At 49.0% G+C, this 60948-nt stretch overlaps 2 protein-coding genes across 4 annotated transcripts; one reads left to right on the forward strand and one right to left on the reverse strand.

Moving 5' to 3' along the window:
- On the forward strand, window positions 10905-15744 carry FAM240A (family with sequence similarity 240 member A). Its single transcript, XM_013981588.2, has 2 exons — window positions 10905-11106; window positions 15219-15744. The coding sequence occupies exons 1-2, from the start codon at window positions 10964-10966 to the stop codon at window positions 15319-15321; spliced, it is 246 nt and encodes an 81-aa protein (XP_013837042.1). The 5' UTR covers window positions 10905-10963; the 3' UTR covers window positions 15322-15744.
- ALS2CL (ALS2 C-terminal like) lies at window positions 37545-59764 on the reverse strand. 3 transcript variants are annotated; one of them, XR_002337512.1, is made up of 26 exons: window positions 59679-59764; window positions 55772-55896; window positions 54809-55007; window positions 54433-54498; window positions 53842-54007; window positions 52928-53059; window positions 52126-52245; window positions 50654-50712; window positions 50440-50506; window positions 49798-49994; window positions 48696-48761; window positions 48205-48303; window positions 47942-48103; window positions 47141-47252; window positions 45912-45989; window positions 44878-45008; window positions 43550-43723; window positions 43300-43396; window positions 42970-43127; window positions 42323-42391; window positions 41282-41455; window positions 40001-40043; window positions 39082-39143; window positions 38826-38975; window positions 38478-38590; window positions 37545-38079 (listed from the first exon to the last, which is right to left on the reverse strand). XR_002337512.1 is itself a non-coding variant. In XM_021068644.1 (26 exons), the coding sequence occupies exons 2-26, from the start codon at window positions 55872-55874 to the stop codon at window positions 37999-38001; spliced, it is 2862 nt and encodes a 953-aa protein (XP_020924303.1). In that variant the 5' UTR covers window positions 55875-55896; window positions 59679-59764; the 3' UTR covers window positions 37545-37998. The 3 variants fall into 3 exon arrangements, 2 of the variants coding, with proteins under 2 accessions (XP_020924303.1, XP_020924304.1); XM_021068644.1 differs by having other exon boundaries at window positions 38478-38574; XM_021068645.1 differs by lacking the exon at window positions 54809-55007 and having other exon boundaries at window positions 38478-38574; window positions 59679-59720.

Here is a 60948-nt window from a genome sequence, read left to right on the forward strand (position 1 = left end):
ATATGCTAAAACTTAGAGCTACAGACATATACACACAAATGCATATGAAACTGGTTAAATTCAAAGAAGCTTGTTTGGCTTCCCTGTCATTTCCTGGTTGTGCTATGGTACTGTAGTTATGCAAGTCAGTTATGCTAATTCTGGGGGGAAACTGGGTGAAGAGTACATAGAACCACCCTGTGCATTTCTTTGCAACTCTCTGTGAATCTTTAATTATTCCAAAAGAAAAAGTTCAAAACCAGAAAAGAGCAAGCCTCTGACAGAGCTTGTGTGGGCTGCCCTGCTGACACCGTCATGACCTCTGCTCTCAAGAGATGTCCTCTTGGGAGTCTGGCCTGAGTGTTGTCCCCTCATCTCACCTTATCTGGCAGCTCCTACAGCTTTGTATGAAGTCTTAACCCCTTTCCCCCTATAACACATCTCAGGGGAACAGATAATGGAAGCACAGGGCAGAGATCCATAGATGCCTGAGTGTGACCTTAAATCATGGGGTCAGCACTCAGTGCTGGAGCTCACACTGGATTAGGGGCTTTCAAGTCAGCTGCTTGGGTTCAAACCCCAATCTGTCATTTCCTATCGATAAGACCTCACAAAAGATGCTGCTTACTCTTTTGTGCCTGCATTTTCTTATCTCTGAAATGGGCATGGTGATAGACCTTTACCACAGGTGTACAATGTACTCCATACTATTTGTACATATAAAGCTCAGAACAGTACCATATACCTAGAAAGAGTCAATGTTAGTTGTTACTTACAATACTAATAAAAAATTATTTACCATTATTATATCTCTCTACAGGTCTTATCGTTCCTATTCTACAATGAAGAAGCTGAAACTTAGCAAAACTAATTAACTAGTCTGGGTTGACTAGTGACAGGGCTGACAACCAAATCCAGTCCCTCCAAGTATACGCCCTTTCCAATATGCCTGACTGAGTCAGTGTGTGCAGAAGCCTTACCAGAAAGGGGAGGAAGAAAAAAATGTAGAAAACAGAGAAAAGGAGAAATAATAGGTCATATTCTAGGAAGAAAGATGTGAAAGAACACCTCAACTGACTTAGACCATAAAGGAAATTTATGTTACTTTTTATGAGTTCCTAAGATTGGGAGCCTTTGGGGTTGGTGAAGTCAGCAGTTCAGCAATGTTATCAATGTTATCAATCACATAACATTTATCAATAAACTATCTTTCTACTCTGTGTTGTCAATTCAAAATTCAGTTGAGGAGTTCTCGTTGTGGCGCAGCAGAAATGAATCTGGCTAGTATCCATGAGGATGTGGGTTCGATCCCTGGCCTTCCTCAGTGGGTTGGGCATCCTTGAGCTGTGATGTAGGTCGCAGATGGGGCTCGGATCCCGAGTTACTGTGGCTGTAGTGTAGGCTGGCTGTTATAGCTCTCATTTCTACCTCTAGCCTGGGAACTTCCATATGCTGAGGGTGTGGCCCTAAAATGAAAAAAAAAAAATTCAATCAAATTAGGAAGATCACAAATGTTTGTCCTTTGAAATAAACAAATTATGGAGGCTGTGAAATTCCATGCTAGGGGATTAAGTAGGTTTTCAGATCACTTGTGAGCACAGGGAAAGTAGCAACACTTCAGAAGCTTAATTGGATAAGTTTTTTTCTTAAAGGACTTGATGACGGCTTCAAAAAAATTTGAGGAAACTCTTATAACCAAAGATGTTTTCCCATTGGAGTTCTCTTATGGTACAGCTGTTTGGGTTCCAGAATTGTCACTGCATTGGCTTGGATCGCTGTGGCACAGGTTTAATCCCTGGCCAGGGAATTTCTATAAGCTGCAAGCACAGCCGAAAAAAAAAAAAAAAATGTTACCCCAGCATTTAGCATGTCAGTGAAGAAAACCTTTCAAGTAAAATTTTCACCTTTTAAATATTGTTCCACTGCGGGAGTTCCCGTCGTGGCGCAGTGGTCAACGAATCCGACTAGGAACCATGAGGTTGCGGGTTCGATCCCTGGCCTTGCTCAGTGGGTTAAGTGGCCATGAGCTGTGGCGTAGGTTGCAGATGTGGCTCGGATCCCGAGTTGCTGTGGCTCTGGCTTAGGCTGGTGGCTACGGCTCCAATTAGACCCTTAGCCTGGGAATCTCCATATGCCACGGAGGCAGCCCTAGAAAAGGCAAAAAGACAAAAAAAAAAAAAAAATTGTTCCACTGTGGATTTCTTTTAAATCCATAGTGGATTTAAATCCACAGAGGAAAAGGGTATGACAGCTGAAATACTTTACCAGCTTTTTTAACCTTACTCTTTCTGTTTGCATATGACATGTTTCAGCAGAACACTAAAAGCAAAATGGGTATTTTTACCTGTATATATGGTCCAGTGGTATCAGCACTGTTCTTGCTATCATTTTGAATAGCTGATGCTTTGAAGAGTGCCTTCCAAGTCTGCCTCCCTCTTTCCCTGATGCAAAAACCTCCACTGCATGTTCTGGTTCTGCTGCTCCACTAGGCAGTCACACTGGGGGGAGAAAGCTTATTAAAACACCTCTGCAGATTCAACATCTGCTATTCCACCTTGCTTCATGGCCCTCAGATTTTGCAATGGAGGTTTCAACTTGGCCCTGAAAAACTCACGTAGCTAAGTTACAAACATGCTTATTAGTAGTCTAGCAGGGTCTGAGGATAACTGACTGTTTTCAGACAGGGACCATATGAAGCATTTAACCTAAGAACAAGCCATTTCAAGAAGCTTGAAATGGCTTGAAGGCCCCTTTCAACTGAGAAGCCCTTCTCCATTTAATACCTTTACTGGTCATTGGTGTCCAGTTCTTGCTCCCGCTGGAGGGGAACTAAGGAAACTGTGAAATGTCATCACCAAGCTCCCTGTGTAGATTAGTGGCTCCAAAGGGCAACACGCCTCTCTAAGTCATCCTGTAAAGTGACCCCAAAGTGTGACTTGTCACACTTTCCAGGCTCGTTCACCCTCTGAAGGGCAGAGGGCAGCTGTGCCTGATGCACAGCAGGTTCGAGCTCATGGATAAGCCAGAGCATGATCTGAATAATAACTTTGGTTCTAGCCAAGTCATGGTCCTTTCAGGGCCTGCCAGAGCAGAAGCTCCCCTGCCCTGGGGTGGGTGGGGGAAACAGGCAAGAGGGGCTATTTTTCACCAGGAGAGAGGTCACCGTATCCCTGAAATGAAATCTCTGTGATTCTGCTACTAATTTGGTGCCTGTAACCTTGAAAGGTTGAGGCATTTCTGAAATATCTCAACTCCACATATAAAGGGTTGAGGCCCTGAGATTTCAGGAAAAGGCCGTGGCCTTTGCAACCCCTAGAGCTGCAATACTCACCCTCTTTACCGTCCTCTCAAGACAGCAGCAGATTCATTTCAAAGGTAAAGGATGTTGAACTCGGGTGTGCCTGGGATGGAAGTTCATCTTGCACCTCTTGGGGGAAGTGATAGGTATACTCCTTGTTACTGTCTTTTTCAGCCACTGGGGTTCACCTTTCCTTCTGAATTCTCACCTTGTATCTGCTTGAGAATGATCTAAAAATCTTAATAAGGGTTTTCTCTACTTTGTAAATTTAAGTGATACATTCAAAACAAGTTGAACTCTGTGAGAAAGCCAAAAATCAGTGCCAGTGTTCACGTACCAAGGCTCTGATAAGATGAATTCCTGTAAAGAAAAACAGAGCGTATTGAAGGAGAGAGGCTAAAACCCCTGGAGGAACAAATACCCTCAGGAAGTTTCAAACAGAGATGCTCAGCCGTAATGGGCTCCTCAGAAGACTGATGCTTAAGAGGATGTACTAAATTCTGGTCTTGGTAATTCTGAAGCAGAGCTTCTTAAACTTTCCTATGCATGTAAATGATCTAGGGGATCAAGCTAAATGTAGATTTGGATTGATTTTGGTTTTGATAAATTTTGCATTCATAACAACTCCCAGGTGCTCCTGGTTCACGTGACAATTGAGGAGTGGACTTCAGTGGTGTTTCAGGGATGGAAAATAGCCTTTAGACTTCTCAGTGATTGAATCTTATCAAATCAGCAAAACGTCAAAATACATTTTACTAAAACTATTTCTGGTCTATTTTTAAGTTTTAATTTTTATATTAACATAGAGCAAAATGACTCTTCTGTGGTGTACTCAGTTCTATGAATCGATCACACATTCAGCTCTGTGTAACCACCATCACAATCAGGACACAGAACAATTTCATCACACACACATACACACACCAAATTTCCTCATGTTATGGCTTTGCAGTTATGTTCTCCCCCTACCTCCAACCCCAGGCAATTATTAAAGCTTTGTCTTTTCGAGAATGTCATATAAATGGAATCTTAGAGGATATATAGTCTATTGAGATTGGCTTCTTCCGCTCAGCATAAATGCCTTTGAGATTCATCTAAATTGTTGAAAGTATCAATAGTATGTTCCTTCTTATTGCGGCACAGTGTTCTATTCTATGGACGTTCAACAATTATTCACACATTGAAAGACTGTTGGTTGTCTCTTCTTTTGGGCAATTACAAATAGAACTGTGGACAGCTTTTTGCTAGAACACAAGTTTGCATTTCTCTAGGCTAAAAATAGGAATGGGATTGCTGGGTCATATGGTGGGAAGATGTTTAGCTCTATAAGTTATCATGTATGAGGGTTCCAACTGCCCCACACCTCTCCTCTCTAGCAGCTGTTATTGTGTGTGTGTGTGTGTATATATATAGTATATATATGTGTGTGTGTGGACAATTTCATCACACACACATATATATATGCCATGCTTATAAAGATGTAGTGATACCTTTGTACTTTTCATTTAATTTGTATTTCCCTAGTGGCTAATGATGTTCAACACCTTTTCATGCATTTATGTGATAACTATGCATCCTCTATGGTGAAGTGTCTGCTAAAGTGTTTTGCCTGTTTTTTAACTGGGTCCTCGCTTCCTCTCATTGTTTTCAGAGTTTTTCATAAATTCTGGACACAGTCCTTTATTGTATATGTGAGCTGCGAATGTTTTTTCTCAGTTTGTATCTTGTCCTTTCATTCCCTTTTGCAGAGCAAAACTTTTTAATGTTGATGAAGCCTGATTTATTAATTCCTTCTATGGATTGTGCTTTTGGTGTCATGTTTAAGAAACCCACGCTTCTACTTCTGGGTTTCCTGTTGCCTTGAGTCTAAACTGGGGATACTAAAATACAAACAGAAAACTTAGCACAATCCAATCGTAATTGGACTTCTGTTCTTCTTCTAGCGCCAAGCCACAAAAAAAACTTCTCCTATGTTTTCTCTTAAAATCTTTATGGTTTCACATTTTACATTAGATCTATAATCCTTTTGAGTTAATTTCTTTTTTTTTTTTTGTCTTTTGCTATTTCTTTGGGCCGCTCCCGCGGCATATGGAGGTTCCCAGGCTAGGGGTCCAGTTGGAGCTGTAGCCACCGGCCTACGCCAGAGCCACAGCAACATGGGATCCAAGCGCGTCTGCAACCTACACCACAGCTCACGGCAACGCCGGATCGTTAACCCACTGAGCAAGGCCAGGGACCGAACCCACAACCTCATGGTTCCTAGTCGGATTCGTTAACCACTGCGCCACGACGGGAACTCCTGAGTTAATTTTTGTATAAGCTGTGGAATTTAGGTGCTTCTCTTTTTTTTTGCATATTGGTAGCCTGTTGTTCCAACGCTGCCTGTTGAGACATTTGTGATGTGTCTTTCCTTTTGCCAACACCACATGTCTTCACTATTGCAGCTTTGTGGCAAGTTTTAAATCAGATAGTGTGATTCCTTCAACTTCATTCTTCATTTTCAAGAGTATTTTAGTAACTCTACTTCTTTTGCCTTTCCATATAAATATTACAATCAGTTTGTCTTTATATATAAAAAAATCCAATTTGGATTTTTATTAGAGTTGCAATAAATCTATAGATTAATTTTGGGAGAACTGCTGTGTCTGCTGTATTGTCTTCCAATCCATTAACATGATATGTCTCTCCACTTATTGAAATTTTCTTTTATTTCATTCATCAGCATTTTATAGTTTTTAGCAACCATATTTTGTATATGTTTGATCTATACCTAAGTATTTAATTTGGGGGAGTTACTGTTAATGGTATAGTGCACTTGTTTTTCTTCGTTTTTTTGTTTGTTTGTTTTGTTTGTTTTTGCTTTTTAGGGCTGCATCCATGGCACTTGGAAGTTCCCAGGCTAGGGGTTGAATCGGAGCTGTAGCTGCTGGCCTACGCCACAGCCAGAGCAATGCAGGATGCGAACTGCTTCTGCGACCTACATCACAGCTCATGACAACACTGGATCCTTAACTCACTTAGCAAGGTCAGGGATGGAATCCGCATCCTCATGGATACTAGTTGGGTTCATTACCACTGAGCCATGGCCGGAATTCCTGGTATTGGGCTTTAAATTGCAATTTCCAATTGACCATTGGTAGCATATACTAATTTCTGTGCATTAAACTCATATCCTACATTTTTGCTATACTCACTACTTTTGGAAATTTTTTTGATTTGCTTCATGTACACTTAAGTCTGTATTCAGTCGTCATTGGACGGAGATCTATCTATAAATTATACTTAGATCTAGTTGGCTAACGATGTTTCTCATCATCATTAGAAGAACTCTGTGGTGATTTCCTCTCTACCAAGTTCTGCTCTTTGGGATCAATCAGATCCACAAATGCTCAGCCGAGAGGCCAGCCTAGGAACACATGAGCAATTTTTAAGGAGTCTCTTTCCTAAGATCCACCCACCTCCATGGTATCCTTGGTTATTTCCAATCCTCTGAACTCTCCTTTTTCAGTCCTTTGGCCAGAAACTTGAGGCTTTGGTTACCTGCTCTGCTGTGCACTTCTGGTGGCTGCAATCACATCTGGGGACACAGGATGAGAGGACAGAGAGAGAAAAGCAGCAAGGGTCCCCTCCACTTGGTACAATCTCAGCTCCTCCATCAGACCAAGTTTTGCTGCCCTCAGGTTTTGTGTCTCTGCAGGCTCTGTTGTCAGTCAGTTCCATTATTGCTGCCAAGCCTCCCTCACTTTGGAATTTCCTGGAGACCTGAAAGAATAGAAAAAAGGAAAACAAGTGAATTCCCTCAGGCCCTGAGTATTAGGAGTCTCCTTCCTCCCCAGAATCAGAGGGCTTCTTGGAGTTCTCTTTGTCCACGTTTCTACTTCTGGGTTTCCTGTTGCCTTGAGTCTAAAATGGGGATACTAAAATACAAACAGAAAACTTAGCACAATTCAATCGTAATTAGACTTCTGTTCTTCTTCTCCAATCTACTTGCTACTGTTTACTTCTCAAAGTCCACAAATAGTTGCACTGAGCGTTCTATCCAGGCTTTAGAGATGCATTCCTTGGAGAGACAGGGTAGAGTATGTATCTTCCCTTTTATCTGGAATTGGAAATCTATTTCAAGCCATGATCCTCATGATATTTGAAATGTGAAAAATAACCACAAAATAGTTGCTCTTATGAGGTAATGAATATGCAAGAAGTGCATTGACAGCACACATGGTGGGCTGGGATGTGAATGAGTCACACTAGCCGGAAGTCACAGGAATAATAGTATAAGCCAAAATTCTTTAAAAAAAAAAAAAAAAAACAACTCTCACATTCCTCAGTTTGGGTTTACTGAGTAACTAGAGACTTGGGAAATTAACTGGTTGGTACAGCATTCAGCACTCACCGTGGACAAATGTGCCTTTATTTCAGCTGACTCACTAACATCAGTCATCCTCTTATGCAGTATACATGCCTCACAGATGGTAAAAGTTTCAATATATTTTGAGCGAACTCTGTGAAGGTGCCACATGCTACTGTTCTCTTTAAGCACTAATTAATTTTGGGAAGTAAAGTTCACAGTTGTCACTGGAGTTATGGCTTTTCTGAGTTGCGGATAATTGACTGGACGGAATATTACTCATTCTCTCAATAGGAGTGCAGTCTGGTGGATGGTGTTCTTGGCTGAGCAGATACAGAGGAATAGAACTGTTTATTTATCAAGGACAATCCCAAGTTTCCAAAGGGCTTACCAACTATTGATATCTCCCTCGTCACATTTCTGCCAGGTAGTGCACCTGTCCTCATTTTGGAAGCCAGAAAACCAAAACACAAATGCTTCTAGAAAGGTCTATTATCAATGAAGGAATGGGCTACACCTTAACAATGAGATGCTGAGTCTCCCAGGAGGTTAAAGCCTGGGAAGTTGGATAAATCTCTTGTCCAAGGACAGAAGACATTTTTTTCTCTATGTTTATTGAGGAATTACTTATGTAAACTAAAATTCACCTGTTTTAAGTATATAGTTTGGAAAGTTTTGGCAATTGTATACAGTTGTGCAGCCACCATGAGAAACAAGATAGAGAATATTTCCACAACCCTGTAAATTCCCCAGGCCTCTTTGCAGTCAGTCCTCTCTCCCACCTGGACCCCAGGCCACCCCATCTGCTTCTGCCACGCTGCTTCTGTGGGGCTCTCACCACAAGCCTATGCATGGTCCACTTTATGCACCCTGGGTGCTCCTACCCCTCATCCTCCATATTGCTGCCCCAAGAAAACACCCTAAGGTCCTTAGACCAGGCCAGGTGACTCCAGGGTGCCCCTCGCTGGCCCCACAGACCTTCCCCTCAATGCCTGAAGCACTGCCAAAGGGACCACAGCCACTTCCAGGCCAGCTCTTCGGGATAAAGATAACTTGGAAGCTTCGGGGGTGGGGGGTGGGGAATTTATTCAATTCAACAAAAAATTTTTTGGAGTTCCCGTGGTGGCTCAGTGGTTAACGAATCCGACTAGGAACCATGAGGTTGCGGGTTCGATCCTTGGCCTTGCTCAGTGGGTTAAGGATCTGGCATTGCCATGAGCTGTGGTATAGGTTGCAGACACAGCTCGGATCCTGCGTTGCTATGGCTCTCTCATAGGTCGGCGGCTACAGCTCCGATTAGACCCCTAGCCTGGGAACCTCCATGTGCCACAGGAGTGGCCCTAGAAAAGGCAAAAAGACAAAAAAAAAAAAAATTTTTTTGAGCACCAGTACATGCTTTAATATATTTAAATATAACATGGGATAATCACTGTTTCCCAAAAACTCTGCTCTGTGGGCTTACTGAAAAGTCAGTTGGATCTCACTATCCTGTCAGGAAAGTATGAGATCACTGAGCACTTCCAGGAGGTAAGAAAGTCACTTTATTCTTCCTTAGGGGACAGCTGGGGGCAGTGGATGGGGTCTGGGCCCTGAATATGACAGCTGCCCCACTTACCCGCTGCATGCCCTCGATAAAGTCATAAAGTCAAATTGCTACTCAACTTTCTTACAGGCAAAATGGGAAATAGTGCTTACACTACACAATGGCTCTGCTTGTGACATCCCTATGCCCAGCCCTTACCACCTCAGCCTCCCAGAGGCCAGCTCTGAACTCAGACGTGACCATCACACAAGAGGACAGGATCAGAGACTGTCTTTGGCTGCATGTTAAAATCACAGGGGAAGCTTTAAAAAATCCTGATGCCCAGGCTACATCCCAGGCTGATGAAATCAGACTCCCTGGGGAGGGAGCCCTGGCATCAGTTTTTTGTAAATCTCCCCAAGTGATTTCAAGGTCAGTCAAGGTCAACAGACATGGATCCAGAAAGAATAGAGAAGAGAAGTAGAATTATCTCCTGCCTCTATAAAGAAAGTTGGGGCAGTTGTGATACTTACTTACTGTTAATTATAGTACTATACCCTATACAAATTTGAGGTTTTAGAACTACAAAAGTTATATTTATTCAGAACTTTATAAACTGCAAAACACTTTCATATTCGTGATCAAATTTAATCTTCAGAGAAATTTTAAAGATGAGGAAACCGAGGCCTGGAGAATCTATCATCAAATAGAAGGTGCATCAAGTGAATGGATGAACAGGTCTGGAGTGAACACCTGGCTTCGAACCCCTCTCTACTCCCACCATGCCCACTGCTCGCTCAGTCTTTCTGAGAGAGCTGTGATCCAGACCCTCATGCTGATTCCTGACTTCAGTATTTCCCCTTGGACGTCAGCACCCAGGCAACTCAAACTGTCCAGCACTGCTCAAGGTCCCTCTCTGCAGCCCTCCTCCCAGGTGGCCCACATTTGCACACGCACAGCCAGGGCACCTCCACTGACATCTTTCACCTTCACGTTCCACATGTAGCTTACCACCTCCAGAATCCCTGTGAATCCATCCACTCTTCATTACCCTTGCTTCTATCACCTGGTCATAGCCTCTCCCTGGACATTTGCAGTAGCCTTAGCCTTTTCCCACACCCACTTTCACCCTCCAGCCTGTGATTTTGACCTGTCTGCTGGACCCACTGAGGTCTGGGAGTTGGGAATGGGTCTCTTCATGTAAAAAGTGAGTATTCTTGAGAGTCTGACATGTATGACTCCATACACAAGCATCCACACATGCACAGGGACAAACACACGCACACGCACACATGCGCACACCTCCAAGTTGGTTGCTTGGATGTGTCAGACGTTGGGACCATTATCTGCGACAAACCTTTTTAGTAAAGTAAAGGGCTTGAAAACATTCAGAATACACAGCCTGCCTTATGCCACTTATGGTTGTGGGACCACGCACAAGTTCTGTCACTTCTCAAATGTCTCATCTATAAAATGAGGAAGGGGATGTGGTGATAGCTAAAGAGACCTGGGCATAAAGTGCCTGGCACACACCACCTGCTGATAAAAAGCTGAGAAGCCATTCTTCTGTGAGGAGGAAGGAAGGATAGAGGGCACTTTCCAGGGTGCCTATGACATGCCAAGCTCCAGCAGGGAGCTTCTGCAGTCACACCTCTGTAACCCATCAACAAACCACTGTATCCTTCTCGTGAGGTTCTGTGCCTGACTCGGGTCCCCTCAGGTAAATGGCAGGGTCTAGATTCAAACAGTCTGTACCTTCCAAAGTCTAAGGGAGCATGTTCTATGAGGGTTCAGCTGATATCTTCTTTTTCAGGGGATGAACAATCAGTACGTCCGCCGAGAGGTCTTCTGCCGGAACACCTGTCACGAGCTCAAACGCTTCTGGGAAAGGGAAATTGGCAAGCAGACTTACTACCGAGAGTCAGAAGAACATCGCCTGGGTAGAAGTGCACTGAGAAAGTACGTGGCTCGTTTAAAATTTTAAACGTTTTAAAATTAATTAATTTTAAATATAGATTAATTTTTAGAGCAGTTTTAGGTTCACAGCAAAACTGAGCAGAAAGTAGAAAATCTCCATACACCCTCTTCCCGCCACACATAGCCTCTCCCACCAGCAACATGCCCCCCCCACCAGAGCTATGATCCATAAACCAACATGGGCATATCATAATCACCTTTGCTTACCTGTTTTTAAAAGCCAAATTTATTTCAGAAAAATGCCAGATAGGCATCCTAGAGGACAAAATTATTTTAATTTTCTATGCATGGAGTCCTGTCACCATCCATGGTTATAGGCAGTAACTTTTAAAATTCTTTGAAGTTAACAAATGTATACTCTAGTTCTTATCTCTATAAACAGAAAACTCTCTCCTCTCTGTCACCATTTCTAGTGCGTGAGGGTTACACTAAATTTAGGGAGTAGGTCAGCAGATATATCCAAGAAGAGCAAGCAAAGGAGACAGTGACCAATTCTCAGTACTTGTTTGGGTAAAGACACAGGATGTCCTGCATGGTTCTGGGAGGAGGGCCAACGGGCTTTCAGCACTCTGGTGTGCATCCCTGTTCTAGCCGAGTGAGTCAGTGGAGAGCAGCTACTCACAGGAGCAAACCAGGGTTGCAGTCTCTGTGGAAATAGTGGCACAGCACCACCCTCTTACATACTGCCTCCTAGTGGCTGCAGGGAGTCACCCACAGGCCACAAGAAAAGGCTCAGTTCTCCATCCCCTCGCAGGGAACAGCCCAGCTGCTGTCTGTTCACTGACACAGCTAGTGTGTGGCCAGAGGGTGGTGGCACAGGTGTGTGCTGGCCCAATAGCAGAGCCCATGACTCCAAACTGTTAGTCCATGGTTGCTGGGATGAGAATATGAATTAACTCACAAGAGTTAAACCCACTGTTTGCCTTCCAACACCCCATCCTGAGCCCTAGAGGGAAACCCAGCCTATTCCATGTGCAGACACCTGCTCAGCCATATTCCTGGCCACAGGCAAGTAAAAGCAGGCTGTCCTCCGCACTGAAGTATTGAGTAGGGCATCTTATCCAGGGATTCTCAGAGAACTGAGTCATGTGGCCAGTCATTTCTGCAGTCCTTGCCATCTTCCTCCTCCCAGGCCAGGCCACTCAGCATGCTGCACACCAGAGGCCACACTGAGTCCTGGGACAAGTGTGTGTTCCATGGGGAAGTCCATAGAAGGCCCGAGGTGGAGTAAAACTGGCCTGAGGATGATGCAAAACCCTTGCTCCAAGCAAGGAGTAAGCCAAGGGGTGAACCAAATGGGCTCTGAAGAAAACTGTGCTTTGTTAAAACATTAAAATATATGTGTGCAGTCTCTGTCTACACACATAACAAATGACTGCAAAAAAGATGCTTGTGGGGTGGCAAGACTCCAACTTCCTATTTATCCTTCTCCTATTTCTTCTGATTTGGACCCGGGTCACCCGGCTCCAGAGGATCTCTGCTCCTCACCACTACTCCACATTGTCCCTTCATAATTGGAGAAGACAGTCCTGGTTCATTAGGCTGTCCTGAGGCTCACATAAGAAAAGGCACACAGCATGGGGCAGGGCCCAAGGCTGGCCCCCAAATGTCAGTTCCCCTCCCTCTGACTTACTCACATTTAATCCAGGTTTGAACATAGCAGCATCGAGATGTCAAAGGAAGAGCAAGTCTCTCTGTGCCTCCGTTTCCTCCTTGTTATTTTCATCGTAGAGAAACAGACACTAAGAGAAATAAGAGGGATGTTGGGGAGTTACTGTCTTTAATTAGTGGGGAACAGTTGGTTGATAGTGTTGTTCAATTATATTCTTATTGACTTCTTGTTTACTTGTTTTATGTTGAAATATGGGTACCAAAATCTTGAATTATAAGGGAGTTCCCACTATAGCACAGCAGAAACGAATCCAAATGGTACCTATGAGGATGTGGGTTCGATCCCTGGCCTCGCTCAGTGGGCCAGGGATCTGGCGTTGCCATGAGCTGTGGTGTAAGCTGCAGATGCAGCTTGGATCTGGTGTTGCTGTGGCTGTGGTGTAGGCCGGCAGCCGTAGCTCCAATTCAACCCCTAACGTGGGAACTTCCATATGCCGCTGATGAGGTCCTAAAAAGCCAAAACAAACAAAAAAATCTTCAATTATAATTATGAATTTCTCTATTTCTCTTTCCAGTTCTATAATATTTTGTTTCATGTATTTTTAAGCTCTGTATTAGGTACATAAATGTTTAGGATTATTATATCTTCTAGATGAATTAACCCCTTTATTGCAAAACAACCCTCTTTCTCTTTGGTAATATTATTTGTTATGAACTCTACCTTGTCTAATGTTAGCGTAACCACTTCAGTTTTGATTAGAGTTAAGATGGGATATTTTCCTATTTTTTACTTTTAACCTATTTGTGTCTTTGTATTTAAAGTCAGTTTCTTATAAGCAACATATATTTGGATATGTTTAAATCCAATCTGTCAACCTTTGCATTTCAGTTGGATTATTTATATCAACATTAATTGATACAATTGGGTTTAAATCTACTATCTTGCTATTTGTCTCCTATTTCTCTCATCTGTCCTTTATTCCCTTTCTTTTTACACCTTCTTTTGGATTAATTACATATTTTTTATTTCACTTTATCTCCTCTGTTGACTTTTTTTTTTTTTTTTTTTTTGGTCACACCCATGGCATGGGGAAGTTCCCAGGTCAGGGATTGAACTTGTGCCATAGCAGCAACCCAAGCCACTGCAGTGACAACATTGGATCCTTAACCAGCTGTGCCACAAAGGAACCTCCTCTGTTGGCTTTTAAACTATGTCTTTGTGTGTTATCTTAGTGGTTGCTTTGGGATGTGTGTGTGTGTGTGTGTGTGTGTATATATATATATATATATATATATATATATATATATATATATATATACCTTGTAAATTTATCACATCATTTCCTGCAGAGGGTAAGAATCTTACAATCAATCGTATAGTCCTATTCTCTCCTCCCGGCCTTTGTGATATTGCATAAAACACAATTTGACTTCCACATATATTATAAAGCCCACATTACATCATTAACAGTTTTGCTTTGAATCACTTATCATCTTTTTTATTTTTTGGCCATGCCTGTGATATGTGGAATTTCCCAGGCAAGGGATCAAACCCTTACTGCAGCTGCAACCTGTGCCACAGCTTCGGCAACACTGGATCCTTAAGCTGCTTCACCACAAGGGAACTTCCTGGTTTTCCTTTAAAGGGAGACTTAAATAGTAAGAAAAAAAGTAGTATTAATATGCACATACATAGCTGCCTTTCCAGGTGTTCTTTATCCCACTGTGAAGATTTCCAGGTGGTGTCATTTTCCATTTGCTTGAAGAACTTCCTTTAACATGTCATGTAGTATCAGTCTGCTAGTGATGCGTTCTTTCAGATTTTGCACATCTGAAAACAACTTTACTTCACCTCTGTTTCTGAAAGATACCTTTGCTGGGTAAACAATTCCAGACTGATAGGGCTTTTTTCCTCCTATATTTTAAAGATATTGCACTTTTATTTTTTTTATTTTAATTTTTTTGGTCTTTTGTCTTTTTGTTGTTGTTGTTGTTGTTGTTATTGTTGCTATTTCTTGGGCCGCTCCCGCGGCATATGGAGGTTCCCAGGCTAGGGGTCGAATCGGAGCTGTAGCCACCGGCCTACGCCAGAGCCACAGCAACGCGGGATCCGAGCCGCGTCTGCAACCTACACCACAGCTCACGGCAACGCCAGATCGCTAACCCACTGAGCAAGGGCAGGGATCGAACCGCAACCTCATGGTTCCTAGTCGGATTCGTTAACCACTGCGCCACGACGGGAACTCCAGATATTGCACTTTTAAAGGAAAGTTCAGAGAATTTAGAATACTAGATGAACATGAGAGTTCAAATATGTATATATTTAAATGTGCAAGTCCTCTGTATATATTTGAAAAATCTGAACACACATACACACACACACACACACACTCCTCTTCAGAATAAAAGGGAAGGAAGCTTCCCTAAACCAAAAGCCATGGAGATGAATGCTCCATTTGTGTGTGTTTTGTTTCTATTTTTAGGCTCAGAGAAGAATGGAAGCAGAAACTGGAAACAAAGCTGAGACTACGGAACAATCCAGATGAGACAGAAAAGCGGGCAAATGTTGGCCAAGAGCTTCACTGACACAAAAGAATACACTACTGAGGTCACTCTGCCAGGAGAAACCAGTGCAAATCCCTTACTCCCTTTGCTACTCCCAAACAGATCCCATACCATTGTTTCCCCCACCTGGGAGGGGATTTACCTGTGAATCCTTCCCCAACACTAGGTGGGAATTATTAGCCAAGTCAGCATGGAGGCCAGGATATTATCCCCAATGTCTCTAAAGATGAGGTTACTTAACATCAAAGCTCCATACACCATACTTTATTTCCATATAATTATCTTCTATTTTTGAAATCCCAATATTTGAAAATTCTAAGCACATGAGGGGGGACAATCTTCATGGTCATACCTGAAACACTGCACAGTAGTATTGCTCCGCATTTCTAGGAAACAGCATCATGTAATCCTTTGTCTTGTTTTCTTCTCATGAGAAGAGAAATGCACCTATATGCAGAAATAAAAATATTGTAAATAGTCATTAAAATAAGGTTTGCAAATTAATTGATCTAATATTTTTTCTTCACATGGACTTAAGTGGCTTATTCAAAAACATTTTGAAATAGAACCATTCAATAAGATCAGGATAATTTTAATAAAACTTGGTTGCCATGCCATTGTGGTATGCAAGTTCTTCATTTTACGGCTTTATTTTATCTATTTTTTTGGACATGCCCAAGGCATGTAGAAGTTTCTGGGCCAGGGACTGAACCTGCACCACAGCTGAGACCCAGCAGTGACAATGCCAGATCTTTAACCCACTGAGCTACCAGGAAACTCCTTTACTGCTTTGTTTTAAATCTCCACATGTTGGCACTGGCTAGCTCTCTGCTAGATCAGCTAAAGTACATCTGGCAACCCTAACAAAGTACCTGTCACAGATTCTGGACTTTAAAATACCACTGTCACTGCCTAGCTATCTCTCAGGTCCTGCTTCTAAAAGTGCAAACTGTAACTAGGCCTGGGGCAACAGTTTCCTTCCAACCAGACCAAAGGAGCCGAGAGATTTATGTACATGATGGTTGTAGGTAGCACCTGCAAAGCCTTATACATTCAGGGGGCAATGTTACCAGCAAACACAGAGCACCGCCCAGGCAGTTCTGAACTGTGGCAAGTATGATTTTCCAGTCCTCTGAATGCTCTGGTGTGCCACATAGTGCTTCCACCCACGGCCAAAGGAGCCCAGATGAGAGAGCTTCCTCAGGGCCCACACTTATATGATCCAGGACACAGGCCCCAGAGGCCTCCTTTCTGCTATGGTCTCTCATGCAATCTGGGATTCAATTCAATTAATAAACTACGAATCCAAATCAGATTCATTTGAGTGTATTTTGATAAAAGAGGAATTTTTGTTGGGTATAGGAGGGATTTAGGAATTAATTAGAGGAAGAAGAAAAGACAAGGCTCACAGGCTAAGAGACTCTCAGAAGCAAAGGCATCATGAAATGCAAAACACTGCTGCTGGAATCTAAATGCAGTTGAGTGAGGCAGAAAATACAGGAGATGATTTGTGGTGCATTTATTCATTCACCACATGCCAGGCACTGTGCTATACAACCAAATAGAGCAGAGGAAACCAGAAGTGATGGCTCTAGGGGCTACAATATCAGGAAGATGGTAGAAAAGCCAAGGCAACAAGAGTGAGGGACTCAATAGCACTGGGAGCCACAGCAGGCAAAAGTGCCCACCTGAGATGGGAACCCACTCTGGCCTAGGAAGGGCTTCTTAAGAACACTCTAGTTACAGCTATAAAGACCTAGCAAGATGCACAACCGCCAGCATCTTTGTTCCTGTCTCGGCCACTGCTTATTTTTTGTTGTGGAACTAATGGGCAGAACTTCAAATACGTCCCACTCTCTGAGTCTGACACTCAGACTGTTGAGGGGGCAGCACAATGTGTCCTTGAGCCATTTTACCTTCTTTGGTAGACTACGGTGGGGTGGGAGCAGTTTGGGTTGGTAGAGTAACAGAGACTGAATTCAGTGGGGAGTAAGATACTGGTTTTCCTGCCCACCACTCAGAGCTGTGCCCTTGCCCTTGGGCAGGGCTCTGGATCAAACACAAATAAACATGAACCCCCAGGACTATTTTTTTTTTTTTTGTCTTTTCTAGGGCCGTACCCGAGGCATATGGAGGTTCCCAGGCTAGGGGTCTAATTGGAGCTATAGCCACTAGCCTACGCCCCAGCCACAGCCGTGGGGGATCTGAGCCATGTCTTCAACCTACACCACAGCTCACAGCAACGCCAGATCCTTAACCCACTGAGCAAGGCCCAGGATTGAACCTGCGACCTCATCATTCCTAGTCAGATTCATTCACTACTGAGCCACAACAGGAACTCCCCCTAGAACTATTCTTAAAAAAAAAGAAAAAAAGAAAAAACAGAACAGACTAGTTAAGCCCAAGTAACATGATCCAGTGAAGGTGAGATTCGGGGCTCAGGTTCTGTGTACCTTGAGGGAATACATTTAGCTAAGCTGAAAGGGGAGTGAGGAGAAAGTGTGGCAAGAACTGAATCTGCAGAAATCTGCATAAGGACCTTGCTGCCTGAGAATCTGGGCTTTTCCCAAGAGCACAGGAAGCCACTGAAGGGCGTTGGCCAGGGGAGTGCCATAATGACCATGGTTCAGGAGGATTACCGTGCACAGAAAGTTGGGAGGACAGAGGTAGGGAGGCCAGTAGGAGCTTCAGCAGATGTCTCCCAAGAGGCAAGAAGGCCTACACTGCACTGAGGCCAACAGGTCCTCAGTGCACTGGCAGCAGGGACTGTGGGAGAGATGGGAAGAGAGAAGCATGAGTGCCTTTTCTCATGGTTACTAGAGGGTTGAAGTCCAAGACCCAATCAGCAGCACATTTGGTTTCTGGAGAGATCTCCTTCCTGTCTAGTAGATGGCTGCTTCTCACTGTGTCCTCACAGGGCATGAGGAGAAAGAAGGAGAGAAATGGAGAAAGTAAGGGAAAGACCAAGCTCTCTGGTGTCTTTCTTTTAAGGACACTAATCCCAAAATGAGGACCTTACCTGCATGATCTTATCTAAACCTAATTACCTTCCAAAGGCTTCATTTCCAAAAACGATCAGGTTAAGGGTTGAGGCTTCAACACATAAATTGAGGAGGGGACACAATTCAGTCCATAGCAGAATGAGATGCTTTAAATCTGTGTATCAAGTCCTGGACACATCCCACTTACAAAACTGACCCAGATCAACACAGCAAAAACTTTGGGAGTGGAACCATGGTGTAGAATACTGCCCAGGTTTCAAATTGGCTGGTGGGAAATCCACATGCTGCAGTCCACAAAAGGCTTTGAGGAATAATTGACATTTCAGACACAGCCCACAAAACTGGGCCAGGATGTATATCCTTAACATAAACAGATGGGCTTCCTGATAAAACAGATACATTAAAAAGGAAAGAGAGTCTCTTAACACTGTACTCAAAATGTCCAGGATACAGTTCAAAATTACTCACACCAAGAGCCAAGATAACCTCAAGGATAATCAACAGACACCAGTACTGAGATGGCATAGGTGTTGAAATTATGGTTTCAACATAAAGGTTTTTTAAAGCAGTTATATGAGTGCTTCAATAAGCAATTTCAAGCACTCTTTAAACAAATGGGAGAAGTAAAAAATATCAGCAAAGAAATAAAAGATAGGAAGAAGAGCCAAATGGACTTTTAGAAATGAAAGCTACAATAACCAAAGTAAACAAACAACACAAATAACACTGGATGAGCTCAACAGCAGAATGGAAAATACAGAGAAAAAGATCAGTAAAGTTGCAGATAGTTAATAAAATTATCTAATTTGAACAAGAAAGAGAAAATAGTTTTCTTTAAAAAAAAAAAAGGAAATTTGAACAAGAAAGAGAAAATAGTTTTCTTTAAAAAAAAAAAAAAAAAAAAAAAAGGACCTGTGGGACAATAATAAAATGTGTATCATTGGAGTCCCAAATGGAGAGAATGCATACTTTCACCACTTCTACTAAACAGAGTACTAGAGATCTAGCCAGAGCAATTAGGTAAGACAAAGGAAATAACTTTGTTCACAGATGGCACCATCTTATATACAGATAAACCTAAAGACTATACACACATAGGAGTTCCTGTTGTGGCTCAGTGGTTAACGAATCCAACTAGGAACCACGAGGGTTTGATCCCCGGCCTCGCTCAGTGGGTTAAGGATCCTGCATTGCCGTGAGCTGTGGTGTAGGTCGCAGGCGCGGCTCAGATCCCGCATTGCTGTGGCTCTGGCTGTAGGCCAGCAGCAACAGCTCTGATTAGACCCCTAGTCTGGGAACCTCCATATGCTGCTGTGGTCCTGGAAAAAGACAAAGAGACAAAAAGGCAAAAAAAAAAAAAAAGATTACACACACATACAAAAGAAACTGTTAGAACTAATAATAAATGAATTCAGACAGGTTGCAGTACACAAAACAAACATGCAAAAATCAGTTGCATTTCTAATAAACCAACTATGAACACTTTGAAAAAGATTATGAAAACAATTCTACTTGTAATAGCATCAAAAATAATGAAATACTTAGGAATTAACTTAACCTAAGAGGCAAAAAGACTTGTGCATTGAAAACTACAAAACATTGCTGAAAGAAATTAAAGAAGAAACAAATAAATGGAAAGACATTCCATGTTTATGGATTAAAACATTTAATAGTAAGATGTCGATACTACCCAAAGCAACCTACAGATTCGATGCAATCCTATTAAAGTCCTAAAGATATTTTTTTTACAGAAACAGAAAAACCTGTCCTAAAATTCATATGGAATCTCAAGGGACTCCAAATAACCAAAATAATCTTGAAAAAGAAGAACAAAGTTGGAGGTCTCACACTTGCTCATTTCAAAATTTTCTACAAAGCTAAAATTATCAAAACAATGTGGTACTGGCATAAAGACAGAGCAATAGGCCAATGGAGTAGAATAGAGAGCCAAGAAATAAACTCTTGCATATGTGGTCAGATGATTTTCAACAAGGGTGGCAAGACCATTCAATGGAGAAAGGACAGTCTTTTCCACAAACAAAACTGGATGTCCACATGGAAAAGAATGAACTATTTGGACACCTACCTTATACCACTTAAAAAAATAAACTCAAAATGGATCAAAGACATAAACATAAGGGCTAAAACTATAAACCTCTGAGAAGAAAACATAGGGGAAACTATGACATCGGATTTGACTGTGATTTCTTGGACATGACTTATATATGAAAACAAAAAACAGACAAATTGAATTACATCAAAATAAAAAACTCCTGTACATCAAATGACAATTAACAGAGCAAAAGGGTAGCCCATGGAATGAGAGAAACCATGTAGAAGGCATATATCTGACAAGAGATTTGTATCTAGAATATATAAAGAACTCCTATAACTCAATAACAAAAAATAAATAACTGAATTGAAAAATGGGCAATGGGCTTGAGTAGTCATATTCAAGCAGAAATTCAATAGAAATCTCCAAAGAAAATACACAAGTGGCCAATAAGCACATGAAAATATGCCCACCATCACTTGTCACTAAGGAAATGCAATCAAAATTACCACGAGGTACCACCTCACATCCATAAGATGGCCATTATCAAAAAAAAAACAGAATATAACAAGTGTTGGTGAGGATGTGGAGGAATGGAAGCTGCACACTGTTAGTGGGAATGTAAAATGGTGTAATTACTGTGGAAAACAATATATCAGTTCCGCAAAAAAATTAACCATAAAATTATCATATGATCCAGCAATTCCAAAAGAGCTGAAAGCAGGATCTTGCAGTGACAGTTGTATGCTTATGTTCATAGCAGCATTATTCATAATAGCCAAAAGGTGGAAGCAACCCAAGGGTCCATCAAAAGATGAATGGATAAGTAAAATGTGGTCTACCCACAGAACAGAACACTAGTGAGCCTTAAAAAGGAAGGGCTGACACATGCTACAACATGAATAAACCTTGAGGACATTAGGCTAAGTGGAATAAGCCAGCCACGAAGCAACAGATACTGTATAATTCCCACCGGGCCTACATGGAATGGGGAAACAGGAGTTTCTCAAATAAAAAGTGGGGAGAAAATAATCAGTCCCCACAGACCCAAGGGGACTGTGACCAAGCAGCAAACACTCGCAGGACCTCAACAGACCTCCTGGTTGCAACCCAGTCAAGGTCGCAACCTGAACTGTTCCGAGCAGTGGCTTCCCACAGCTAAACTCAGAGAAGTTTGTTTGTTTGTTTGTTTGTTTCTGGTTATTCCTCTTCAAATCTGTGACCCCACAAAGCCATGTTTGTGCCACAAAGCCCTGTTCTGACTCGAGTTCAGAAGATAGTGCAGTGCAGACCCAGCAGACATTCCCCAGGGGTGGGGTAGGGCCAAGACAGAATCCATTTTCTTCTGAGCATCCTAACTAATCATGGAAATCTGAGTTCCAGAGGCCACCACAGCCACTGGAAAGCTGAGACGTCTAACTGCTAGGAAACAAGAGGGTGGACACCTGCAGAAAGACAGACGGGTGACTAAAGTGCCGTCCAGGGTTCTTGGCAGCCCTCTCCTTCCAGTTCTGGTCCTTCCCAGGGTCTGGGTGCTTTTGCGACTCAGGCTCCAAGAGGTACTACTGCGTCTGTATAATAAATTCCTTTTTTTTTTCCTCTCTTTTTTATGGCTGCACCCACGGCATATGGAAGTTCCCAGGCTAGGGGTGAATCGGAGCTACACCTGCCAGCCTATGCCACAGCCACAGCAACACGGGATCCGAGCTGTGTCTGTGACCTACACCAGAGCTCAGGGCAATGCCAGATCCTTAATCCATTAAGCAAGGACAAGGATCGAACTGGCAACCTCGTGGTTCCTAGTCAGATTCGTTTCCACTGTGCCACAATGGGAACTCCAATAAATTCCCTTCTTGAAGCTGCCTGGACATTTCTCTTACAAACAAAATCATGAAGCATGTGGATTAAAAGGAGATTTCAGAGTCTGGACCAGGGAGTGGGGCTGTTCTTTACAGACAGGAATTCCCATATCGCATGAAAAGTCTGCTGGGACCTGAGGCCCCAGACATGGGCAATGCTCTAGAGCGCCAAGTTACACCTCTAGGGAAAAGCATCGATCTGAGACGACAGTGCTGGGTTACTTACTGGGAGGAGAGCACTCAGAGTCTACTCTCTCTCTCTGCAAATAAACCACTTCCAGTTCTAGCTAAGGGTAGCCTAATAACCTGGGCTCTCCAGAGCAGTCCCGATTTCATATGTGCTGCCGATATCTGATCTTATGTCACCATTTCTGGGTGAAGAAATGTAGTGGGTATAAATATCCAAAATCCAAGAGGATTCCAGGGAATTTTTCAAAGACATCTCTCTTAGACTCTCTTTCTCAGCAAGTAAGTACTGTGTACTCACTGGATAAAGGATCTAGTGATTACGAGAGGCTACTGGACAAGAGAGCATGTATTTCACAGGGACCAGGGAGCTGGTGCTGTTTGTTTCAAAGTTACAAAGTATCTACTATGTTGGGCTAATTTTCCATATGACACAAATACACAGAAAGAGAATTATTGATCTTAGTCAAGTTATTTAAGACCTGAGCTTCATATAACATAAATATGCAGAAAGAGAATTCTACTGTGCTTAATTCCAGCTGGGTGATCTTATTTAAGTCAAATTAATTTAAGAACTAAGCTTCAGTTTCCTTATCTTTATTTTTTATTTTTTTTTTTTTTGGCTTTTGACTTTTCTAGGGCCACTCTCAAGGCATATGGAAGTTCCCAGGCTAGGGGTCTGATCGCAGCTATAGCCACTGGCCTACGCCACAGCCACAGCAACGCCAGATCCAAGCCGAGTCTGTGACCTACACCACAGCTCATGGCAACGCCAGATCCTTAATCCACTGAGCAAGGCCAGGGATCAAACTCGCAACCTCATGGTTCCTAGTCGGATTCGTTAACCACTGAGCCATGACGGGAACTCCCCTTATCTTTATAATACAGTTTATAATAGTACCTTCCTCATAAGTAAAGTCCAATGCCTGATACATAATAAATTATAGTAGGCAAATAGTACAAATGGTGGTGTAAAACAACTGAATAGATAAGAAGCTAAGCTTTTAAGAATGATAATTTCTAGAGTTACAAATGGGCTTCAAGTGAGTGCACTTAAAAGCTGTTCCTACATTTAAACTTTCAAGATCAAAGCTTCCTAAGATTTTCTTCCAGAAGGCTTCTCCACTTCCACTCCCAACTTCCACCACCCCCAATCTCATTATCTCCATAAATGGTGCTCTACTCACCCCGTTACTCTGACTAAAATAAAGTCACTCCACCTCCCTTCTTTCTCTTAAACCTTCCATCTAAGCCACTCACAAATCCTGCCAGTTCTACCTTCAAAGTGTCAGTTCCACCTTTTAAAATTTACAAGGTTTAGAGTCAGACCACTACACTCTAGTTCAAGGATGACAGTAATTTTAATGCCATTCAAATTTATCATCTTTTGGAGTTCCCATCATGGCTCAGTGGTTAACAAATCCGACTAGGAACCATGAGGTTGCGGGTTTGATCCCTGGCCTTGCTCAGTGGATTAAGAATCCGGCATTGCCATGAGCTGTAGGTGTAGGTTGCAGATGCGGCTCAGATCTGGTGTTGCTGTGGCTGTGGTGTAGGCTGGCAGCTATAGCTCAGCTCCGATTTGACCCCTAGCCTGGGAACATCCATGAGCTGCAGGAGCGGCCCTAGAAATGGCAAAAAGACAAAAAAAATTAAAAATTAAAAAAAAATTATCGTCTTTGGAAGTTCCCATGTGCCGCAGCAGGTTAAGGATCCGGTGTCGACCAGCTGTGGTACAGATTGCAGGCTGAGGCGTGGGTTTAGTCCCTGGCCTGGGAACGTCTACATGCTGCACGTGTGCCCCCCCAAAAAAAATTATCTTTCTACTGCTTGATTTATAAGAGAAGTTCAAAGTCTCCCAACCTCCTCAAGGTCACCCCCTCTGGGCAGCTGCTGCCCCATTTCCATGAGTGATGGCTCACTCAGCGTAGGTACAATGGAGGTAAAAGGCATATTTGTTCATTAGGAGGAATGAGTAGAGAAAATTCAAGAGAGATAGAACAAAGCTGCCTAAGAAGTTATGGAGTGAAGAGTAGAAAAGGCAGTTGGTGGGTTGTAGGTCACTCAGGAAGTTGGTGAAAGTGGTTCCTTTTAAATGGAGTGTGAAATGAAGAAGGAATTCTATCTCCAGGTCACTGCACAAATATTCTAGAATGCCACCTCCTCAGGATACTTCTTAGATACTGCAAAAATGGATGGCTTAGAGCCTTCGGTTTGGATGTCTGTCTGGACTTCTAAATGGAGGGTAGAGGTTTGACAGAAATTTGGCTGGTTCCATGCTCATCTCCAGCACAAAGCACATAATCAGAGAGAATGATGAACTCATGGTCAAGGAAGAAGAAGTTTTGGATTTGGAGATTCCACTTCCATGAGGAAAGGTTTCATTATGGGTGTGCTGGCAGGTGAAACAGTTTGGGAATGCCTCATCTCTGAGCATTAAAAAGGGATTTCTGACTTTATCCAAGCATTGCTGACTAGGAAATATCTATACTAAAGAGATTTTTATTGACTGATATGTTTGGGTTACAAATGTTTTAGTTCAATCTGTTTGCAAAGCACAGAAATAAAAATAGAAGGAAATTCTCCTTTTGGGACTGATCATAAAATCAACTTTTCATGTTCACCTATAAGGATGTAACTCATCATTTTTAAAGCTCCAGTGGAAATTTCTTCCAGGAACAACATATTTCTAATGGAACCTGTTTTAGTTCCTGGAAAATAACAGGTGTATGTCGTGGAATTAATTTGTTCAACATCAAAAAAGAGCCTGAAAGGATGAGTCAGGCTTTGAAGCTCAGCTCTTGATCCATTCTGTCCCATTACCTTAGCATCCTCTCAGCGATTTGAATAGTCCTAAATTGCTCCTTGGAGACGGGCAGACCCTGCTTCCTTTTCTCTAATCTATGGAAGGATAATCGGGATAAAGCATCTACTGGGCTGGAGGCCAACTTTGGGAGAACTTGAGAAAGGCAATGGGAGAAGACCACAAAGGTTTCAACTACCCCGTCTGGCTGAAGGGAAAAGATAAAGTAAGTTAGAACTGGAAAGACCATGACCACCTCAGGGGGCTCAGAGGCTGAATGTGAAGGTAGAAATCTTGGCTGCCTTGGCATCCAATACAGCCCTAGGCTCTGGAACAACACTCATAGTATGTTATGAGACACAAAATCTATCTGTTGGGTGAATGAATGGAGGGTTTGCACAAGCACATTGCTCTATGAGAAACTCCTCAACAATACCCCATTCAGAGCAGGACTGAGGAGATTGAATAGTTGTCACCCCAGGCTTATTTCCTCCCCCTTTTTAGCAGAGAGCTAGCTCAGCCTATCTGAATTAGTCCACATAGAACAGTCTGATGTCAGCGGCTTAGTTTCAGAGGCTTCTTCTTTTGACAAGGGAACTTCCCCACCAGGAAGATTTCAGTGTTTCATAATCGTCCAAATGTTTCCATTTGGCCTATAAATTGAATGGCATTACAGGGGTGTGGTGCTTCTGGAAACTTCCCACATGTGCCCAGTCCAGCTGTGCCAGGCTTGAGCCTTCCTCTGTGTGTGCTCTGTGGCTTCTCTGCTGGTAGTTTCCCTAATAAACATAATTGTGCATTTACGGCTTTAGTGAAGGGTGGTCCCTGCCCCTTGTTGACAAGTGGTCCCATTCAGAACCTCCTAGTTCCAGAAGGCTATCTTGAAGGACAGCTCCTGAGTCTACAGAGGACTTGGGACAAGAAGAGAGAAGGATACAAGGAAGGCAGAGAACAAACAGAGGGAAGAAAAACCCACAAAGGAGAGAGATAGTATAGTTTTCTAGGAGACTCTTGCATAGTGTTTAGAAGAATTCATTCCTGATTTGATACATCTGACTGACAGCCAACCAAAAACATTTAGTTTGACTCATATAGCATGTTAAATCAACTGCGAAAAGGCCCTTAAGCTTCAGGATGAAGCCCGCCTACAATACCGACCTCAGTCATGTCCCCCAGGGTCCGGATCCTAGCAGTTGAACAAATCCCGTCAACCATCAGGGATTTCTACTTTAGGAAGCCTGGCAGCTTTCTCCTTAAGTCTCTGTATTAACCTCCCCTCCTGATCCAAGGCATTAATCCTGGTGGGCAGGATGTATTAGCAACTGCAGGCTCCACTTTCTCCTGCAAGGAGAAAGTCTAGGGATATTCTATCATCCTAACAACCTTGACCTGTGAGCTGAGGCTGCCCCGAATTCCTTCCAGAGCCAAGGTGGTGTCACCAATCACTTCAGCTAAAATCAGGCATGATTTAAATCTGATTTCACACCACCTTTTCTAACTGGATGATTCTCCTTGAGGGAAACATGCCCTCAGGGTGTACATACCCAGTGAGCCGGAAAAAGCAATGGTAGCCTCACTTTGAAGATTCCTCTGCAGTTATCTGAGGGCTCCAGGATCCACTGGTGGTGTTTCCTTAAGCACCAGAAGGTCTCTTATGACAACCCCAAGGTACAAGTCACCTATGGGCCTGATAGGAGGCACACAGGTGTCTGTATCCCAGAGTCATGAAAGGTTAAGTCCTTCCCTTCTGTGAGTTTCCCCAGCACACCTGGATAGGTGTGTGTGGCCTTTGATCTCTTTTAGGGAAATGGAGACCTCTGCCCTACCCCTAAGAATCTTTCTCCTTGGAGTTCCAGCTGTGGTGCAATGGGATTGGCCGTGTCTCTATAGCGCTAGAATGCAGGTTCGATCCTGAGGCTGGCCCAGTGGGTTAAAGAATAAAACATTGCTGAAGCTGCAGCGTAGGTCCAAACTGTGCCTCAGATCTGATCCCTGGCCCAGGAACTCCATATGCCTTGGGTCAGCCAAAAACATGGAGGGGTGAAGAATCTTTCTCCTTAAAGGAGCTGCCGTGAGGACAGAGGAGACTGGCAGGATCAATGTCCTGTCTCACTGATTGACTTTTGGTCTGCTGGTTTCCTGGGGTGGCAGTCTAGGTGCTTTATTGACATTATTTTCATAGACTTTTTAATTCTATACTGTGTTTTCTGATGGATTCTTGGATGAAAGACTCAAGTAAAATACACTGATAGTGTAATTTATAACCAGGATTTTAGGTATACAGTATGTAAGAGACACAAAAGACCTGAAGCAGTATAGGTAGACAGACATAAAGTTAATAAAGTGAGCCTGGCTTATTATGTCAGGTTATGACAGATAACTTTAATGACTAGAATAAACTGACTACTTTAAAGGAAGTTTGTGTTATTTTAAAGAGAGCTTAAATTCAGGGCTTAGGAATGAATTAACAATTTTCCACTGAAATTAAACTTAACTGTGTTTTTAACTTAGGAGAATTTGCCTCAGATGAGGTTTATGCTCTTTTCTTCTCTGATCTTTATAGTGTAAACTTTTTCAAATTTAAAGTATAATGAATATGCATGTATATGTGATCAAAATTTTTAAATTGCTAATATTTTGCCACGTTTTTCTTCACCAATTACTGTTTTGCAAATATTTTTGAAAATAAATTACAGATATTTTGACATTTCATTCCTTAGGCTTCTCTGAAAATTTCTCTGAAAATACATTTTCCATATAACGGACACAAAATTATCAGACCTAACAAAAGCAACAATCATTCCCTAAACTTATCTAATATTCAGTAAAAACATATTTCTCAAGAATAAATTACTCACCTAAGGTGAGGAAACATTGTAATCTGGGAGATAACCCAAAGATATGAATATTTCTATCTCTAAGAATCTTTAATAGTTTCCCTGTGAAAAGAAACAAAATAGCTCTCTTACATATAGGCAATGATAACTGACAGAAGTTTTCACTTTGTCCCCAAAACTTTTAGACAGCATCAACAAAAAATTATAAATTTCACTGCTATTGTCTGAGTGTAGCATCAGGATGGACAATGTGTCCAAAGTTCCCAAAGGGGACTCTTTCTTAGGAATCCATAGAAGCCCCTGAAGTGGAGACACTGTACATCTTTTCTCGTCAGAAGAGAATTTACCTTTCTCAGCTAACAAAGGTTTTTTTTCTCTGTTCTCTAGAATAGCAGGAGGTCAGCAGTTCCTGAAATGTCAAGGTCAACCTGGATATTCTACTAGCCAACATTAACTCTATTATTTATTTACATGTACAAGCACATCACTTTACCCTCCATTTTTTTTTTTTGTCTTTTGTCTTTTGTCTTTTTAGGGCCGCACCCGCAGCATGTGGAGGTTCCCAGGCTAGGGGTCCAATCAGAGCTGTAGCTGCTGGCCTACACCACAGCCACAGCAACGCCAAATCCTTAACCCATGGAGCGAGGCCAGGGATCGAACACACAACCTCATGGTTCCTAGTCGGATTCATTTCCACTGCACCATGACGGGAATTCCAACCCTCCAATTCTTGAGTGAATTTTCCAGCCCATGCGCTGACAGCTAGCACAGCCTACCAGGTGGTCTCCTATTTTAATTTGATCCCCCAAATCTTTAGGCAGCACCAATAGGAGTTAATGCTCACCCTTAAAATGGTCTTTTGCACCGTAACGTGAGGATTTATTCTCCTATCTCCTCTCATATATTTAGAGTTTTATGTTTACCTTTTAGCTATACAATTTATCTGGTATTTATTTTTGTGGAGGTTTGTGGGAGAAGCTACATCCTTTTTAAAGAGAGAGAACCAGGGAGCATGTGGTTACCTGCCCTAAATGATTTGGGTCCATGTGATCAGAGGGCCTAAAGTGTAAGGCTGAACAGGGTTTGGAGCCAAAGTTCCCAGCTTTGGGGAGGCCCTAGGTGATGACAGGGAAATCAATAAGCTGAAGATGGCATAAGCAAGGAAGGGACCGAATCTTGCCTTCCAGCAATCCTATGGGATCTGTGCCATCCAAGGGCCAGTTACAGGACATGCAGGATTAGAGCACACAGAAGCTGAATCAGAGCAAAGAATTTCCTGAAGTTAGAGCTGGCCAGAGAGAAGGAGGTGGAAGAGATGGGGTCTGCCCTGAGCTCACACTGCCCGCCACCTGGAGTGATGGGAGCTGGCAGGGAGTCTCTGCATTAGTGGGAGCAGGACAGATGAAGCCTCGTTAGTTATACTAGCAAAGAGAACTTCATATAAAAGCATTAACCAGTGTCTGTATTTTCTATTGCCGCTACAGCCAATTATCACACATACGGTGCTTCGAACAACACAAGTGCATTCTCTCAATTCCATAGGTTAGAAATCTGACACAGTTCTCAAGGGCTGTGTTTCTTTCTGGAAGCTACCAGAGAGAATCCATTTCTCTGCCTTTTCCAGTTTCTAGGGGTTTTAACATTCCTGTGCTCTCATCCTCCATCTCTTGGGTCATTCCTCTGTGGTCTCATCTCCCTCTGATTCTCAACGTCTAAGGACTCTTGTGATTAAATTGGGCCCATCCAGATAACCCAGGATCAGCTCCCCATCACCAGGTCCTTATAAGGTGGCATATTCACAGCTCTTAGGGATTAGGTCACAGGACCTGGACCGGGGATTAGGACAATCATTCTGCCCACCACACCCAGCAAGTGAAGAGCTAAAGAGGCAAAAAAGGAATGTTCAAAGAGTTTTACAAAGCAGCTTACTCTCCCTAGGGCTGGAAGAAAAAATAGAAGAGGATAAACATACGAAATCACAGAAAAGTTGGAAGATGGGCCCCATGGGGCAGGATCCCAGAACTCAGAGAAAGGGGTGCATCCCTCTGGTGTCAAGAAAAGAACTGCCATCCCTCACAAGGTGGAGGGACCTGACTTTGTGATGCAAAAGCTGTCACTGTGTGCTGGATTTGTGATCCAGTCAGAAGGCTGTCTTAGGGAAAAAAAGCCATATTCCACAGGGCTCTGGCCCTACATGCTCCTATGTCAGATTTCTGGAAGCTCCTCTCCAGGCAATGGTGGTGCTTCAAGCTATCTTTTTTAGGTTAAAGAGGTGCCACTTCAGCCAACCTTGGCCCTTACTGTGTCCTTGAAACTATTCTGTGCTGTTTCATTCAGTGGACATTCCATATAGCCAGGTGGCTGATCCTGCTGCCTGGCTGAGGAAATAGAGGTTTTAGGATGAGAACTACTCCTGAACCTGAAGGATGCTGCCCCTGGGGAAAGGCCAAGGTCAGGACAGTGATGCTGGGACAAGTGCAAAATGGGAGCCCTCCAGGTTCCTCAGCGCATCCATGTAGTGGCAGTAAAGCAGTTTAGAAGACAAGGGTGGGCACAAGGAGATCCTGCTGAATAGCATTGAGAACTTTGTCTAGATACTCATGTTGCAACAGAACAAAAGGTGGGGAAAAAATGCAATTGTAATGTATACATGTAAGGATAACTTGATCCCCTTGCTGTACAGTGGGAAAAGAAAAAAAAAAAAAGAAAAAAGAAAACTAAGCACTGTGAAAAAAAAAAAAAAAAAAAGACAAGGGTGGGGAGTTCCTGTCGTGGCACAATGGAAACGAATCTGACTAGGAACCATGAGGTTGCACGTTCGATCCCTGGCCTCGCTTGGTGGGTTAAGGATCTGGTGTTGCCCCGAGCTGTGATGTAGTTCGCAGACCCAGCTCAGATCCTGCGTTGCTGTGGCTCTGGCCATAGGCCGGTGGCTGTAGCTCCAATTAGACCCCTAGCCTGGGAACTTCCATATGCTGTGGGTGGGGCCCTAAAAAGCAAAATAAATAAATAAATAAAATAGAAGACAAGGGTGGATGGGGAACTAGATCACCACACACCCACTACAGAGGTGTGGACCCAGAAGTGCTTAAAGCAGCCAGCAGGCTGTATACACTGCTCTGGCTCAGGCCAGTTCATCCTAAAGAGCCTTTCAAATGGCAAGCGTGGGATACGCAGGGTCTGAGATAACGGAGCCTGGAGCCTGTGGCAGAAGGAAGTGACACTCAGTGAAGGCGACCCCTGGTGTTTTAGAGGCAGCTGCCTGACAGGGCTCACCCTACCCCAGTTGAGTGCCATTACTGGCTGGTCACTAGGACTTGGTGGACAATGAGAGACTAGCTCCCCTTGTGTTGTTCCTCCCCAGCAAGTCTATGATGAAATAAAGTAGGCCCTGTCCAGCAAGCCCATGTTACTGGATGAAAACGGTATATCTGAGAAAGGAGTAAATCAGCCACCAATGGACTCTTCCACCTGCAGGAAAGGGGGTGGCCCTAGGCGTTGCTGTGTCAGACATGGGGTCTTCAGTGCACAAGGGTCCTGGAGGATGCCTGGGCATGATGTACAGACCAACCAGTTAAATTAAGATGCCCACTGCAGCTGGGCAGTCACAGGAAAAAAAACTAAACTGATATAGAAAGAAAAATTCTGTCCCATGCACAGATATGCAGACAGGTGCTTGTCCTGGAAGACACCCCTTGAACACATCTTATTACGTTTTCACCACCTTGTAACCACTAGTCAATGGGTGGTCAGTGTGCTCTGGCACCTGACAACCAAACAACTGGATGATCGAGTCCCAACCCCTCAGGGACAAACACTGTGGCAGCAGACAGCACAGGATCCATGCCCTCTCTTCATGGGCCAGGTGAATATCCATGGAAAAGGGCCCTATGGCAATGAACATCACTGGAACTGAGAAGCTGACTGATTCCACATCATGCAGGTAAAGTGCAAAGCTGCCTGAATACTGTCATACAGGGCATGGCAATCAAGCCACAGATCAAAGCCTGGCAATGCCAGTACATGAGGTCAAGGGAGCCTCACTAATGTGTCTGACTTACAGCTCCACCAGCAAGGAACCCAGGGGTGCATAGTCCTGGCAAATAGACTGTAGAGACCTCTTACCCCTCTCCCAGGGGTATCACTGGATGTTGACTACAGTGATAACCTTTATGGGTTATGACACAATTCCCACTTGCAGAGCAAAGGCAGCCCATGCTATTCAAGAACTCCTAAATGTGCTGCTACATATATGAACTTCCTGAACACATCCAGTCAAACAAGGACTGGATGGCAGTTATCTGGCGGTTATCTAGCGTTCATGAGACATTTCGTGCACAGTACCTAGACGACAGGTGTCATGAAAAGATGAAGTGGACTCTTAAAAAAAAAGCTGCAAAAGATAAGTGGACCCTAATTGGGGCACTTCCCTAGAAAAGTACCACCCATTTAAATTCAATTAATTATGACGTATTAAGGGGGATGAGAAAAGGCCTACCCTGGCTACAAGAGACCCCCTTTTCCCTCCTGCGCCTTGCTTAAAGAAACCAGGCTCTTATAGAAATGTAGTGTTATAAGATTTTAGAGAATAGTCTAAAGAACACTACAAATATTTAAAATATAGGTATTCTTTTTAAAAAAGAAATCAGGCTGCAGGGCCTGTGGGTAGCAGAGTAGAGCTGGGGGTGGGAGAAGCTAGCCTGGGGCTTCCCTTATAACCTTCTGCCTACACTTGCTAGAGCACGAGTAGGGGGTGACCTCCTAAGGTGGTCCCTTCAGCATATCTACCATGTTTTGCAACACTGCATAGTAATCTATGGATGAATCCAGCCAGAGTTTTAAAAGGCAAGGATTTTTAAAAGAGTAAAGTCCCCATGCTGCAGAGTCAGGTCATACATGTACTAACCATGCAGCCATGAGAGCTCCACTGGTGGGGAAGGAGCAGCTCGGACCCCTGGAGGTCAGAGATGTTGGAGGAAGGGGCTTATCCACGTGACTCTCACCTGCAGGACACCTGACCCAGTCTGTCAACTCAGAAGGCTTTAGCAACCTTGTCCCAGACCATCACCACTGCCTTCAATCTAAGCCCTGGACACTCACTCTTGGGATACTACACTGAGGTCTATGGACTTGGGAGGCAGGATGGCCTCCACCAAAATGACAAAACAAGATTAATTTTCTAGATGCTGATATGATCTTCCTTAGCTTCATCTTACTGCTGGTGCCCTGTGGTCTCCGTCTACTGTGAAAATAAAAACAAACCTCTTTTGTGTGCTTCCTCCAGACCCCAGCTACTGCTCTAAACTGAACTGATTGCTGGATCTCTCACCTCCCTCCCCCCAACCCCCACCACCTGCCCTGCGGATGGGAGGGCAGACCTCAGCCAGGAGCACATGCGAAGATGGCTTTGGGAAACTTGCCCATCTTGAGGCACCTTCTGTGCCTATGAGGGGAGGGGAGGTGGCCCAGACACCTGGGCTCCAGGCTTACCTGGAGTGAGACTGTCTATATTCAGTTCCCATCCCGACCTAGCCGCTCAGTCCTGTTTCTCTGGGAGAAGAATGCATTGTGTTCCTCTTTACCCTGAGGACCTTGGTTACCCGGTTTGTGATTCCTGAGCCTTTAGTTAGGAGGAAACAGAGCCTGATGTGCTGGAGGCATAGGGAAGGCCTGCCTAGGAAAGCCTCCTCCACAAGCCAGAGGCCAAGCTGCTCCTCTTGCCTACTCTTCCCAGAAAGCACTCCAGGTCTCCTCCTCCTACCCAGATGGCAGAACAATAGCACCAGCACAGCAACCTTCCTTACAGACAGCACGCCAGACTCAGGGGAAGGACTTGGCAGAGGTCATGGACAAACAAAGGCCTTAGCAGCCTGGCCCCACCCCTGGTTCTCGCTCATAACAAGACTAAAGGCCAGAACTCACATTTGCACAGCTCTTGACCAAGCCAACCAGGACAGCTCTGACCTGGACTAAGACCCTGGGTCGACTTGAACCCGACCTGGACCCTCACTCTAACCTACCTCATTCTAAACTCTCACCCTTGCTTCAATCCTGACTCCTAAGTGGACTCTGACCCTGACTCTGATCTTAACCCAGTACCCACAGGAGGGCAGTCCTGTCATTCACTGACCCCACAGTAAGCAGCCACCCCTCTGGGCGTGCTGACAGCTGAGGCCATGTGGCCCTCACTCAGAGCCTTGCTTCATTTACATTGCACTGCTCTCACTGCCCCCTCCCCTCACCATTACCCCCTCCAGCCTTCTCTGAGGCTGCAGTGGGCAAGGTGCTGCCCAGGTTGTGCACTGGCTCCCGGCACCCTCAGTAGTGGTCTGAATTAACACATTTGGTCGGAACCCAGGTCCTTCTAAAAATCCACCAGTGCCCACTTTGGATTAGCTGTGGACTCCATTTCTCTAGCTCCCCCTTCTCTCTGCCTAGTAAGCAAGGTAGTCTGCTGGTGCCTTTTGGGGAGAGAAGAGCAAGCCCTTCTCACTTGAAGAGGGCTGGAACCTTGTCTGCCAGGTTCCAGACCATACCCCACACAGGAAGAGGACTGGTGTCCAGGAGGCCCCTGGTGAGGTTCACTGAGAGAGGGAGGCAGCATTTCATGGGGTTACTCTGTGGCCTGTTGCCTTCAGGACACCAGTTCCATCAAACACAACAACGGTGTCCTGGCCATAGCATATTATTTCCTAGAGTAGAAAGTCAATGTCCCGTGGAAGATTATTGCACAGAGATGCCTGCCAGACAAGCAACATCACTGTCAGGTGTAGAAGGGGCCCTGGGCCAGGAGGATCAGGCCCTGGTGCCCAGGCAAGGTCAACTTGAGCCCCAGAGAGAGATAGATAGGGTATCTGTCTTGTTCCTTTCTCCTGAGACTTTGGCATCAACTTCCTGTCTGCTCCTGGCCTGAATTTAACTGGGTCTCCATTTCTCGGTGGGTCCCTACCTGTCCTGGGCACGCCTGAAGGGCTTCTGTTTCCACAGACGCTCCAGGCATTGCCAGCCTTAAATGCAGCTGTGCCCTGGTACCCAGGGCTCTTCAGAGTCTGGCCCATCCTGAGCTGATCTGCTTCCACTCTTGTCTCCCACTGCTATGGATGCCAGTCCAGGGAAAGGCTGTGAGCAGAGTGTCTGGCGAACAGGAGGCAGCAAGCACCCACCTGCCACACACAAGTAATATGATGGGGCCAGAGCTGGGGCCCTGGAGAAGGGCTGGAAGGCAGGGAGGCTCCTGCCTTGGCTTCACAGGAGCCAGGCCTGCGAAGATGGAGCAGCCCAGGACCCAGTGAGCTGGAGGAGGACATTTCTAGGGGACAGAACAAGGAGTAGCAGTTGGAGAGCAGCAGGTGGCAGGGCTGGGTAGGAAGCAGGCGTTGAGAGGTTGCATGCAGCCCTGCATGCAGGGCCAGGGCTGCAGTGGGAGGGAAATGGGCTGTTGCACTGTGTGACCTGGACACATCTGCTCACTGAGAAGTCATTTAATAACTCTCCAAGTCCAGGCCCTCAAGGGAAAAACTGGGGTGACCCTTTTCAGCTTGTCAGAAGGCCATCTGTGGGCTGTCAATGAGCTCTCCCTTGGCCTCTCTCCTCTCTGGCCCTGCCTGGTGATCATGAAGTCCTGATTGAGGCTGATGGTACCACTTCCTCACGATCATCATCCTTGAAAGGAGCATCCTCATTCTGGAGAAGAGATGGGGACCAGAAATATGGAGGGTATCTCGAACTGGGTGCCACCTGGCTGCTTCTGACATCGGCCGGCTCATGGAGGTGCTGGAGTCCCGGCTTGCCAACCCAACTTGTGAAGTGGACACCAGTGTACTCACTGCAGCTGAAGGGACTCCTGCAGCAGCGGAGAGAGGTCATCACTGGGCCGTGGACTCACCTGCCTGCAGGTGGTCATCTCCATCAGCCTCCCTGAGAACCTACATGGCACGTGGTGACTTGGTTCCAAGTACCTCTTCTGTAAATGATGCACTGACTTTGGCTGTCAATTTGTTCCCTGTCTAACGTGAAGGCTCCTGTCTGCTCTACGGCTGTGTTGAAAGGTCTGACCCAGCTGTCCAAGCTGCCCTGGGACTCTCCTGTGACTCTGTCCAGAGGCTCCAGTTCAGGAAGTGTTGGGAAGGCCCAGCGAGAGCATGGATAGAAGGGTCCTGCAGTGAATGTGCACTGATCCTGAGAGAAGCCAGGGAGTGTGTGGGGCTCTCTGGAGTGAGGCTGCAGCACTGCACCAACTGAGGACTGTCTTCGGCCAGGCTGTTGAGACTTGTAAAGGGAGAAGTACTAGCTGATAACCATTGGAGAGGATTAAAATACTGGGGAGCTGCCATAGTCCTGGGGAAGGTGCATGCCCATGGCAACCTGGACATCCTCACTCTTCATCGGTTCCACTCCCATCCAGGGACCTTCATGGGGACACCATAGGAGTGACTGGAAAAACCAGAGCCCAAGACCTTTCCTCATTCAATCTGCCATATTTGGTGGAACCAGCCAAAGAAAGCTCACCTCTGCCCTTTCTCTGGAGGTGACGGCACAGGGAGGCAGCTGGGTCTCTCTGCCCACTGCCTTGCATCATCTCTGAGGGTCCTTCCATCACCCCTGAATACTTGGGGACTCAGCCTTGGGGACTCAGCCTTGGACTCAGGCTTTCTTGGAGCCTTCCTCAGACTTCATCTATGGAAGGCACAACCAGAGCCAAGATGGGTGACTCAATTTGCTTATAATCCAGGGCATGGGCCTGGCAGCTGAGCCCAGCTTGTTCTCCAGGGCTATGTCCCTGAACAAATCCACCCTCTCCCCATGCTTTGCCCCTGGACCACTTTAGAACACAGTCACCCTGTCTACTGTCAAACACCTCCTGTTAGGGCAGGGGGAGCGCCTGTAGGTCACCTGGAGAAGAGAAACTGAGGCTCAGCAGGGATGAAGCTGCTCCAAGACCCAGCTCTGCGTCTTTTGGTCCCACACTAGAACCACTATTTAAATAAAATCCTCCCCCACCAAAGGCACCTGAGCTCCCACTGCCTCCCTCAACTCCCTTTGGGGTCCTGGGCCAGAGGTGCTTATTGGTTAGGGCACAGGCCAGCCTTGTGCCCCTGCTATCCCTCCTGCATGAAGGCCCACAGAGGTCACAGGTGTGTAAATTCCTTGGCACCTGCTGGTGGTGAGACAAGCAGGGCAAGTTTCCACCCCGCCCTGCAGCCTGTTCCAGCAGTCATTTACATCAAGGACATGTGGATTGCAGTTCAGAGACCTCCAAGCCTGGCCCTCAATGGCATACCCAGTGAGGGGAAGGGTCTTGCCAGAGACCACCCAGCAGGTCCACGTGGAGCTGGGGCTGTTCCTGCCTTGCAGGCCTGAGAGACAAGCTCTGTGCTGGGGCGAAGTCCAGAAGGAGGCAGGTCCACAGGAGATGACTCATGGTAAAAAAGCCCAATAATCAGAGTGGTCACTAGCAGCTTGGAGCCTGCGACCAGGAGTGGAGAGACAGGAACCAACACCAACTGCGACACAAGAACTTCAGTTACAACCCAGAAGAACAAAGTCAGACTTCCGGAAGGACACAAGAATTCAGCAAGATGAATGGAAGGCCTTTACAGACCACCTAGTCCCCATGGTACAGATGGCAGCACTGAGGCCCAGAGAGGCTCGATAACCTAGAGGCAAGGCCAGGCAAGCCTATGAGCTGCTATAGGTCAAGGGGGTCACCCGAGGGTGGCCTAGAGAGTGGCAGGGGATGGGTGGGGGAGAAAACCACCAGCTCAGGGGCCACACCAGTCAGCCTCACCCTCATCCCAATCAGGTCAGAAACTAAATGCTCATGCCCTCCAAGGCCTTCCTCCAGGGCCCATCCTGCCTCTGCCTCCTGGGCCACAAGGACCACGATGGGCCATGCTTGCTCCACGGGAACTCCATGGCGGCCCCTCTCAGTTCTGCAGCTTGTCCAGGAGAAGCTGAGCTACCATGGCTCCCTGAGGTCCCAGCGGCGGGGCAAGCGGTCCAGCCTCATGTCCTCCTTCTGGATGTGCTCATAACAGGACTGGCAGGAGAGAGGCAAGAATGAAGCCAGATGGCCTGCAGACTTCCAGCCACTTGCACAGGCTCTAGGGCCTGATACACGGGTGTACCCACCTCCCGGGCCTGGACCACTGTGCTTCCAACTTATCCCTCAGCCAGTGCGCCAGGAAGTAGGGCTTTCCCTCCCCTACTGCGCTCAGAGATGCAGCCTGGAACACGCAGCCCTTGGAGCTGCGCACTGGGATGTTCTGGGCCCACCTCCTGCAACCTGGCCCCTTTAAACAAGGGCAGGAGCAGGGGCTCTGTGAAGACCCACAAGTCATGAATCTGAGCTTATCCCCATGAAGGTATCTGGGGTGAAAGAGGTCTGTCCCAGAGGCCAGGGCATTTCTGCCTGGACCTGCCACCTCTGTCCCTCACCTCCAGGGCTGTGAGCAGGAAGTCATACAGGCCTCCTGTGTGGATGGGGTCCATCATATCACGGATCAGGTGGATCTCAGCTCCCAAGTGCTGGATTCTGGAGAAGAATCACCCTCACAGTGAGAGGGAGAAGGAAATATATCAGGGAAAGGTATGCAGCAGCTGGGAAGCAGCCCTGGTCTAGGTGGCTGGACCTTGGATAGGCCTCTCTGGACCTCTGCTTTCCCATCTACACCAAGAAAGGCTGTGTCCATAAATCCCAACTCTCAAAGGCTTCAGAGTATGTCGGCTGGGAGTGTGCAGGGTAGGCAGGGAACCTCCTGCAGCCCACCCTAAGCCGGGGCTCACCGGGCACGTGACACCACGTAGATTAGCAGTGGCAGCAGGTCATCCATGGGCAGCTTGTACTCCTGGCCCAGCACTCGTGACACAGTGGCCTCAATTTCCCCATAGGTCCTCTCCAGTACCTCCAGCTTCTCCCGGGGATCCACCGTGGTGCTGCAGCAGAGTAGCTAGCTCCAGATCAAGGCCCTTGGGTTCAGTCCCAGCCAGAGGCCCCAGCGTTCCTGCCTCCACTCCCGCCCTCCCCAGGGCACAGACTCACATCATCTTCTGCAGACACTCAGTGGCTGACAGGAAGCACTTGTCCCTAACCAGGGAGTATCTCTGCATGGGCGGGAGGGGGAGCAGGTTAGATACTGCCACAGGCCCCCAGCTCTCACCTCTGCCTTCCCAGAGTCAGAGCTAGTCCCCGAGCCCCTCACTATCCACCCCTTCCCCATTACTGGCTTTAGCACAGCTCTGCCCAGCGGGTTGAAAGACCCAGGGCAAGTCACAGCTTCATTGTAAGCCCAGTTTACTCAACTACAAGGTGGGCTAAATGGTCTCCGGGAGGTCAGGGGAATCGACAGGGATAAAGAAGATAAGAATCATAACAGCCAATGGTCACCGAGTGCTGCCCAGTTCTAACTGCATATGTCAATGGCTCTTGATTCTGAGGGCTTGCTGAAACACGAATTCCAAGTTCACTCCCTGAGTTTCTGACTCAGCAGGTCTGGAATAGGTCCAAAAATCTCATTTTCTAACAGGCTCGCAGATGATGCTAATGCTGCTGGTTTGGAAAGTACACTTTGAGAACCACAGCCCCTTGTTGTTCTGGCCCACTGCCCTTCAACAACAATCACAGGAGGAAGTACTCATACTGCAGCAGGAAGTACTTCTACGGGTGGGAAATTGAGGCACGGAGATCAAGTATCTTGCTCACGACTGTACAGCCAGTAGAAGGGGTGGAGCTCGTGCTTGAGACTGGCCCCTGTGGCTGCACACTCACCCACATGGGAGATCAGAACAGTACAGAAAGCCTTCCATCTCCTCCCTCACCCACTCTGCCCTGTCACGGCTCCTCTGCAGCTCTGACCAGTAACCATGAGGCAGAGAGTTACTAGGAAGCCTGGGCAAACCTGGGGGCCCAGCTCAGGCTCAGGCCTCCCTCTCCTAGGCAGGTGGTGGGCCCTTTTGCTTACCTGATTGGTTGTCAGCGTGAGGTCCTTGAGGGGCCATAGGTGCCTGAAATTAAAGAAGAGAGATGAAAGGCTTTGCCAGGACCAGGGCAAGGATCTGAGGTCAGAGGGCAAATTCCCTGCACCCCCATGTCCTCCAGGAGGGCTGAGCACAGGGAAGGGGCAGAGCATCCACAATGACATCCAGAAGTGCTTATGTGGAGGCCAGGAGGGATTCCTTGGGAGACAGCTTTTCATAAAGCCCCGAAACATGATCAGGACTTGGACACAGAGAGCAGACAGAGAAGCAGTGCTGCAGGCCAGGGGACCCTCCCAGGCTAAGTCCCAGGGGTCAGGCCAGAGAGCACAGTGGTAGAGACTGCTCCACGGGCTCAGTGAGGTGGCACAGGCTGGCAAGGAGTGGGGCTGTGGGTATCACGTAAGGCACGTAGAGCCAGTTGGAGCAGGGAGGCCAGCATGAAGGATGTGGAACTGAAGCAGCAGGAGGGGTGGGGAGGAGGAACCCTTGGGAAGCCACTTTCAACTGGATCTTGGGGCTGGCAACTGGTCAGATGCAGGACACATTCACCACAACAGAAGGGGAAAGAAGGTCTTTCAGAGGAAGGGGCATGGAAGAGCCATCACTTTGAGACAAAGGGGAACAGGTGTGGGAGGAGGGAGTGCATTCATGCCCTCATCGCTCATAGTGTCAGTAGATCAAGGGAAAAAAAAGATATTTTAGTGACTGAGAATAGAAGGGAGACCCTGACTCGCTCCTGAAACAGTCCTCCGTTTCCCCTTAGGATCTTCCATCTCCCACTCAGTCCAAGAGCTGGGAGCAGGTGACCTTGCCCCAGACCCAGTGGTAGATATTGAGACCAGCCTGGCCAATGTGATCCATGGCTAGCATTCGGGAGCATGCTCAAGACAAGGCAAGACAGGGAGGAATTCCAGAGGCTCTGCTGGAGCTGTTTGGAAAGAGCCGCCTGGGGGTACAGTGAGGGGACTAGGCTGGGAGAGTATAAACCTCTAGTAGATGGTGCCATTTTTGTCATCATACAGGGGACCCAGAGATAGACCAACAGAAAAAGAGAGAAGGTGCTTCTTCTACCATGCAGTGGAACACCGAGATCCAGCAACAGCTGAATCTAGCCACATCTAGCCACACCAGTCACACCCTAGAACTTCATGGGTACATAAGCCAATTAACCTCCCCATGTTTTTTTGTCAAAGACAATCTGAGTTTGTATCCTCTGCTACACCAGAAGTCTGGAAAATGTGATGTGTGTGAAGGGGGAGACTTACTTCTGCACATCCAGGAACTCAAGCAGCTTGGTGTCGGGGAAGAGGCTCAGGCTGATGATGCCCTGGCTGTACAGGCTGTCCTCCCTCTCATGAAGAAGCAAGTAGAGAGTGAAAAGCTCTGAGTAGAAGCTGGGCAGCACGAGGGGTAGCACCAATCCATGCACCTGCAGGTCCCTGAGTGAGAGCCACCAAGACAAGAGGGTAGGTGTGTGGATCTACTTGTCCTCAAAGAGCCCACAGAGCAAAAACAGTGTCTCTGCCTCCAGCCCTGAGAAAACCCTTCCCAGTCATATCACAGTCAACTAAATCTGTAACCACATGCTCTTATTTGACTTTGAGAACCAATGTAGCAGGTGGGGCAGGATTTTGACGTCTACCTGATTGAAAGCAAAACCAGGGCCCTGACGGACAATTGACTTGGGGCAAAGCTCTCAGCAGCTGTTTCAGGCTACTCCAGTTCTGCCTCCTAGTTTTCTGTGCTTCCTAGGACTCAAAGAGAAGTTCTCCCTAATGTCTAACCCCATTTCCCATGTCTTCCTCAGTGCAGGAGAAGAAAGGCCTCTCTGATCAGGATCTCTGGGTCTTGAATCTGAAGGCAAATTGTAAGGTTTGGACTAGGGGGACTGGGGAGATAGATTTAATGGCCCACTTAATTCCTGCTTGGTGTGACCTCAGGTTCAGCCCCTGCTAGGCCTCAGTTTCCCCATCTGGGCACAGGGAGGAGGAGGTGCCTGGGGCATCTGCTGACCCTCAGTGCACCTTAGAGATGAGGTTAGGGTAACACATTTAGAACAAAGATGCATCTGATGGACTGAGGAAGTGCCCTCTCCCAGGTTGCTCAAGGAACAGAGATCGTGGGTCATTCTGATTCTTGAATGATCAGTGAACAATGTTTGGTCAACAGCATGAACCCCCAACACCTCCCCATAAACAGCCCTTTTCCCCAAGGGAGGCCCCAGGAGCAAAGGTAGGAGGACTCCCTAGACCCAAGCCTGGCTGCCCTGGAGGAGAGGACTCCGCAGATCCCACGGGGGCAGTCACCTTGTCTCTGCATCTTCAGCTTCCTCCAAGGCCTGGCCCTTGCGCTGCAAGGCAACCTGCAGCAGACCCCTGCAAATCAAAGAGATGGGTGGCATTGCTGCCATCTCCCACTGAACAGGAGTCACCAAAGTCCAGGCAGGTGGGCTCCACCCCCAGCACCATGGAGTATGAGGCCTGCCAAGCCCAGCTTCCCAAACCTCAGGAGTTAGGAGGTTGGGAGTACAGGATAACCACCCAAGTGTCCCAGAACCTTACAACAGAAGGAACTTCAGCATCTAAGATTTCCATCTGTAATGTTTGACAGGGTCACAGCTCAGCCAGGACAGGAGATGGGGTTTGAGTCCAGGGCAGGTTGCGGTTAGGTTAGAGTTCCCTTGCAGCCAGGGCCTGGTTGGGACCTGCACTTTGGCTGCAGGCTACAGTCAGGCCTTACTATCACCTCCCCATCCTCTAATTCCTATGCTTACCAGCTGCATGCTGACCAACTCGTGGTGTTTCTCTCTTGATCCAGACCCAAGGCAGAGGCACCATTCTGACCCAGGGCACTAGGCAGAGCTAACACCTGAAAAAGGCAGAGCACTCCACCCCCAATGCTGCCCTGGGGTCATAGGGCAGTGGTTGTCCCCATGTGCTGATGCTGAGCTCACCTATAGGCAGCCCAGATTTCCTGGGCATGCTGCTTCACCTCCTCCTGTGCCAGCCCCTGCAGGTGTTTGTTGGCCCCGATGCCTGTGTATGTGGCCTGGAAGGTCAGCATCAGGGTCCGAAGCAGCTTTCCCAGGGGGTGCAGTGAGTTCGTCAGAGCCTGGGCAGACGCCAAGGCAACAAAGAGATACTCATCACCAGGGGCTGAAGCATAGCACGCCAAGGCAGGACCCCAAAACTGCTCTCACTTCTTGGATGCGAGCACTAAGGCCCTCTCAGAAAATGTTCATAGGCCTGTCCCTCCAGTCAGCACCCTCCCCTGGAGCCCTCACCTTCCTGAGGCACTGCTGCAGGGCCTCAGGCTCCCGGTGCTGCAGCAGCTCCTCCAGGATGTCCTCCATTCTGCCTGTGTGGTCCTCGGGGTGGGTCCTGGGGCACCACGCACACACGTTTCTCACCCACACCTGGGGCCACCCCCACTGGGAAGCCTTCCTCCCGGGCACACTCGCAGCTCCCCTGACCCCAACACTGGTGCTCTGGATGCCCCATAGGGGCACAGACCCATGCACACCCGGGCCTCACCTCTCGCAGCACAGATACTCCTGGGACTTGCGCAGCTCCTTTGAGCTCTGCACGTGGAAGCCGAGAAGGGCCTCCTGCAGGTCCCCAGGGCAGCCAGCACGAACAAAGTCCTGGAAGGGGCCACAGATGCCCTGCCAGCGGCTCTCCACAGGGAAGGCGCCCAGACCCAGCTGCCTGCGATGGAGGTGGTGGGAGACACGGGTAGGGATGGAGCCATGTGGGGCGGGAACCTGTCTAATCCTTGAGAGGTGGGGACATCCTGCCCGGACCAGAGTCAGGGCCCAGGGAGGGTGGATGGACTGGGGGATGCAGAGGGGCCTGACCTCCATGGCTCTAGGAGGAGAAAGGAGAGGCAGAGAAGGGTCAGAGAGAATCTACTCCACAGTAGAGAAAAGAAACAGGGGCCCAGAGAGTCCTGGAAAGGAAACAGAAAGATCTGGAGGACTGGAGGCCAAGTCCAGAGAGTGGGGTCTTGGCCAAGGAGAGACCAGGGTCTGAAGCCCAGGATTCTCTTGCCACAAGACCCCCCTACTCCCTCCCACTTCCCCTGGTCCCTTCCTGAGCTTGATCCTGTCTTGGCCAACAGGCCCAGCGGTCTGACTCTGTGTGTGTTGAGTGAACACCGTCTAATAGAGCCCTGCCCACCCATGTCATGATCAAAGATCGTCTTATACCTGCACCCAACCTGGGCTCATGCCCTAGGGTTTGCCAACCACTTCTAGTTCCTGCTGTCGGGGAGAAGAAACATGCAGGGATGATGTGTCCAGTATTTAACTGGGTCCCCTCCCCGCATCTGAAACTGCCTAGCACCATTAGACCACCACCCACACCTCAACAGACACAAGAGTCACCACTTGAACAATAGGTTCCCATAGAAGAAGTCTATCCCTTTCTCAACAACGCCATTATAGGGAAGTGATTCCAATTAGCAAGTTTCCTTCCAGGCAACTCAGAGTCAGGCTAATGTTCGATTATAGGGCCTATCTGCACCTCCTTTTCTTTTTAGCTCAACACTTTTATTGTCTATTTTATTCTTTGGTTTGTTTTATAAACTGTCTTGTTCCCTTCCTAGAAAAAAAAAGCAGGGTCTAAGCCAAGCCTACACATAATATTTTGTGTAGGCTTGTGGCATGTGGCGTTGTTACCACGTATCCCTTGAGTCCAAAGATTGTGTGAACTGAGCTCTCTGAACTCTCCAAAGAGCTAAGAGGAGGTACAGAGAGGTCCTTCTGATGAGACCTGAATTCTTGGAGTGGAAATACAGACACACAGACACACTCCCAGACAGGCTCTAGAATGCATGGGCCAGACAGCCATGGGGCTCTCACCTCTTACGAGTGCTGCCTGGGTCTGGAGGGAGGCCAGCTGTGTCCAGTACACCCTGGGTGTGCAATCCTCCTCCTGCCCCGCTGCCAAAAGAGCCCTCCAGGGTGAAGCCATTGGGGAAGGTGACCTTGCCCTGGAAGCCAGAAGAAGGATGTCCTGTCTGTCTAGTTGCCCTTCCATCCAATCATGCCGGGCCTCATGCCTGTCCATCCTGGGTCATAAAGGCTAGAAACTGATGGGTGGCTCTCATACCATCCATTCAATCCACCCTACCCATAGGGGCTCATAATTCTCTGTCCCTGCAGGAGGCCCTGACCAAGGTCTGTGCCCACCACCAAGGGGCTCACCTCTGAGCAAGGTGAGCCCCTAGATCAGTGTGGAAAAGACAACCTCGGTGGGGCTGGGATTAGGGTAAGACTAGAAATAGGCAGAGGCCTAGAGAGGGCATGAGGTACTATCGGCTCCAGGGAGCGGCCATTCCCTGCTGCAGGGTCTGTGCATTCTCTGCTGTGGCGGGCGGGGGGGGGGGGGGCTGTCTGTTCCCTGCTGTGGTGGGCTGTCCCACTCACAGCATTCCTATTTCCACCCATTAGATGCCACAGTGCCTTCCAGTCATTACAAAGTCAAAACAGCCCCCATATATTCAAAAGCCCCAGCAGGGATACAACTGCCTTCTGCATGGGGTCAGCTTGGGCAGAAAAATGCCTCCAGGGGCACCTGCCCAAGGCTCTAATGGTGGTGTTGAAGGGGGGTAGACCCCTCACTCAGGGGCCAGTAGGGAACAGTCAGAAGACCACTGGTACCCTCTGCACCCAAGGCAAGCCCACCTGTCCCCTCTAGACTCACACCTCATCAGATTACACCTCCACAGCAGGGAGGGGGCACTGTGCCCACCCCCTAGATGTACTGGAGATGGGAGGGCCCCCTCGCCCACCAAACTTCTCCACCCACTCTCAGCCCTGTGTCCAAGCAGGGAGATTACAGACACTGCCCAAAGCCTCAACAGGGAGTGGAATAGGGTCTCAGTGGCTCTCACCTTCCCCAGAAGGGTCAGGTCCCTGGTAAAGGTGCCCTCATACAAGGAGTCATCTTCGGAGAGAAGAATCCCTGGGCCCTAGAGAAGGAAGCCGGGGAGAGTAGAAGCAGTGGGTTAGGAAGGGTGGCAAGACTGGGGGTGGGGAGGGAAGGTGGGCAGTGACCCATGGGCAGAAAGGTCCTGAGCCCTGTCACACCTCCCAGAACTGTGCAAAGATGGGATGCCAGCTCTTCCTTGGCCAATTATCGATCACAAGTCCCGTGGACCTCAGCCCTGGGTTATCCTGAGCAACACCCTGAGACCTGGCTCCTCTCCTCCAGTAGCCTTTCTCAGGAAGCCTCCTGAGGGACCATTCCTTCCCACCTATAGCTCAGGAGGTACTGAGCTTTTTCTGAACCATCCCCACTCCCCCGTCACTAGCGATGGTGGAGCTGATCAGGCTCCCTTGCTGTATTGGCTGCCAGGAAGCTCAGAGCCAAATGGGTTACAGCCTGTGTTCTACTTATTTCTGAATCTACTTCATGTGCCTATTCTTGTTTTTTCTTCACTCTTCAGTCCTTTCCAGAACTAAGTGTAGCTAGACCAACAAACAAGCCACAAAAACAATAAGAGTCATCAGGTCAGAGCCCTACTATATACCAAGCACCTGGCAGGATGTAGGTGAGGCAGAAGGTGAGGGCTAGTGTTCACAGGCTCAGGAGACTTAGGCTTCTGTCTCAGCTCTGTCACTCAATAGAATGTGACACTGGGCAGGTTCTCTGACCTCTCTGAGCCTCACATTTGTCACATACATTAGGGACAATGACATGACCTCTGGGCTACTGGGAGGATCCTACGAGATCATGTTGGAAGGCTTAGCTGGACTAGGCATCCCAGTTAGGGGTCTGTAAAAGTCAGCAGTGGTGGCTGCTGGCATTATCATTACCATGTACTTCATCACTGCGATTCTAGAGAGACATTCTGATAAGTGGTTAGCCTGAGCTGCTGATGGGAAAACTCAGGCTGGGAGGGGCAGGAACTTGGCCCAGGCCAGGGTAGGTGGGGAGCAAAACTGGATTCCTGCCCAGGTTCTGGCTCTCTCCAAAATCTAGGAACCCTGCTTCCTGCCCTGTTTATCCCTGATGGGCTCCAGCTCAGCTTTGGGGTCCCCCTAGACCAGGGAGGCTCCAGAATTCAGCCCCAGGGCCAGGAGAAGGTAGCTTCGGATACACACAGGTCACCCCACTCACCACCATCTTGTCCGCCTGGAAAGTCCCCTGGAAGCAGACGCCCGCCTGGGTGACTATGATCCCTGGTCCATGGCGCTGGTCAGCCTGCCACATGCCAATATAGCGCTCACCCCTGGGAAAGGAGAAGGTATGGCCAGAGCTGGATCGGAATTGTTCCCATGAACCTTCTATGTGCTCTGTTGGCAAGGCTCAGGGGTCAGATAGGGAATAATGACATGGCCTGAATCCACTCAGGTCAGACACAAGTCAGGTGAGGACAGAACCCCCAAGAGGAACAGAGGGTGGAAGAGGAAGGGAGCCTGCCTTGGGGAGGTCATCCTGGCAGCTTTCCTAGGGAAGTAAAAGGAGTGGGGGTGCCATTTATACACATGCAAAGCCATGGAGATAGGAGTGTATGACAGATATGTGGGGACCTTCAGTGGCCTAGAAGGCTGACAGGTACACAGGTGACATGGCAGGGGTAAGGTCAGAGGAGCAGGCAAGGCCTCAAATGCCAGGTATGTCACAGTCCAGAGAGCCTAGAAGGGTGTGATCCTCCAATGGGACTGGATCAGGGAGACAGAAACCCCTCTCCGACTGCACAGGGAAGGGCCAGAGTGGGAAAGCTCCTATAGTCAAGGAGGCCAGGGGTCCCTCATCCTGAGCCTCAGCAACCACAGAGGGGAAAGGAAGTGAGGAGCTTCAGAGAGACTCTGTGGGCAGTAACTATGGGGAACCCTGAGGCATTTGCTCTGTGATGGTCTTCTCTGTCCTTCAATTCCCCCAAGGGGAGGTCAGGGGTGGGAGATACAGAGTGCTCACCTGTCACTGTCCTCTGCGATGCCATAGCCACTCCTCTGGCCCTTCTCCCAGTGTCCTGTGTACCTGCAGGACTGAGGAGCCTGTGGGGTGCTCTCGAGGACCCCAAATCCATGCCGCAGACCCTCCTGGAAGTAGCCCTTGTACACCTCGCTGGTGCCATTCCTGGAGAGGGTCACCAGTGGCTGGCTCTGCTTCCCAGAGCTCAGCCCAGTGGACATGCCCATCCCAAGAGCCCGCCCAGCCACCAGGCCGAGGTCACTTACTCACAGATACCATAGCCACACATACTGCCTTCCCGCCAGTGGCACTTGTAACAATCAAACTTGTCCTCAGAGGCCTGGGGTACCAGGCGGATGCCAAAGCTGTTGATATGGGTGGGTGGGGAGGGAAGTCACTGCAGGGCTACCACCCCGGCCAGAGACACCCATCACACCCCATCAATACCCAGGAGTGTCTCTGCTTCCAAAGGACCTTCTCAGACAATGTGACAGATATTCATCCCCCTCTTCTTCCCAAGGGCCCCTCCCTCCTTACACCCTGGGAGGATCTCTTGGCCCTGGACCACTCACTCCATGACCTGCCCCCTTCCTCAGGGCCTAGCTTCCCCTTTAGGACAATGAAGGGGGCTGGAACAGATGGCCTCCAGGTTTCTGCTTGAGGTGTGGGAATTTAGGATGGGGCCAGGCTGGTGAGGGCAGTGAGCAGTGGAAATACCCCTGCCTACCACACAGTTCCACATCTGCCTCAGCCTTACCCATGCTCCAGGCCTTGGCAGAATTCCCCCACGTGATTCCTCCCATCTGGCCACTTCAGGGTTCCCCTGGAACACAATTGAGGTCCATAGGCATCAGGCCCACCAGACCCATCCTTCAACACACACAGGACCCCCAGCCAGCCTCCACTGCAGACCCTCTCAGAGGCCTCAGTACCCCTTGGACTGGACTCTGCCCTGCCCTGGTCCTCTTCCCTGAGCTCTATGACCCCACAGGGGCTCCCAGCCCTTATCTGCTCCTGGCGTAACTGCCCCTGCAGCCTCGCAGAGCACACTCCACACCCTACAGTAAGAGCTCTGGACGCATCCAGATTCCCTTTTGCCCTTGACCAACAGGAAATTCAGGGCTTCAACTTCAGGCCACGTGCCAGTGAGCACAGCTTCTATGAACTTCGTCTCCTCTTCTGACATGGCATTGCTTTTTTTTCCTGTGTTTTTGTTCATAAGCTTCCCTAAGCTCTTTCTGGAAGCAGGCAAGGTATCAGAAACTAGCGGAGGGCTTGCAAGCGTAACCTGGGCAAGCCCCTTCTCCTTTCTGGGCCTTGGTTTCCCAGATGTAGCACGGGGTAGGGCCACATGTTCTTCAAAAGCCTCTCTGCCTGCGGGATTGTGGAGACACAACTGAGGCCAGCCTCACCAGAGAACCTGCCCTGAGGCTTGGGGCAAGTCATGCCCAGTTTCTGGGCCTCAGTTTCTGCACCTTAAAGGGAGTAATAACCCTTCCCCAGAGCCTTCTAATAAAGACGGAAGAAGACAGAATGTGTGCAAACCATTTCCACCAGAAAATTCTTTGTAGACATAGAGCTGTTCTTCCCCAGCTGAGAACAGAACAGCGCCTCCTAATGTCTGTGCCATGCTTTCAACAGTCACCACCATCAAGACTGTATATGGCATAGACCTATTATGGGCCAGGTCCTGTCTAAGAGGACTTAAAAGAGACTCTGGGGGACAAACAGAATTGACCACAGGGGGTAAGAGCTTTTGGTTCATGCCCTGAGGCAATGAGGTCCATACACGTCCTATCTGCCCCTCAGACTCCCAGGGGGATCCCTGCCTTGCTTGGTCCAGAGCCTCGGTCACTCACTTGCCATGGGGCTTGCCCCAGTACCACTCGCCCTCGTAGGTGGCCTGGCAGAAGCGGCCCTCCGAGAGGAAGGTGTATGCTCCACAGCGGCAGGAGGGGGTTTCAGAAGGTTTCAGGCCTGCACCCAGCAATGGGAAGTCCTTCTTCCCACGCAAGGCCTGGCACACAGCCTGAGTAACCTTCCACTGCCAGACCACCTGGTGGGGACAGGGAAAACACAGGACAGGTCAGTGCTGCTGGAGGCAGCTCCTCTAGGAAGCCTCCTGGGGCGGTTCCGGGTAACACCCCCCACAACATTCCACCCTATCATTGGGGGGAACCTTCAACTGCTCCTTCCTGCTCCCTAGGGCCTCATCCAGGCCTGAGATATTTGTCTGCAGTTAGGGTCCTGCCCAGAGAGGCCAAACCATACCATCAGATGGACTGACACAGGTCTCAATCCTGGCTTCACTGGGAAAAATACCTGTTGTCTACAGCATACTGAGTCCAGGCTGACCCTTGACTTACTCTGACCATGACTCCTGTGGTCTGACACTCCCACAGAGCCTCCAGGGTTGTATACTTGTGCCCTCCCCTTGTCCCCCATCGTCTTCCCTCACCCCCTGACTCCACTCCCTGAATTTGTAGTTCACTCACACTTACCCGGCCCTGAGGGTCCTTGGAGCAAAAGAAGAACTTTTCTTCAGGCGTGAGGAGGTGAAACATGCACCTAGACGGACAGACGTGATGAGTAGGCCCCAGCTTTGTCCAGGAGGGTGCTGGGGGGTGGGGCCCAAGTCAGAGCCCTAGGGTTGGGGCAGGGTTCATGGGATAGAGGGAGGAAAGGCCTGGGGAGTCACTGGATGGGGTTGCTCACCCGTCCTGCCCAGGTTCTACCCATACCAGCTTCAGATCAAAGGTGTGGACACTGTGGCCCTGGAAGAAGATGGGACGTAAGTGGGCAAGATGCTCACCTTTCCCTCTGGTCTGGCCCAGCTCCCATGCACTAGTCTGCTGGCACACCCCTGGTTGTCCCCAGGCTGCTCAGGCCAGCATGCCCAGCCCTGCCTATTCCCTGTCTCTTACACCTCCCTTCCCACCCAAGGGCCTAGTCAGGAACCTGAGCTCAGCCTCCCCTACTCCCAACATCCTGTTCTATCAGGGTCTCCAGAGTGGTCTTCTGGAAATGCAGCCTGACCTTGTTAGCCCCTGCTGGAAACGTCTCTAAGGCCCCTACTGTAGAGTCTGACCCCAGAGACCACGCAGATCACTCTCAGCTCATGTGCCCCCTGCTTACTCCACACACCACTGTCGCACCTTCTCCAGCTTGCCCCCAGTTCACCTCAGCCTGGACCCTTGTGGTGCTATTCCTTCTTTCTGGAATGTCATCCCTTCTCTGAGAGCCACACTGAACCTCCTTTCCTCTGGTAGATTTTGTGGAGTGACCTCCTGCCTGGCCCACTCCACAGGGGGGAGGTGGCACCAGGCCCAAGCCTGAAGGAGAGGCTTCAGGGACATGGGCTAGGGACAAGAGAGGCACTGGCACAGACAACAGGAAGTGCCAAGGTCCAGAGGTAGGAGAGGGCTCAGTGCCTTTAAGTGACAGTATCTCATCAGTGTTCCTGGAGCACAGAGGGTGAGGTCAAGAGTGGAGGGAACTCAAACTGAATCAAAACCCCAAAACCAGGCTTCAGGAGACACAGGTTGGGGCAGGCAAGTAGCATCCCTCCCAGGCCTCAGCCTCCCTGTCTGCAGGGAAGCTCAAGGCTGAGGGGACAAAAAGACAGTGCTATAGCTATCACAAAGGCAACACAAGTTCAGGGGGAACTAAGCACAGGCAAGGCTACAGACCACATAACAATCCCAAACCCCAGGCCTCCTCATCTACAATGCTGAGAGCCCAGGCACTGCTGCTACATGGAACTCTTCTCTAGAAGTCTTGCATGTGCCCTGAATTGTTCCCCCAGCCCCCTTCAGCCACCTGTGAATGTTGTCTGGGGTTCCTCTCCCCCTAGAGGAAAACTAGGAGTTGTCTGGCATCTACTGAAAGACAAACTCATAACTGTCCCATTTTCCAGATAAGGAAACTGAGGTGAAGCCATTTAGCAGGGACACCAGCTGGGGAGGGTTGAGGCTAAGATGCACCTCAAGCAGCCTTTCCCCATAGCCTACACTCCTTCAGGGTGGCTCTGCCTGCCCCACCCTACCCCAGCACTCTGCCATTCTGTCCCCATCACCTCCCCAGACCCAAGTCCTGAGTCCCAGCCACATGTCTCTTTCCTACCCCTTTTCTCAACCAGCCCCCAGTCCCCTACTGTGACCCAAGACCTCTGGTCAGCCACACCCCACCTGCAGCAGGACGAGGGAATCATCAAAGAGCAGCACACGCTCTGACCTCAGTGGAGTGACTGTCACGGGTATGTCCTGGCTGTCTTGCAAGAGTCGGCGACTTGGGGTGCAAAGCACATCCTGGTGAGGCAAGGAGGGAGGTGCAAGGCTCTGGGATCCCTGTCCTGGATGCTGTCAGTCACTCCACTACCTGCCTCTGCCCCAGGCACCTCCCCCTCGCCCCGACCACGAGCAGCTCCTGGAGGCCCCCAGGTCAGAGATGCACACTGGGGCTCATTCCTAGCTACTCCCAGCAGAAGAGCATAACTTCTCTTGAAGCCACACTTTGTCTTCCTCCACCTCATCTCAGGCCACAGCCCAAGCCAAATCACCATCAATTCTCACCCAAGGTTCCACAATCCCCACCTCTCTTTGGCAATTCTTGTCCCCTTCACTTGTTCTCCTAATTCTCTGCATTGGACCCCAAGGCTATCATGCCTTCTCAGGGCACAGGCGATTTCCCCCCCTGCAGGTTCAGCATAGGCCATGGTGGGCAGTGATGAGGACATGCAATCATTCAGGGACATCCCAGAAGACAGGGTCATTTAGCTAGCCACTCTTCCCCAGAGCCCAGCACTCACATCTTGGCCTGGGAGGTACTCAGCAAATAGGTGAGGATGGCTGGACAGACAGTTACTTTAGACACTGCCCCTCTAGATGGGGAAGCTAAGGCATAGAGAATGCAACAGGTAGCCGAAGCCACCAAGAAGGCCCTGCATGATGGAAACCCCTTCCCCGACCACCCCTCAGGCCTCAAACTCACCCCGACCCGGCTGCTCAGGGTGTGCCGGAGAGCCTGTGTGGCCATGGCCTGGTCCAGCTCCTGACTCATGAAGGACTGCAGGTTCCCAAAGAGTTCAGCTGCATGCACCACCAGCTCCCGGGAGGGGTGATGCTGCAGGGGGTACAGACCAGCTGGGGTAGGGGCTTGTCAAGATCCTCCCCCATCCTGTGATGGCTATCCCAGCCCTGGCCTGGCCCCAGCTGGTCAGGAGGTCTGAGTCTGAGGCAAAGTTTGCTCTTTTCTTCCTCCCGGCTCCTCCTTTGGGAGGGACCAGCAGGGGGATGCTTCCAGAGGATTCAGGGCCATACGACAACTCCTCCAACTGGGCCTGGGCCATGTGCCCTCACACTCAATAAATGATTCTGGAGTTCCCGTCGTGGCACAGTGGTTAACGAATCCGACTAGGAACCATGAGGTTGCGGGTTCGGTCCCTGCCCTTGCTCAGTGGGTTAACGATCCGGCATTGCCGTGAGCTGTGGTGTAGGTTGCAGACGCGGCTCGGATCCCATGTTGCTGTGGCTCTGGCGTAGGCCAGTAGTTACAGCTCCGATTAGACCCCTAGCCTGGGAACCTCCATATGCCGTGGAAGCGGCCCAAAGAAATAGCAAAAAGACAAATAAATAAATAATTCTATGTCTGCTTTCTGGGTCTCTGATGGCACCACCAGGGCAGGGGCATGTACCTCAGATACAGCAGGGCAAGGACACATCCCTTCAACCACCACCCCCAAAAAAGACCATATTCCTAAGGCATGGCCAGGTCCTTCTCAAACCAGAGTTCCTGAGTAAAGCAGGTTCCCTGAGCCAGAGGCCCATTTCTCCCCTCCCTCAGCTTCCCCACAAGAGACATGCCCGGGAAATGGCACCCGGCCCCCCATCACCCTGGTTGCCTACCTCTCCAATGGTGTCCGCAAGGCTCAGCAGGAAGAACACATACTGCTGCACATGATGGGCGAGGGGCTGGTGGAGGGCCTGTACCAGCACTGTGCCCACCGAGCCCGCTGAGCTCATGCCTGACAGGAACTGCTGCAGCATCTTCCGCTGGGCCCGCCAGTACTCGCTGAGTGGAGGAAGGGCCACGCACCCCTTCATTCTCTCCTCCTCCATGCCTGTACCCACCACCATCACCCTCTGCCCTAGTTAATCCCCCAGGACCAGTCCCAGACCCCAAACCTCTCTCCCATCAGAAAAACTGTGGCTGAGTCACCCTCTTGAAGATTAGTTAGCACTGTCTCAGAGATTGCTCACGACCACCCGCCCTGAGTAGGAATTCGGAATGCTGCTCTGGCCAGGGTGACCTCCTCTAGCTGGTACCTGGATTCTGCTCACAGCCTCCCTAGGCTGCCCTCCCTCTCTCCTGGTTTGAATCACTGTGGAATTGCCAGAGCCAGGAGGGCCCAGGTCTAGGCCGCGAAACTGGCTGCTCTGGGGACATGACTTCCTCAGACACCCTCCCAATAGATGCCACCAGCACCCTGTGCTCACCTCCTTCTCTTTGCTGCCTTCTGAAAGACATTTACCACCACGCAGCTTGTGTAGGACTCGATGTACCTGTAGGTAGCACAGGGGACATCCTGCTGGCCCAACCCTCAGCTCCAGACCCAAGCCTTCTAGGGTTCCCAGATCCCACCCACTGAAAGGCTTCAGCGCTGAGGGCCTGGCTTTGGGGACCTGAGTCTTAAGTACTCAGCCTGACAAATCTAACTCAAAGTCTTCCCTGAGAGGCCACTAGGCTCAGATCTGGGGTGTCTGAGCCTGCCACCAGGTTAACACCAACCCCAGGACCGAACCCAAACCTTTGCTGAAGCCCTGGCCCAAGTGAGTCCCAGTGTCAGCCCCAGTTCTACCCCGGCTGTCATACTCTATGTGGATCTGCAGGATGTGGTCAGCGCTGTGCAGCAGCAATAGGGCTTCCAGACCAAAGGAGTCCGGGTGGTGCAGCCTCTCCTGCAGTGAGTGCAGGCTTTCCTTCGTCACCTCCCACAGCCGCCTGGAGCTCCTGTGCAGCTGCTGTAGGAGGGATAGGCACTCTCTGCCCCAGGGGTCTGAGGGCTCTGCAGCTGCAACAGGAGCACAAGCACATTGTGAGGGGGATAGGGCTGCTCCACCTTCCAGGAAGCATGCAGAGGCCCCTGGTAGTCACTGAGGCCCAGCAGTACCCATGTCCTGGGGCCATAGCTAGGATCCTACATCTCTGGGGTTTCTGGGACAGGACTGGAAGCCTGTGTGCCCTGTTGAGCTCAGCAGGGGTCAGGTAGGCTGGAGCAGTAGGCAGCACCTTGTGGATTAAATAGGGGCACGTCTCACTAAACAGGGATGCCACTGATGACCTAAGACCACAAACTACATGAATCTCCCAAGTCTCTGAGCTTCCTCAGGTCCAGAATGTGGAGTCCTAGGGTCCTGTAGTCCCCTGCCATTCACAGATACACCAACAGAGCCCCAGGATGAAGGCATCTGCCCAAGGTCACTTCATAAACCTGGGCATCCTGCCTTCCAATCATGCCCTGGGTGAAAGTGAGATGAGAATCCAGACAGAGAATTGAGACCTGTGCCCTGGGAGAGGTGGAATATCGTCTCCATTCACAGCAGGTCTGGGCTAGAATGGGGCTCAGGGCCTGGCCCCTCAGGGCCCCTTTGAAAGGAAGCAGCTAGCAACTGGGGATGAGGGCACTGGTCCCCTCAGAAGACACCCATGCCAAACATTACTGCTCCCATTTGCAGTTGAGAAAGCTGTAGCTCAGAAGGTCCAATAAGGGAGGACTTCCTTCCCTAGGATAGTTCCCATGTCCCCCACCCTCCCCACTGGAGAGCCACCCCTCACCAGCCTTGAGAAGGGGTTGGAGGACAAGGTTGTTGATATGGTCAAGGGTGACTGAGAAGACCTCCTCCAGCTGCAGCAAGGCCTCCTCCTCAGGGCTGCACATGGCCAGGGTGCCAGACTCAGACCTGTGAACAGATTAGATTGCACATTGGCTGTAGGAGCAGGGTCAGTGCCCTCTCAGGCCATATGCCAGAAGCAAGACCCATGACCACCCCACTTTGGAACTGAGCAAGGAGCCCAGGTCACCCCAAAAGGGAGTTCCTGAACTGGCCAGTGACTCCTGCCCATGCCCCACTTGGGCCCAGCTGAGAGGAGCCTTAAGGAGTGGGAGAGAAGGCTCAGAACTGCCAAGGAAAGCATCCATTTTCACCCAAAAGGCAGATGTTCCCTAAGCCCAGTCCTGGCCTGCTCATTCCCCTGCTCAAACACCCATGATGGCTCCCAAGGACACAGAGTAACCTCTAGTATTGCTCCAGCCTAGCCCCCTCTCCACTGAATCTCTAGAAACAAGGACATACTGTTAGAAGAGCACAACCTTTCTCTCAAGGTGAGGGTTCAGGACCCTCTGTCATCCAATAGGGCTGTGTAAGCAAGAAGTAGTCTGGAGGAAAGAGAAGATTTCTTGCTGGAGCTATGAAGGATGGGCAAGAAATAAAAATGCAGAGAGGAGGTCAAGGCACACAGGAGGGGAAACCATGAGAGCAAAGGCTCATGGGCATGAAGGCCCAGGTTCTTCAGGTAGCCCACCAAGAGCTGCCTAGGTGGCTGAAGATGGGAGCCATGGAGAGCCTCAGAGAAGAGGAGTGGTGGGATCCAAAGTCAGACTTCGGGACACGGACTTGGTGACAGTTACAGAGGAGCCAGTGCCAAGCAGTGAAAGGGTGAGGTCAGTGTGGGCAGAAGCCAGACTCTCCCCTCCACAACCTGGCTGACCCTGCAGGATGGTCCTACTCCAGAGACGGGGCTACAGGAGAGGACAGGTCTTTGGGTCTCCTGCCCTGGAGAGAGGGACCCTCCAAGCAGGCAGGGATCACCTAAGAATGTGGCGTCCTGACCGGAGGGAGGGGCAGCAAGTGCCCTGGGTTCAAACCCACTCCTACAGCCCGGCTGCAGGCTCCAATCAGACACAGCCCTCTCATACCAGACTTGGCAAAGGAGGTCATCTTCCCAGATGACGTGACTATATGTCTCAGGGTTGAGAGTTAGTCTTCCTCAAATTCTGCCTCTCCCTGGCTCTGACACTCTGCAGCTCAGAGTAGGTTGACCAGGGTGGGGCTGGAGACATAATCTGAGGTAGCTACTGACAGGAAGGCAAAACAGACAGACCCAAAACAGCAAATGGGAAGGGGTCTCATCCCTTCACCACCTAGCCCCAAGGAGACCAGAGGGTATTCCAGGCCCCTAGAAGGGCCTCCAGTTCCCAGGGAATTGGCTCTGAGGCAGAGCGAGTGCCTTAGAACTCTGGCCAAGGGCCCGGGCCCAGACATTCCTGCCCCACCTTTCCGGCTGCTGTTGCTTCGGTAGGGCAAGGCCTTGGGAGGGAGAGGCAGGAAGAGGAAGAGGCTAAAAATCCAGCTGCAGCCTTCTTCTGTCTCTGCTGGCCCCTGCCTCAACCCCAGCCCCCTGTGGAGTCGGGGGAGGGTTGCTCCAGGTCAGCTCAGGCAGATCAGAAGAGCACAGCCAAGGGGTGCAGTAAGCATGGACTGGGCCCATCTGACCCTCACCCATATCTCCAGAAGCAGGTGGAATGGAAAGACCCTTAGAGAGGTGACCTTTCCACCCTCACTGGTAGCCTGCAGGGGTCTGAGCTGAAAGGTGAGGACACTGGCTAAAGGTGGAGGAGGCAGAGTGCAGCCAGGATGGGAGGGGCAGACTGGGAAGCAGATTCGGGTGAGCTGGGGACCTACAGCAAATAATACTGCTGGGAGGCCTTGAACACCAGATCCCCCACACTTACCTGGGGCCCACCCCAACCAATGCCACACCCAGGGTGCTCCTCCCCTCCTCAGGCTTCCTGCCCTTCCCCTCATGGGGCTGTTAGCTGCACCCCTATGCTGGACTCATGGCTCATACCTCAAGAGCTCCCACAGGACCCCCCCTCTGACCGATGACCAGCTATTCAGCCCTGGCCATGCCCTACTCTTCTCTGGGCCTCAATCACATGGATCCCCTTTGAATTGAAGGTTCAACTATATCACATCTTTTCAAACTATTTTAGTCCTCCCTAGAAAGGATCAGCTGGTGGAGGGGAGCTGCTCTGGGTATGGAGACCTGGTCCTCAGCCTCCCTTCCATCTTGACACAGCCTGGGACCCCTCAGAATGAGTCTTACAGACCCAAACTGGCAACACTACTCTGGGACCCTTCCAGGTTTGTGGCCCCAGAAGAATCTCTAACTCTAGGAAACTGAGTCACACTGCTTGGAGGAAAGGCCAGAGGTTAAGTATGGCTGGGAGGTGGCGGGTGGGGAGAAGAACACAGTAAAAATTAGACATCTGGTCTCATGGCCCCGAGAGTCCCTGCTCCCAAGTTAGGAAGTTTTAGGGCTTCATCATGGAGGCAGTGAGGAGAATGTGAGGGCAGGGGCCAGGCCAGGCATGAGTGTGCCTGAGTGTGTATGTTGGCAGGGGAGGAGGAAGAAGAGATGCTGAGTCTAATACAAATGGACCCAGCAGGAGTCAACCCCTTCATAGCCCAGTCCTACCTCCAATCCACTCCTCTCTGGTCAAGGGCATGGCCTCCTTACCCTCTACTTCCATCCAGTTCTAAGATTCCTTAGTGGAAGGCTGCACATGATATACATATGGCAAAGAACGGGAGGGCCCAGAGACACCAACTTTAGAGCATGTACAGGGCTCAGACCTCACCTGAACTAGGTAGTTCAGAAAGCCTGGGCAACTCACCTTAGGATACACAGCAAGTACCTAGGCTCCCCAGGCAGCCTTCATGTACCCCAAGGGGCAGGGTGAGGACAGACTGGCTTGTCTTGGCGTGCCCAGGTGAGTCAGCTGCTGGTCCCTGTGGCAATCTAACCAACAGTCAGACCTTCATGCTCTCTCTCTCTCCCCCTCACATTCTTGGCCTCTGCCCAGGCTAGGTCCCTCTCAGGAAGAGTCACTGAGGCCGCCTCTGCCCTCTCCAAGGCCTCTCTCCACCTTGGCCACACCCTATCATGGCACTTACTCCTTTATTTCCTGGTCTGGACAAGCTGCTTGCTGTGGAGGCTTTTTCTTGGGCTAACCTGGAACATTCTCCCCTGCCCCATCATCCAGCAAGCTCAGTGGTAGACAGAGGGAGGGGCTGCCCAAGGGAGGGAACACTGAACTGTCACTGCAGACCTGTCACAGTCTCCACCTGCACCTCTCCCTGCACTCTTCCTCTTACCCTCTGTGGCTCCAGCCTTCTTGTCCTACACGCCACCCCCCACCCTCCCAATCTCTCTGGTTGCATTTTTCTTCTCCCTGGCCAGGCACACACAGTCACTGGAATTTCCCAAACATGGGATCCTATTCCAGCCACCAGGAACAGTTGCCCATGCCGTCCTCACAGCGGGCAACACCAGCTGGCGTCACCTTCTCCTGGCAGTCTGTCCGCTGGGTGAGGTGCGGTGGGATCGCCACACGGCCCAGACCAAGCCCCTGGACACTGCCCTCGTGCCATGCACGGGCCCAGGGAAGCTGCCCCTCCGCTGTCCCTAACCGCAAGCCGGGTGACCGCAAAGCAGGAAAGATGAAGCTGAACCCTGCTGGGACGGAGGGACCTTCGGACAAATTTGGACAGTTGTATTTAAGAAGGAGGGGCGGCGATGTGACGGCCTGAGGGAACGTGGAAGTGAAAGTCCCAGCTGGAGCGAGAAGGGAGAACAGAGGGGCGCGGCTCCACATGCACGACCTCTACGGGGCCCTTACCTGTGCGGTGCTGGCGCCCGGCTCAGGGAATGCGGCTGCGGTTGCTCGCTGGCTGACGCCCGCCCAGTGCCGCCGGCCCCGCCCTCACCCCCAAAGGCCCCGCCCCCGCCCCGCCCCGCCCCCGCCCCGCCTCGGGGTGCCGCTCCTGGTCAGAGGCTAGGCGCCTGCCTGGGAGGAGGCAGAACGCTGCATCCGTCCACCTAGCTCAGGAGGTCTCCGACTGGCATCCTCCACGGTCTGCAAGATTCTGGGACCCAGTGGAGGGTAGGGGGAGGAGGAGAGGAGGCGGGAGCAGGACCCCTCCGCCCTTCCCCAACGCACAGGCACACCCACACACGCTCACGCCCAGGAGAGCCGGGCTGTGTCTGGGAAAGCAGCCTCGGTTTCCTTGTTCCGGCAGGGTCCTTCCCAGTCCCCTTTGCCACCAGATTCTGATACCCTGCGGGTCTGGGTGTAGCCCCATAACCTCGACCTGCACGAGTCAGAGAGGACGGCACAGGAGGAGCCCTGATGGGCCAGTGAAACCTGTGCCAGAGTGGGGTATACCAAAGCTGATCCCTGTGGGCCCAGCTTCCGGGCCAGCTGCCACCCTAGTCTGAGTGACCTTGGGGAAAGTCCTCTGTCCCCACTCTTGAGTCAACATGGTCCAATAGAGTGTGAAGCCAGCAGCTGACTGTGTGCCAGGACTGCTACCTTGGAAAAGATGGTGGAAGCCTAGTCCCGGCAGACCTCCAGGGATGGGGAGAGCCCACGGTTCACACCTGTAACAAAGGAGTTCACTGTCTGCTGCCCAGTCCTCTATTCACTTCCTACAATACCCAGGTTCCAGGGTATGGCTGGCATCACTGCCTCTTTCACAGCTGACAACACTGAGGCCAAGAAGACCTGTCCAGAGACAGGCAGTGGAAGAGCAGAAAGGGTGGCCCACCAACCCTCCACTCAAGCCTGAGGCAGTGGAAGGCATTCCCCATCCTGCTTTGCTGAAAAGAGATCCCCAGTGGAGGGGCATGCATGGCATGTTTGACGGTTTCTTGGCAGGTCTGTGGGTCACCTGGCATATAGGGGTGGGCAGGCAAGAGGTCTCTGGTGCTTGGGAGGAAGGGCCAAGGGCTGAAGAGTGGCCATGGCCACATGTGGAGAGAGCAAGATGGTCCGGCAGCATGTGTTCTCACCACTTTGCAACAAAACGGGCAGATAGGACAAGCCCTGATCTTGTGCTGGGTGTCTCTGGGTCAGGCCTTACCCCTCTCTGGGCCTCAGTTTCCTCATC

Source organism: Sus scrofa, chromosome 13 (genome assembly GCF_000003025.6).
Source record: "Sus scrofa isolate TJ Tabasco breed Duroc chromosome 13, Sscrofa11.1, whole genome shotgun sequence".
Lineage (NCBI taxonomy): Eukaryota > Metazoa > Chordata > Mammalia > Artiodactyla > Suidae > Sus > Sus scrofa.

Excerpts from the sequence above, each read along its gene's own strand:
- ALS2CL (XM_021068644.1), bottom strand. The coding sequence starts at position 55,874 with ATGTGCAGCCCTGAGGAGGAGGCCTTGCTGCAGCTGGAGGAGGTCTTC. Across the intron at positions 50,713-52,125 it reads ATTCCCTCGTCCTGCTGCAG|GGCCACAGTGTCCACACCTT; the intron begins GTGGGGTGTGGC and ends ATCTTCTTCCAG. Across the intron at positions 48,762-49,797 it reads TGGGGCAAGCCCCATGGCAA|GGGAACCCTGAAGTGGCCAG; the intron begins GTGAGTGACCGA and ends ATTGTGTTCCAG.
- FAM240A (XM_013981588.2), top strand. The coding sequence starts at position 10,964 with ATGAACAATCAGTACGTCCGCCGAGAGGTCTTCTGCCGGAACACCTGT. Across the intron at positions 11,107-15,218 it reads GGTAGAAGTGCACTGAGAAA|GCTCAGAGAAGAATGGAAGC; the intron begins GTACGTGGCTCG and ends TTCTATTTTTAG.